The 72,089-nt window shown below is 42.6% G+C and overlaps 2 protein-coding genes and 1 pseudogene across 3 annotated transcripts; 2 read left to right on the top strand and 1 right to left on the bottom strand.

Moving 5' to 3' along the window:
- Positions 1 to 7,608: 7,608 nt before the first annotated feature.
- Positions 7,609 to 10,464, bottom strand: LOC147892138 (pentatricopeptide repeat-containing protein At1g74600, chloroplastic-like). The gene has a single exon (XM_087388578.1). It carries the CDS (start codon positions 10,462 to 10,464, stop codon positions 7,609 to 7,611), a length of 2,856 nt encoding a protein of 951 aa, XP_087244704.1.
- A 17,548-nt stretch (positions 10,465 to 28,012) lies between these two features.
- Positions 28,013 to 29,779, top strand: LOC147892139 (uncharacterized). 2 transcript variants are annotated; one of them, XM_087388302.1, is made up of 6 exons: positions 28,017 to 28,179; positions 28,455 to 28,481; positions 28,577 to 28,639; positions 28,983 to 29,061; positions 29,180 to 29,225; positions 29,366 to 29,779. In XM_087388302.1, exons 1-6 carry the CDS (start codon positions 28,138 to 28,140, stop codon positions 29,373 to 29,375), a joined length of 267 nt encoding a protein of 88 aa, XP_087244428.1. In that variant the 5' UTR covers positions 28,017 to 28,137; the 3' UTR covers positions 29,376 to 29,779. The 2 variants fall into 2 exon arrangements, with proteins under 2 accessions (XP_087244429.1, XP_087244428.1); XM_087388303.1 differs by lacking the exon at positions 29,366 to 29,779 and having other exon boundaries at positions 28,013 to 28,179; positions 29,180 to 29,229.
- A 5,711-nt stretch (positions 29,780 to 35,490) lies between these two features.
- On the top strand, positions 35,491 to 47,520 carry LOC147892140 (uncharacterized; annotated as a pseudogene).
- The last annotated feature ends 24,569 nt before the right edge of the window (positions 47,521 to 72,089 follow it).

The following is a 72,089-nucleotide window of genomic DNA, read 5'->3' on the forward strand; positions in this document are numbered from 1 at the left end:
GGCATCCTTGACTAGAAGGAGCAAGAAACCTTGGCATAGTGAGGTGCTGAATGCTCAAGTACACTATTCCTCAAGTATACCCCTCAGGTGATAGATAATGTGAAGCACATGATGCTTTACCCCAAATATATGTGCATACCAACTAAAGAATATATATGGTTATTGAATCTAACTGAGTAAAATTTTTCCAATTCCTTTCTCACAACCGTATTATCCTACTTTGTGAAAATAAAGCTTTTGTAGTTTGAATTTTCATATATCTTATGGCCAAGATTCCTTGTAGAATTGGGATTTTTGTGTGAGACCACATTTCCTTTGCATGAAGGCTATGGATGCAAACCCTAAATAGGCACAACCCTCGTAGTGGGCCACACTAGCCTGTTGCCTGTGGTGCCAGATCAAACAATGGAATCGGTTTAGAAGTATGGCAATTGCCCGCCCCTACCTTGGAGCAGGGGCTTATTCATAGGAAGGCATTTTAAACAATGTGCCCTCGTTGATTCCTCTAGCATGGGATTGGAAAGCAATTCTTGATATTTTGCACATCTATCGGCTCTGATGTGGATACACCAAGTGGAGATAGAGCGAAGCAAAAGGTTAAGGCTTCTCCCTACTCGCTGTAGTTGGACCCTCCCTACCCATGCTTTAGCTCCACTCCTCTCACCTCTCCTCCCCTCGCCCTTCGTCCTCGCTTCGCTCCTCTTTTTGCCTTTATTGCTTTCCCCCTCAGTCTCATGAGCGCTTGTACTCCCCATCTCGGCACATTTCCTCCAACTATAGACTAGCTCGAGGCGATGGTGGCTTCCCCACCCTGTGATAGATGGTTGAGAGGGCTGTAGCCCCACCTTGAGCTCTTTGGAGTGTTTGGAAATAGTCATTTGGTTGTGGCTACCTATGGGCAGCATGTTTGAAGCCCGAGCCACCCTCAGGTTAGCAAGCTCCATTGGAAAGCTAGTTTTTGAGCTCCACCAGATTTCCTCTAAGTGACAACCTCTTGTAAAAGGGTCATGGTCTCTTTTTTATGGGCTACCAAGACAACTGGTGCCTTTTTTTGCTAGCATTGGAGGTGGGAGTTTTTGCCATGAACCTCTACCTTGGAAAGGCCTATTGTAAAATATTTTTCCAACCCTTTTATGATCCTTCAAAGGCACTCATGGAGCTTCAAAGCACCTTCTTCTAGAGCTGTCCTCATTAGTGCTTCATACATCATCAAGAGCAGTGCATAGATAGCCTCCTCTCATGGCTAGATGTGGTCTTTGTTTTTTGGAGCTTTTGACAAAGGATTTAGGAGGCCCAAGCCTTCACCCTTGTTGGGAGCTCTCTTTTTGCTAGTTCCTTTCCAGCCAGCTTTGGAGGTTGTTTGAGAGGGCATTAATCCTTGTAGCCCCTCTCTCTTCCCCTTTTCTTTTACTTCTTGTAGCACAACGATTGTGTCTTTCTTTTGAGGAATGAATCTTGGTGGTGATCATCGTCGGTTTGGGCAAAGGGGCTCACATGGTATTACCCTCAACTCGCAAGACATCAAGGTTCTTTTCTCTCCAAAAGACTAGGTGAAGAAAGTATTTACAGTCTCTTTTGAACAGGGCAGTCATGGGTAGAATAGTTGGCCTCATGCCAGCAGGGAGCTAGGTGCATGATTGAATCCATGCGAGCTTAGAATTGGATGGTTACATATTCAAGAGGTTACTATCTATGGGAGAGAGGCCTTTCTTTTCCACTTGACACCACCTAGTCACTTGTGGAGTGGAGCCCCCTTTTACTTGGCCTGTATCTCTACCTCACTTCTTGTCTATCATGGGTTCATAGTTGACAATATGGATTCGATTCACCACGTGCCTCGCTTTTCGGTGGCACTTTAATTTTCAAGGCTCCCAAAGGAGTACAAACCCCATTCTTCACTCCATAGGAGGAGCCTTTGGCATGGTGAGTTGCCAGCTTAGATGGCAGTGATAGTGGTAGCAGATGACAGAGTCCCTCAACTTAGGCTGATAGTTGAGTACCTGACACACTCTTCCAGAGGAGATATTTTAAGAGACCTCGGACGATGGCAAGTTCAAATAATGCATTGGGACCTTGGGGTTTCCAAGCGAGTGCTCATGGTGCACATGGACTCGGACACTTAGCTCATGATTGTAAGAGGGGTCATAGCAGGGATCCCCCATAACCGTGCAATGAGAAGATGGGCTGCTTGCCCAAGGGTGCAACATGGACCAAGATAGTGGATGGAGTCCTAGATGCTCTGGGTAGATAATTTCCAAAAGCGCAGCAAGAATACCTTGAAGAACCATAGACGACGTGCCAAACTTTGAGAGACAGTGTAGGAGGCACCTCTCCAATCTCAAGGAAGTAGGTAGAGGATGCCTTAATGGACTGCCATTGTCGTGCAAATGATGAGACCTGCTCCAATGTTCACGCAGCCAACCCACTAGCAGGATCCTAGTAGTCCCTCGGCCTCAGTGGCCACATTCCAGCTGCCCCCTCTCTTGCCTCCCTGTTGGTCTTGCTTGTCTCCCCCTACCATCCCTACCCCTTGCGCTCCTCCCCTTCATCTTCTCCCCCTCTGCTCACTCCCCCCGTTGTTGTCACCCTCAATGCCCGACCTCCGCCCATTAGCTCTCTATGCCTTTCTCCCCTCGTCCCATTGTTGCAGCATTGGTTGTTGCCTCCTCCTCCTCTTGCGCCCCTACCCTAGATCCAACACCTCCAAGAAAGCACATGGCAAAGCCCCCCCTCCCTCTCAAGATGTCATAGCTGCAAACCTCTGCTCATCTTAGAACATTGCTTCCTCAAAGGGGCATCGTCAAGCTTCTCTCAGCTTCTAGGCTTGGAACCTTGACCTGAACAACCATTGCTAAGGAAATTCTAGAGGTTCAGACCATGGAACTACTTGAAGAACTAGATAAGTCTCCCTGACATGACAGTTATGATTTTGCAGCCACATAAAGGGGGCTTGATTGGAGTGGTAGATTCTTGCTCCTAGGAGCTGAGGGCAATCTAGATGGGCATTCATTCAGGTGACTCCTCTTGAATGTCTATGCTTTTGGTTGTAGGCAACAACGGCCTGCAATTTAGAGGCCGCTGAGTGTCTATGCTTTTGCTTGTAGGCAGTAGTGGCTTGCTTTTTAAAGGTGGTTGAGGGAGGGCTTCCCACATGTAGACTCCTAGATTGTTGGAGGTGACTTCAACAATCTAGAGTTTGGGAAGGACAAGCAGGGCAGAGCAAGATGTACAGGAGGCGGTGGTGGAGATCTAGAGTCTAGCGTTTGATGGCCTGGACAAAGGATGGGCCATGTGGACAATAGATACAATATAAGGAGTAGTGAGGAGCCACGGTCCTTAGCATTGCACTGCCACCACCTCCTCCAAGCGTGTGGGAGAGCTTTGAGATCAGATCTGGCCTCCATCAAGCATCTCAAAGAGCATGACCCACGATTGTAGTGGCTAGTGGCAGACAGATACGTGTGCGCATGGTTGGACCTTCAAGACATAGAGACTTGTCATGTAGAGTTCTCCTACCATTGTTCTATATCTCGTTGGTTGCCGTGTGTGATAGGATGACCAAGTAGTTTTTTCAAGGCACAAACAAATCATAGTCATTGTTGTCAACAAATGATAGCAAATTCTAGGTCAGCAGACCTGGATCATGCAACACATCATCCAATCACTCTTGTATGGCCTAAATCATTGTTAAACTTTGGATCATATGTCCCTTGCAATGAACACACGTTCTTTTGGATTTGGGTTTCTTTGAACTATCCTTTATGACTTGTTCTATGAGAAGTTGCACCCAAGTCAACCATTCAGGATAATCATCTTTGTAATCTGGATCAAGAATGCATTGAGCAGGCAAAAATATTGACTACTTGTGAGCGTTTTGATCATTGGCGTTAGCATAGTTGTGATGAATTCTTTGCTTCTTATGACATTCAAACTCCCACTTTAACTCAATTTCAACAATAAACTAAGCCTCCTAGTGATGATAGCATCATCTAAAATCACCCACGATATTGGGTAAGCTAACTTGGGAATAGGCTTTCTTAAGCCTCCCTAAACAAACTGGGAACAAACCTCACAAAATGAATCCTCTAAACCCCCTACCACATCGACTGTAGTTCCACTGCCTATTACTATAGGTCCTATACGAGCATGATTATAGATAATGAATGACTATTCAAGAACATGTTTTGGCAAATAATTTCCATAGCATTACCTGCAAGGTATTATAGCACATAACAAGGACACCCTTGCACATAGTTGGAATTGGACTTGTATGGTAAATCCAACCATAGGTTTGAAATCCCCGTTTCCATACATGTATAGAAAGGGGGAGAACATATGTGCCTTTTTGGGGTTAACAAATTGAGGTCCCAGACCTTTAAAAAAATCACGTTTTTGGCATTTTGTAGACATTGGAAGTCCCATCATAGCACAGACTTGGGCTATGCTGCAACAACGTGTTGGAATGTGGAGCTTAGGAGTCTCATGAGCGAGTTTACTAGGATAAACTTTGGTTAGCAGTTAGTTGACCCCTCCTCTCTCTTTGCTTTCTCTCTTAAAGACTAACTTTAGTCTTGGTTAGTCGACTCGTCACCCCTCCCGCTTCCAATTCTTTCTTGAAGACTGAGACGTACAATTAGTAGTCGCCCTTCTCTATCAAAGATTGGTCATTGACCCCTCCCCCCCTTCTCTCTCCCTCTCTCTGGAGTGTCAAAACTCTCTCTCTCTCTCTCTCTCTCTCTCTCTCTCTCTCTCTCTCTCTCATTTCAATAGCTGTAAATATTCATAGTGTCTATGATTGCATTAGCTTTTGAGCAATTCAATTGAATGTCTCTCTCCTCTCATGAAGCGACAACACATGTTTTGCGTAGAGTTGCACAGATGGAGGAGCAACATGGGAGTTTTGGAAACAATGGGTCTTTTGGAAAGGGACAATACAATTGTAAATGCAAGTACTGCCCTCATACTTGGGATGGGGGACCACTCCACATAAGGGCACACATGTTTGGGCTGACGGACTTGGGGTTTTGACAAGTGTCTCACTCCACCCCAAAGTCTTGCCAATGGTGACATGCAAAGGTGCAAGTCATTGATTTTAAAGCATAGATGGCTGATTTGGGGACTGCCAGTTATGTTGATGTATCAACAAGTGGTGCTGCAATTACATCTTCACATGAGCCTTTTCAAAAGGAACAAAAGTTGTCAAAAGGAGCATTGGCCAAGGCATAGGAGACACAGGCACAAAAGGATGCAAACATTGCTCCCCATCACTTTTTCTTTGCTGAGGACATTTCTCATTGGCAGGTGAGGAGTTCTTACTGTGTAGACGTGGTTCGTGTAATGGGCAAAGTTGGCTCTAGCTTTAAGCCTTATCGTACAACTCTGTGTACGAAGGAGCTAAATAATGAAGTGGCATGCATAGAGCAAGAGTTGCTAAACCTTCGTCACAAGTGGGAAAAATATGGTTGCATGATGGTTGGTTCGACACTCGGCGTCAGCCTATCATTAATGTCATGGTCTCATGCATATATGGCTTAGTCTTTTCGAATTCAGTGGACACAAGTGTACGATAGGTTAGGGAAATACATCTGTCAGATATTGAAAGGTGCAATTCTTAATGTTGGGATTGATAATGTGGTGCAAGTGTGTGGACAATGCATCTAATTGTATGCGAGCAGGACATTGGTGGAGCAAGAGTAGCCCCACATTTTCTACACTAGGTGTACCTGCCAATGCCTTGTTCTCCTGTTGGATAGCTTGCATGGGTGAAGCCGAGGTTGGCACATGCCAAAGTGGTTGTGATATTTATTTACTCAAAAGCACACCATGTTAGTATTGTATACAAAATTCAAGTACTGAGACTTGCACAAACTCTGTTCGCTTACATGTTTATCATGCTAGAAAATTTGTTGGAAGAAAGATTATACAATGGATTGCGCCGCATTGTTGTCAGTGATTAGTATTGCACAAAGAAGGTGTCACGCACTATGAAAGCACAACAGGTGTCTTCCATTGTATTGGGTTCTTCATCTTAGCAAGATGCAAAAGTCATTGTGAAGATTTGTGTACCTATTTTAAAGATCCTTCGCCTAGGCTGATAGGGAAGGGGCTACCATGGGGATTGTGTATGACCATATTGATCAAATGGTGGAGAAGATCGAATCTGTAGATGAGGTAGACTTCTTCAAAGTTGGAAGACATCAAACCTTGTGTGTTGATAGGTGGGATATGATGCGCTTTCCATTGCATGTAGCAAGTTTTATTCTCTCTCCTATTTCAGAGAGAAAAATCCAGATAGTGACAGGAGGTGCATGATAAGTGGCATCTAATGCACTCTCCATTGCACGCAACAAGTTTTGTTCTCCACCCTATTTGGAGAGAGAAAAATCTAGATAGTGACAAGGAGGTGCATGATGGGTGGATGGATGTTATAGAACGATGCACAAAGTACAATGTTAAAAACTACGACATCTTATGTTCTGAGTTGGATATTTGTTAGTCAATGTGAAGCACATTTTCTATGCACAAGGATGAAAAGAAAATGCACTACTGGGAGAAATGATGGGAGACATTTGGAGCGTCCACATGAAAATCGTAGCAATTGGCCCTTTGAGTGCTCTAGCAAGACACGTGTGCTTCTCCTTGTGAGAGGAATTGGAGCACATTCTCTCTTATCCATACTAAAAGAAGGAATAGGTTGCTTCCAAAGAATATAGAGCAATTAGTGTACATCCATACTAATTTTCTCTCATTACCAAAATCAAGGAAAGGGAATTTCAAAAGATAGAGGTTACCTTGGATATGATCGACGAAGAGAAGGACAATGAGTGGCTTCTTGCTTTGCAAAAGATTACAAAGGGAGGAGAGGAGATTTCAGTCCCTTTTGTTACAAAAAGGATGGGTGGTGCTGCAACTTCAAGTAGCTCTAGTCTTTTGGAGTCCCATGGCGAGGCAGATGAGGATGTTAGTGATTAGGATGAAGATGAGAACGATGATAAGGATGCAACTTGAGGCTTGAGCCTCATCATTTGTGATGCACTTGAGCTTGCTTCCCAGGCTGTGGGTCCCTTGCTTGTAAAGTTAGCCTTTTCTTTAATGTTTTGCTGTAGTACCTACTTCCAAGTTCCTACAACCTACTACCTTCTGTATACAAATTATGTTAGTGTGCCAATGTCTAGACTCTACAGGGAACATTGAATTTAGCCACTTTCATGATTTATGATTGGTCTGTGTATCAGAGTTGAGTCTCTGGAGTGTAGATTCATGACTTTAAAATTAATACTAGTTTGAAGTTGAAAGTTCTGTAACTCTGGCAATTAAATGTGTGTACAATGTATATTTTCTTGTTTCTTGTTCCTCCAATCATGCTTCTATACGCGTATGTCTTTGCCGTATAGTGACATATGGAAAAAACTAAGCCCTTGCACAATGTGCACTGAATTATATATCTGAGATCTGCATGGATTCTCGCATGGCAGCAGAGGGGCTCCTAAATATCAATGATGGAAACTTTTAAGCCATCATACTGTCTGCCCCGACCTGCGTGCAAAACCTGGTGAGGCAACTGTTTCTATATTAATCTATCCTACACAATTTTAGGCAGGATTGGATTCAAAACACAGAGGGCTGTTTCATTAGCCTTCTCTCCATCACCTTTCTCACATTTGCTGCATCATCCCACCTGCCAACTGTACTGTAAACGTTGGAAAGAACAACATAAGCTGCAGAGTGATGTGAATCCAGCTCTAAAACATGTTCTGCAGAAAATTTTCCTCGCTCCACATCACCATGCTCTCTGCAAGCACTAAGCAAGGTCATCCATTCCAGAATGTGGGGTTGAATAGGCATTTCATTAATAAGGTTCTCAGCATCCTCTAGCTGGCCAGCCCTACCAAAAAGATCGATTATGCAACCATAGTGACCAGGTGTTGGTGTGATACCATGATCTCTGGTCATGGAAATAAAATAATACCAGCCATCATCCACCAGGCCAGAATGGCTACATGCAGAAAGAATGCTAAGAAAACTGACCTCATCTGACTTAACCCCTTCCTTATGCATAAGGTGAAAAAGCTGGAGGGCTTTCTTGCCATGACCATGCTGGGCATATGCAACAATTAATGCAGTCCATGCTATTATATCCCGCTGCTCCAGTTTGTTAAACATACTCTGCGCATCCTGACAACTTCCACATTTGCCATACATGTTGACAAGAGCACTCATAACAACGTTATCTGATTCAAACCCAGTTTCTAAAGCATGGGCATGAATCAATTTTCCCTCTGCAAGGGTTGCAGGAGTGGCACAGGCAGCGAGTATACTGACAAAAGTAATGTTGTCAGGATTCACCCCTGCCTGCTGCATCTGTGAAAAAAGTTGTAGGGCATCCTCACCATGGCCATGCTGTGCATATGCATTGATTATGCTATTCCAAGGGATTAAGCTAGGTTGCAGCATTTTGCAGAACATTTGCCTAGCATCTTCCAGACTACTACAGTTGTTATACATGTTTAATAGGGCACTCCCCAACACATCATCCGACTCCAATCCATCCTCAACAATACTTAAATGGAGTATCTTACCCTCCACCAGGGCTGCCGGGTTGTTGCATGCTTTAAGAGCAGTAATAAAGGTGATTTTGTTTGGCCTTAAATCATGGCTTTGCATATTTTCCAACAGCTGAAGAGCTTCCTTCCTGCGCCCACACTGGGAATATGCAGCAATCATGGCGTTCCATGATTCCACATTCCATTGATGCAATTTATTGAACACTTTGAGTGCATCCTCTAGGCTCCCACATTTACCATACATGCTGATAATGGCGTTTCCCACGATATCCAACTCCAATCCATGCTCCACAATACAAGCATGGATCATCCTCCCTTCTCTTACAGCTGCAGAGCTGGTAATTGCACAGAGAGCGCTCACAAAGGTGAACTGGTTGGGTTTCAAACCTTTTGTTTGCATCTCTTCAAAAAGTCGGAGGGCATCATTCCTAAGCTCATGCTGGGCATACACAGCGATCATGGCACTCCACGACACAACATTCTGATGATCCATTTTTTCAAATATTTTCCTTGCCCCTTCCACATCCCCACACTTGCCATACATACTGAGGAGGGCATTTCCTACAAAAGCATCTTCTTCAGATATGCCCTCCATGACTTGAACGTGAATTCTTTTCCCATCTGCTAGAGCTTCCAGATCAACGCATGCAGACAAAATGCAAACAAAGCTTATTTGATCTGGCCTCACGCCTTCTAGCTGCATCTGCTTAAAAATTTCAAGGGCCTCATTGACATGTCCATGCTGAGCATATGCTGTGATGAGGCCATTCCATGAAACAAGGTTGTTTCGATCACATACTCTGTCAAACACTTTCTGGGCATCCCCAAGGCTTCCACACTTAGTGTATGCATTGAGCACAGCATTTCCCAAAACAACATCTGATTCCAACCCGCTTTCACATAAGTGGGCATGGATCAGCCTTCCCACTGCTAGGGTTTCAGAGCTAACACATGCATTGAGGACTGTGATAAACGTAATCTTGTTTGGCTTTGCCCCTTCTAACTGCATCTGTTGGAAGACTTGCAGAGCTTCCCTATAGAACCCATACTGAGTGTATACTCCAATCATAGTATTCCACGAAATCAAATTTTTGTCTTCCATTTTTCCAAACAAGTTTTTTGCATCACGCACACTCCCACATTTACCATACATGTGAACAAGCGCAGTCCCCACAACAACATTTGATTCGAATCCCCTGTCAACAACGCTGCCATGAATAATCCTGGCTTCAGCAAGGTCTGCAGGAGTCGCACAGACATTAAGAGTACTGACGAACGTGACCCTGTTTGGTTCACAACCTTCCAACTGCATCTGTTGGAAGAGTTTGAAAACCTCTTTGACGTTCCCATCCTGGGCATACACACTGATCATGGCATTCCAGGAGACCACATTCCGTTGATGCAGGGTGTCGAACATCCTTCGTGCGTCCTCTACACTTCCACACTTGCCATACACGCTGATGAGGTGGTTGGCTAGAAAAATGTCTAGCTCGACTCCACTCTTGATGATGTGTGCATGGACTCGCTTGCCATTCGGCAAAGCCTCGTACTTGCAGCATGCTTGTAAAAGATGGGCATAACCAAATGAATCTAGCCCAACAGACTGATGCTCTACACGATGCAGCAGCTCTTCGACCCGTGACCATTCCTGATTCGGCCATTCTTCGTGACAAAAAGTGCTAAGGGCAGCTCGTTTGGAGTATTTTGGAAGTCCTAGAAGCTGTCCCCGGTCCGCCCAACGCCCTTTGATGATTCGAGAGTTCACAAGGCCACAAATCAAATCGCGTTTGCAATAGGATTGATGGGAAAAGAAGGGGGGGTCAGAGAAGTTCGCCGATCTTCCCGTCTGTCGGATTTTGAAGTTCCACAGAAGACCCAACAGCGCTACAGCTCCCGGCATGCTCCATTCTTTCGGATGAGATTACATCTTGCAAGCTGCAATTTGCCCTCAAAGAGCTTCATGCATTTGTATCAGCATGTACATGGGATGGGTTCAGACCACTCACCCTCATGGAGGAATTGGAGGATGGTCACCAGGTGTGGTGGTTCACACTATTTATTGTCAGCAACGTTTGATTGGTGTAGCGGTGGGAGGAGATGATGCTTGATTGGTGTAGCGGTGGGAGGAGATGAAATGTGCCAATCATGTACCTTCGAGGCTAAGTTAGGGGCTCTTAGCAGACACACAGCCCCTTCCAAATTGCCTTCCGGGCTTCTTCTTCAATTTATGATCAGCTTTCTAATGGTCAAAGGCATGATCACTATATGTTGAAAGAGGGTTTCATTTTGATGCAGAAGTGGGTGGCGTTCGTGGGCCGGACACAAATCTTTTGTTTCAAATGTCCGAGCTCGTCCCTCCTACTGGGCCAACTAGGATGGTAGCCATTCACGCCACCTTTTGGAGGGTCGCCGTCGGGTGCAACCTCAATTCACATGTGACCTTGTATGCTCAGTGTGTTTACAGACTATGCCCTCCCATGGTGCATTAAATGCATCTTGGCAATGGGCTAGACGTGGGTCTGGCAGGCAATCTTGCTCGTCCAATGATCCTCGGGCATGCCCATGGTGGGCTAAGTACCTGCAATGTGTGCGCACTTCATGCCCTCTCTATAGATATACACACGTGCGTTCACAATTGTGAAACAAGTCCTATGCTTGGTTGCTGCTTTCTTCATGCCTCTACGAGTTTACAATATGTATACACACTTGTGTTCGTAAAATTCCCAGAGTCCAAGGGTGGTACTCCAAGAGGTAGTGATAGTCCAAGGGTGGCACGTGACATAGTCCAAGAGCCCGTGGTAGTCTAAGAGTCCAAGGGTGGTAATTTAAGAGCCCATGGTAGTCTAAGAGTCCAAGGGGTGATCATCCAAGAACTTGTGGTAGTTCATGATACCGTAAAAGTATTAAGAGTCCACAGAAGAGGTAGTGATAGTCCAAGAGTCCAAAGAAAAGGTAGTGATAGTCGAAGAGTCCAAAGAAGAGGTAGTGATAGTCCAAGAGTCCAAGGGTGGCACATGAGAGCATTTCCTAAGCTCTTCTCCTCCAAGCTACCATGTGTCAAAACTTGTCCTTGTGTTTTTTTTTTTTGCATCCATGGATAATTGGTAGAATAGATATGTGGGGAGATTGCTTATGTGTTGGCTAGGACTCCTCTTGTGTCTATGCTTTTCATGATTGGGGTTTTGTTTTGTGTTTCCTCTAAGTAGCTCGCTTTACTAGCTACATTTTGTAATTTTGGGGATGGTTGTTCCTGTATGCCCAAAATGAATTTGGCTAAAAGTGCAAAATTATAGTATGTCTATCTTTCTAGTCCTTTCAGTCTCCTAAATATCTTCTCGACCTTTCTTTGATATCAGTGACAACTATGGTAGTGGTTTTCTTTGCTTTGTGTTGTGATCATGTACTAACATTTTCTAAATGAGCTAGCCTATTTGCCAAAAGTAATGAATTGCTGGAATAATTCGAGGCAGAAGCTATGCTTTTGAAAAATATTATTTGGCTAATCAAAGTATGATGTTGCTTCATAAATAAGAACAAATTTGGAGATAAGAAGTTTGTGTTTGATTGGAACGCATAGGCGATATGCCTTTGATTCTTCACATAGCATGTGAAAATGATGAATTTCATAGTGCCATAAACTCTCAAATGATTGACCAAAGGTTTGATTCCTACGAACACTTTATCTTGAGTCATATTCTATAAGATTGCATGTGGATATTATGTAAACAACTGCTGCTATACATGATTTTTCCAATAATGTTGAAAACTTCTTTTAGGCCACAAGGATCAAACACTTGAGGGAGGGCATCAAAAGATTGAGGAGGCCTAATGGCATCATTGCAACTAGCCCACACGATCTGGGACATGTGGCCACGTTCTTTTGTAGATCACTGCTTGGCACTACTTTACGACCACAAGGATACTTGGCAGCTAAGGAAGAGGTTTGGAGGAGTATGAGGAGAGTGCTCACGGAGGAGATGAGTACTAGTCTTACGAGTACTCATGGAGGAGAGCGCTCACGGAGAAGATGAATCCTAGTCTTTTGAGGCCTCTCACTATTGATGAGCTTGAGAGAGTAACCATGACATTCCACCAAGATCTTCTTGGAGCCCTTAAAAGGGCTAATCATCTTGAAGGATGAGTCCAAATTCATTCAAGTTGTTGCAAATCAAAATGTTAAGTGCATTACCCACTCTAAATTGGGATAGGCCAACGAGGCAAAAGACTTGTATGTTTATGCCAATACACGGAAGAGGATGATAAGAATGTGTTATGTTTCTCAATACATGCAAGCTTCATATGCATGAAACAAGATGCTTTGATGATATATGAATGTCTAATGGGAAATCCTTCTTTTAGGATAGTAGTGGTCTTTTGCATTTATTGCAAAATCCCATCATGTTGAAATGTTCAACAAGTGAGAAAATGGGAATTCAGTAGCTCAAATATGAACAAATGTTAATCCTCAACCTAAAAAATCAACTGTGTAGCAAGAGTTGAGAGTAAAGAGCCAAGAGAGAAACTCATAGAGTAAGGTGGTCTGGTACTTTGAGAAAGTTCTTGGTCGTATCACTAACTTTTGTGTTTAGTGGGTAGTGACATGGTGATATGTAACGCATGGGTGAAATTGGTGGAAAAGGAAATCTCAAGGGTTTTCATTAGTGTACCTTCACGTTTGGCATTGTTTGCCCAGGGAATAAAACACTCAGTGAGCTCCCTCTCCTCTCTTCAATTGTACGTATGGCATTGTTTGCATGGGTATCTCTTTACATGTTGCAATCTATTAAAGCACATGTTGTCTCAAGTGTTGAGCATAGAGATCAAAGAAAGAATATGCATGGTGCTAATGGGGATCTTCTCAAACTTTGGAATAGTTGCACATTAAATGTACATCAAAACGTTGCAAGGAGGCTACTAAAAACTAACATCAAGCTAATGGGAATCTCTTTACATGTTGCAACAATTAGGTAAAGTACACGTCGCTGTAAGTGTTAATCATTGAGGTCAAAGAAAGAATTTGCATGGTGCTAATGAGGCTATAGTAAACCAATAGCAAACTAAGGTGCATTCTATGATTCATGATGTGTTTTCTGACCTACCTCTACTTTGCATGATTGAACATAAATATTTTAAGGTTTGTGAAAAATGGGACTTATTAGGGGGGTATAGGAGCAGGGCTTGGGCAACCATAACCACTGGTTGCCTTTGTAATACCCTCGAGACCATAATAAGGCCTTTGGAATCTAGCATGATTTGCATTGTTGCCTGGTTTGTGCATGGTGTGCCCTTTGATTCTCCTTAAGGTGGTCCTTTGGTAAGGCACAGGGTCGAGAGGGTGGTGATGGCTTGATTCTTCTTCCTCCAGAATTGTTTTATGTATGGTCATTCCGGTTGAATTGGGGCCTTTGCGTAGGAGGGACTTACTGTATTCATAGGCAATAGGGGAATCGATGATGAGGGAAGTGTCACAATCGGGGGGGCAACTTCTTACTCTTATCTTTGTGCCAAAGAGGCACCACGAATGTGTGGCCATCAATTTTTAAAGTTGCGATCCTCTCTCGCTAGGCGATTTGGCAGTTGATAAGATAGCACCATGTCCTACCTAATATGACTTCTTCACTACTTCCAATAGGCATGATAAAAAACTTAGTGTCAATTGCGTGATTATTTATAAATATTGTAATAGTGACATAAATATTGTAATAGCGACATAACCAATAACCTACATAGTTTGATTGCTTATAGATCTAGTTGTAGTAGATTGGGGGTGAGAGAGTTACCTTTAGTAGTCGTTCCCATACCTCTTGGGTGAGGAAGTTGTGACTAGCCCCCGAGTCCACCAACACGTAAGAGTTGTGGTGCTCAATGGATTACAGCCCTATAGCTGCACACACAACTTGGCTGGATCTATTGTTAGTTCATAAAAGTAGCCTTGCTTTTGGCATAGTAGTAGTAGTAAAAATTCATTTTGTAAGAACCATTTGGGAGGGAGGATTTTGTTTGTGTAAGCAACACCTTGATCTAGGTGGATAGGTTCCAAGCAGAGGTGGACTCCGCAAGGGACAATCATCATGTAGCATGTCGAGAGAATCTGTAGTGGGGTGGCTTGTGCACAATAAATTTTGGGCATTGAGAAGGATCCAATTGAGAAGCTATGTGAACTGCATGGGATGACGTGCAACACATTTATTGGGAGCTCATCGAATGCCACAGTTGCATCTTCCTCCTATGCAATGCCATTGTGTGGTCCACTTTTACCACTACTTCTACCTATGCGTAGTTATTTGGTTTTATAGAATTTTGTAGTAAGGATCTGACATGCAACTAGAATCCCCTCCTCGCATCTTGTATTGGGCCTCTGCACCCATGGAACACAATATAAAAGGTTGAACAACAGTAACAACAATAGTTGCTATTGGTGAATGCCTTCCCTCTCTCTTTTACTGCTTCTGCGAACCTGACAGTTGTCAATCACTCCCCTCTGTTTAACCCCATATTTGCTAAAATTTGCCTCTTTGTTGAGGTTATAGGAATGTTGATGCATGATTGCATATTGTGCCATAGCAACGCACGGGTCCCTAGAGACTAGTAAAGAGGCAGGTGCCTCTAAAATGTCATCAACCCTTCTAATAGGAAGGCAGGTGCCACCCAGTACTCCTCACAAAAAAAGATGATGTGTTCAGCTCTCCTTTCACCATTTTTTGGATGAGTAGTGCCTTAGTACTATCCCTCACCCAACCTAAGCATTGGCTCTCACAATTTTCTATGTTCCATAAGATTTTCAAAAAGTGTAAAAAAACAAGTTGAAGTAGCTTCAATGGGCCTGCCTTGGAAGGTTATGTTAAGGTTATCTTTTGAGGTTGTCCAAGTATGGTTATCTTTTTTTGTTTTGTTTTTTTGGGTCCTTTTTTTTTCTCCCTTATGTTTGTATTATTGTATAGAGCAATGAATGGTCCGAATAATAAATGTAATTTGTGCCATATTTTGCATTTTTTTATATTGAGTTGGCCCATATGTGATCAATAGTTGTTCCATGTATTGTTGTACTTGTTGAGATCAGTTGTTGCATTATGTGGGTTTGCAATAGTTGTTTGAGCCTCAACATTGGGGCTACATTGGAGTTGTAGTCAATGTTGAAGTCACCTACAATGTATGTTGTTGTTTCTTGTGGTATTGTGTTTAACATTGTCTTGATACTTTGTGTTAGTGCTTGTGTCTTTATTTTTGGATCTTTGTATGTGCTATTTTTTATTTGATGATGTTTGGAAAATTGAAAGTAGGCATTTGCAGCCTTGTTCGAATGAGCTCATTTGTTCTTGCAGCAGCAGCGGAGCTAACTCCTTTTGGAAATATGTGGCTAGGCCCAAAGCCCTATTGATGTTGTGATGTTGTCGAAGAATGGCAACTTCATTGTTGGCTTTGTTTGGTTGTGTGTTTCTTGCAACACAAGATGGTTGTGTAGAGGATACTGTTTGAGTTGTTTACATCATCCTTGTGAAATTGAGACGATAGTGTGTTTAGGCTTTGTCAATGTTTTTATTTTGCCTAAAGTCAATCTGTTTGAATGTCCAACTCGATTCTGCTCATAACCTGGAAAGTTCTTGTAAGACTAGTGGGTCTACTTTTGATAAATTATTCTACTAGCCGACCCGTTGGATCGGGAATTGTTTTCTTGTGACTATGTTCAAGTGATTTTTCCCAAGTTGGAATTCATGAGTGATCTATAGCATTGGTGTCCATGATGTTGGTTTGTTGTTATCATATAAGTGTTTGTCTTCATAGCGAGTTTGTGCACCTGTGTTTTGGTCTCACTGAATTCTATCCACACAAGAAATGTCTTCCTTCTAGTATCGGAGTCTCTGAAAATTCCATCTGCACTGTTAACAATGCCATCATTGATGTCAAGGTTTCCCGCACATATCTCAATGGTCATCCTACGTTTAAGGCATAGCAAGGGTAGCTCACTGTGCAGTCCATATGTTTTTCTAGGGTTATCACTAATCAAGGATGGTTATATTTTGTTGCATGTCCTTTGTTTGATATAGGTTTTGCTTGGAGAATGTGTGGATAATCGGGCAAGCTTTCAAACACGACGTCATTGTGTTTGTTTTTTGCAAAGTTTTGTGTAGAATAAGCATGGGACACTATTTTTTTCTATTGGGATCTTTAAGTGCGTTATGTTTAGTTTGTTGATATCATCATCGCTTTGTGTTCTTGTCCAGAACCTATTGAGTACCTCAAAGAATGTTGTATTTTATTGGCACATTGGTTGTTCTAGTTTGTAGTACTTAACATGTGATCTCCAAAAGGAACCCAGCAAAGATGTTGATTGCTCAGTGAAGATCGAGGAGTCTTTAACAGAACTTGCTTGGTAGAGATCACCGTAGAGCAGCACATCTACACTGGCAAATGGTTCATCGTGATTATGTTTTATCTCTCTCATTCACACGTCTGCCACGCAAGGAACGTGTTAATTCTGACCAATGATATTTCATTTATCAGAACCGCTTTGACGTCTTTGTATTGTGTAAGAAAGATCCAATATATAATCACCACTAAGCCTAGTGCACACAAGATCAACGAAAGAACTAAGGAGGCTCAAAGCACACTACATAAGACATGAGAGGGAGATAGAAAATGTTTATCTTTTGCAATGTGTATTCAACAATACATGATAGGCTTCTTATATAGAGAGAGCCTTTAGAATAGTCAACACGTGGGATCCTCTCATCCACATCTCTCCTTGTGGATGTCTTCGATCCACATCCTCACTTCATGTAGTCCACATCCTAGGGTGGCTACTTTAATACATTCCTATACCATACCTTAGCCTCTAATATGTGCTCATGGCACCATATCTCAACACCTCCCCTTGGTGCCATGATCCATTGGCTACTTCAAGGTGGTCAAGTGTGGGTTTACATTCCATCACCTCCCCTTAGTGCATGCTTGCTACTTAAGGTGGTCAAGTGTGGGTTTACATTCCATCACCTCCCCTTAGTGCATACTTGCTACTTAAGGTGGTCAAATTGGTTTTTACAAGATCAAATCCTCCCCTGGGTGCTTACATATCCACTCTCAAGTGGTCAGGTTTAATTTACAAACATGTGGGCTAAAGGTGGCAAGGTTGTTGCTTCTCAATGCTTGATGTCGATGGCGTTCTCTTCTTTGCTTGATGTAGCTTGATGCATGATGCTTTGTTCTTCCATGTGCCTTAATGCTTTCTGTGTGGATGCCATGCTTTGTGATATGGTCATCTCACGCACTTGTGCTATTGGCATGCTTTGTGCATTCATGCGTTGCTTTTCCATTTGTTGCAAAGGTCTTACCATGAGCTTCGTTTTGCTTCAATGGTAGTTTCTAATTGCTAACTATGATTCTGAATTGATAGGCACATAAAGCTAATAAACGTGATCACTTTTTCTTTTTGGAGTGCATGCAAAATCTTCCTGGATTGGAAGTTACGACTTGTTGAACTTTTTGTGAAGAAGAGGGGCAATTGATGATGTGGCATAGGGGTCCACATGCCGTGTGAAGAGGTGTGCCTATGAGGAGGTCACAGTGCCTACCAGGGGCTATGTGCCATGTGGTAGATGATGTGGCAATTGAGCTGGAAGCTGATGTGGCATATGGATTGGCTTTGTTGATGTGGCCAATTGTGCCATGTGTCTTTTTGCATACCACAATGACTAACCCAAGGTCATCTTTGGTAACTCAGGTTTGAGCTTGGCTTAGAGAACTCTGTGGATGGAAGTTGACGAGCAAAGGTGCTCATGGCCTAGCCGATCTCCTTGGTCGGCCACATTGAGCTCGTTGGAGGCTAACACTAGTAGAGCCGGGGCTTATCTTATCTATCTTTGTTTCCTACCTCCCAATGCAGAGCTACCACCTTTGCCTCACCATTTTGACATGCTTTGGATTCTTGAAGCTGTAGTTCTAGACACCCTTTCTACTTGAGAGCTTAATTAGAACCTTTGGACCTCGAAGAAAAACATCAAGAAAGTGGTCTTTGAAGCTCGCAATGAGCTCTTGCAGCTGTTTTGACACATCTATAGAGATCACATGAGTGGTGAAGCTAGCTAATTTGGATGGGTCATTCTTAAAGCTTATCCTAAAAGGCCACTTTTGGCACTAGAGGTCTATCATCCTTGTGAGGCTTGTGGATTTTTTTGGGGGGCAAAAGCGCATACTGGAGATAATGGAAGTAGGGATTGAAGGTGAAGTAGTGTCGGCCAGTTGCTTTCATGGGAGTCACGGTCTCTCCTTGTGGATGTCCTCAATCCACATCTTCACATCATGTAGTCCACATCCTAGGGTGGCTACTTTAATACATTCCTATACCATACCTTAGCCTCTAATATGTGCTCATGGCACCATATCTCAACATTGTGCAGCTAGTATTTGCAATTTCTCTGCTGAAAGGCCTATGTATGAACTCGATCCACATCCTTACATCATGTAGTCCACATCCTAGGGTGGCTACTTTAATACATTCCTATACCATACCTTAGCCTCTAATATGTGCTCATGGCACCATATCTCAACATTGTGTAGCTAGTATTTGCAATTTCTCTGCTGAAAGGCCTATGTATGAACTTGTCAATAAAGGGAAATGAAGTCCTGCATATGTATTGTGCTTCCACCAATTGTTTTTGCCATCTTTTTGATATATGCTAGTAGCAAGACTTTTGGAAGATCGGTGTCTTATGTGATTTTATGTGAGTACTAGTGGCATAATGCTTATGTTGTTGCTGTTGCACAAAGGTTTTACATGCTTCTGCGTTGCCTAATATAAATAGACATTGGTTCTATTCTTTTTTAAAGCATAATGTCATCAAATATGAGGCATTGCTCTAGATTCGTTTTCCTCAAGATTTTGAAGTATGACTCATTTGTTAGAGCTATTCGCTTAGATTGTTGAAGTGTGAGGATGCTTTTTATCTTTTTGTAACAGTCCATGTTGTGACCAAGGTCATGTTTTTCTACCAACATTGCAAGTCTCTTGTTGCTTGTGATTCTAAGTAAGCTGCTTTTAGTGGTAGTTGATGTCGCTGAAGATGAAATGGTTTTATTTAATATAGCTTGTTGGAACTCATTAATTTCTTGGTGGTGTTTGTACACATCTTTCCCTTTGGAATTTCTCATCGAATGTGTGCTCGTTAGACCGAAATGGCAAGTATAGCAGGCATAGTTCTCTGTAATGGTTTTATGGTTCTTTCACTTTGTTGTAATTGCTAAAGCGTATTATTCTGTCTTTTTTTCTTTTTTTGGTGTTGCCTCTTTTAATCGTGTAATGAAGCCAAGCAGATACCTTGTAGGTCTTCTTGTCTATTTGCATATTTCGTGATTATGTCATTGAAGAAGATGTCAGTGCTTTCTGGATGGAGTAGCTCAAGTTGTGCACGGCGTTTCAGTAATATTGTGCTGTCTTCAGGTGAACTTGTATTTGTGTACATGAATTCTCTTGTTGCACTAGTAAGTGGAAGTGAAAGGCACAAGTATACAACTTGTTGTGCGCTGATTTATTGTGTATTCAAAATTGAATTGCCAACTTTCCGGACGTGTTCGTTCATGGTTGCATTTTATGTGAAACTTTGGACAATTGCATGCTTGATAGCGTCATTGGTTTCTTTGTTATATATGATGTACAATAAGATGCTGCACCATGAGGGCTTAGAATGAACTGCAAATCAGTGTTCGCTCCCCAAAGTCTTGTCAAAGTTGGATTGAATTATTTGTGTAGATATCCTTTGGTTCTCTTTTCATGAAGATTTTTGGCTGTGAAATGCTGCTTCTCAAGGCGAGCTTGTATTCTTCATGTCAAAATTATTTGAAGAAAGTCATCGAAAGTGAGTGCAATAACCGTTTTTTGTTGCAATGCCTTTGCGACTTTCATAAAGTTTTTCCTATGAATGCTCGTATTCATTTCATCGGGTAAGGTCCTCAGAACTTTTGTTTGCTGCATAGGTGGTTTTGGAAATCCAAATTGATAGTATCTCTAGTTTTTTTTGCATGTTTGTCTGTGTTTATGGGTCTACAAATCATTTTGGTTGCTCTCAAGGTTTGTGTTGTCTGTTGTGATGTATTTGTCAATGAATTCTTCTATGTTGTTGTCATTACAAGTGTTGTAAATGGGGGTTGCATTTATCCAGAGCAAGCCGTGGTCATGTTGCCTGCCTCTATTTTGAAATTTTAATACAAAAAAGAAATTCATTACTGACCCCAAAATGTTGTCGTCTTGGTGTAATAATGTCTTCAAAGCTTTGAATTTGTGTATGTAGTATTGTGCTGTTGTTATGGGGTCTGATCTGATGAGGTCTTGGTTGTTTCTATCTTCTTGGTTTGCATTTTGCGGATGATCCTGGTTCTTAAGATCTCAGAGGCATGCCAATAAGGGTTCCCATCATTTTTCAGTGCAGACAAGGTGATGAAGAACGTGGGCGAGCCAAGTTGTCTCACCATCGCCAAACTATTGTGCTTTAGGTGCTGCTTATAATCAGCCGATGCCCTCAAGCATACAAAGTTACAGAAGCCAATTTTGGATTGCAATAGTTTTTCTATGTTTGTATCTATTATTGTAGTCCTTGCCTTGAGCTTTCTTCCTTGAAGTTGAGCTTTTTGCATACGCACCCAAGTTGATAACACGTGTCGCACCAGTACTTTCATTATCTTGAAGAATAAGTTTTCAATTGACCACACAAATCGTCTATCTTTGTTTTGTAATTCCCACTTTACTATGTCTAAGTAACTTGTTCGAGTTGATATGTCTTATGTACACGCATGTCCATAAAACAAACTTGGGAAGACCATTTCTTCACATTGTTCCTCTTTGAAAAGGTTAAGAGGAGAGAACCCTTCTAAGGGGCTACAATTATTGGTTTGTTATCAAAGTCAATAACGTGTTAGCTTGTGTAAATGCCGTGGACCAAGGTGTCTATTCCGTGTTCAGGGTGTGGGTTTCCTTCATCTGTGACTCTAGGCATTGTTTGGGGATCATCTTCATCATAATGAAGCTCATGGATGTGTTCAAGCCATTTTTGATTCACTTTGAAGTCGTTCTTTAAATGAAGTGGGGTTCCAAGCATTTCTTGCAATGCATACACTGTCAAAGTTGGGCGCACCAAGCCATTGATGTAGTTATGGTCATAATAGTCGACGCTTAATTGTAACAGTGATTGTTGCACTATCAGTCAAAAAATGTGGAAGAACTTGTTGCGCCCTGTCAACATCAGTGAAAACATTGATGAAACTACCATGGAGACCAAGTTGTCCTTCGTATGTCAATTGCCTGATATGTGCAAACGGTGTTTGTATCAAAACTAAGCATTTTTTGACCCTATTGAGGGCAACATTATTTTTCTGGGGAGCAAACATCTTCATTCTCTTTTTTGAAAGCTTGCATGTTTTGTTGCACTGAAGCTGGGCATAGCATAATGTGAAAATAGTTTGGTTTTCTTCTGTTGTTGGGGTCAGCATGTTTTGTCCTTGCATTGGCAATGGAACCTGTATGTTGAATGCTCTCATTTTCGACTTGAAAGTTAAGCATCCACATGAGCCGCCAGCAAAACTTGGTGTGTCATTGACTTTTTTGAGGTATGTCTTATGTGTTTTTCACTGGCCTGTTCTCACTTCAAGTAGTTGCATGTCTTGGACCTATTATCACGGGGTGACTTCACCAGGTTGTTGCTCCCATCAAGTTCTACAGTTTCCTTGCATGCAGAGTTGCTATGAGTCCTAACTGCATTCTCTACATGAAAAATTCCAGCTCTTAGTTTGTAAATTTTATTGCATGTTGCCTCGAAAGTGTGGGTGTTCACATGGTGGCTTTCTTCATAGGTTTTGGCTATAGTTTTGGCTGGCAAGTCCATATTTTGTTGCAGAATATGTATCAAATGTGACTCATCATCTCTTCTCCAAACGTTGTAGGGCCTTTTCTCGAGGTTTGTTATGAGTGGCATAATTGTGGCAGAAGTACTTGATTGGTTTATTAACAATACTTTTCTTGGTTTCTGCTTTGGGTCATTCAATTCCATTGCTTGTATAAGCGATTGGCCATCATATAGTAGGACAAAGAAGGAACAATGGAAAACACGATGCAGTGTCATAAGACAATCAAAGACTAAGGGGGCTAGCAAGCACGATTTTGAAGTGCACGGAATGCATCATTACATGATCCAATTTTTCTTGTGGAAGACATCATATTCTGTTCAGAATCATAATTAACGCCATCAACTTGGAGCATATCAAACATCATGTCATAGGTGTATCCAGGATAGAGGGCTATGAAACAAGAGAGCAAGTTGGTGTTGTTCGGGCTTTCTTCAATGAATTGTTCATTCCATTTCACATTATAGGAGTCCAAGTCGATTGTGGAATCCATTGAGAAGATTAGAGATCTTATGTGTTGTGTTGTGAACAATGGAGAGGTTATATACTTACAATGCTTTTTTGCATTTGTTGATAGGGAATTGCATTTAAATGTTTTAAGTACTGATGCAAAGAACATTCAATCTTTATAAACAACTTCGAAGAGTGAAATTCATATCATGGAGCTTGCCTACATAAACTTAAATATGTGAAGACGCTCTTACTGAGGCTAGTCGAAGGTGACTACTTGGACTATAGACTACATTGCTGATGGTGCATGCACACATTTACTCGTAATACACCATTTGTACTGATCATCTTCGTTAATGCAAAGATTGGGAAAAGGCTCTAACATCCTAAAACGAGGTGCAAAATGTATCACACAACATTTGTACATAGTTTTTCATGGATGAAAATATTTACAGTGGAAGCAAGCTCATGGGCTTGGTCTTGACTATACATCGTCATATCAAAGACAAATGTATGTACAGAAGTAAGAAATTGAACAACGAAAAATGATCACGGCAACAAGCAAAGGAAAGCGAAGAAGCAAGACAATTGGCTAGTATTTACAATGACTAATAGCATGGAGAAATCATCTTCGCTATGTAGCCTCCATAAAAGAGGTCATGAGACATGAATTGTTTATAGTAAATTCACCTGTCGGCCTCTTCTCAAGCAACATCGATTACATCACAACAACAATTCGATTGTGGAATTCCAAGAATGGACAATGACGTCCAAGGACCTCATCCACATGGGGGCCACGAACTTGCACTGTAACCTGGCTGGTGTCACGCAAGATAACACATCCTTTTAAAGAAGGTACTTGGAATATACTTTTGATACCATCGCAAAAATAATAGTATGAGCGTGCTGGGTCCCAGCTCACTCGAGTACCACCACATGTTTGACAATGATACTCAACAAGGGGATTATTGAGACTGATGAGATGTAGAACAATTACCTGCAAGGAGAGGGGAAGTGATTGTTAGTTTTATGGTTGGTTACAATGGAGAATGTCATTAGCACATGAGGTTGCTGTACCTTTTTGCCATAGCCTAATTGAGAGACTTGGTGCGTGAATGCATCGCACAATGTGGCTCAAAGATTGCCTTTAGGTACTACTCCCAGGATGGTAAAATCAAATACTCCTAGTGCATGTCTTAGACACATGTATGAAATGTTTTTTGCAACATACATGACGATGCCTTCATCGATAAACTCCTCCACGAGATGAGCGAGTGTGTGTCTTCTATCCGCAACAAAAGATAGCTGGTACAAAGGGAGAAAGAAAGTTGAGGGGAGGGGGCATAGTAAAACCTATCAAACAAATGTAATGAGCCTAAAACTATTTGATTCTCACCGTTGCACGGTCCTCATGGTTAGGACCATCTGTGATAATGACCTGATCAGTTGGTGGGCCATCGAGGTCCACCTTGACAATGACAAAAGACACTATGTCAATAACTGATGTGAAGGGCGCTCTCATGTTCTCCATTTGATTGGTTGACCAAGGTACATAACGTCTTATGACATTGTCTAGAACAAAGAAGATGACCCCATCGAATGGTTCACCTTTCAGGACTGTTGTTGTTGCATCAACACGCAAAGAACACAAAGATGTCCCTCCCTCACCAGAACCTTGCTTGCTAGTGGTGGGACCCTCTACTCTGAAAAGATCTTGGAAAACATCTTTGAGATCTAGAACATATGTGTGCAGAACATGTAATGTGATTGTCTCTGAGCATGCATGATTAGTTAGGTCAATGTGCATGTAGATAGGATATGGGACATCCTTTGCTTTGAAAGTTCCATACTCTACTAACACCTTCCCCTCAAAAGTGAAATGATGAGAAACAAATTCTGATCATGCACTTATTGATAGTACTGGTAGAGCTTTTGGATTTGGGGGATTTATGTTTGCGGGTACATTTACTCTACTAGGGCCACTCCCATCATTCATGCCATCCACGGCTTTTGCTTAGTGCACAAACTCCAAATTGCTACTGTAAAAACTTTTCCCAGCTTGTGGTCCAACATTCGAACTAGCTGAAAAATGTCATTATTGCCTTTTGTGAGTGATATTTGAGTAGGTTTGATAAGTTCTTGAAAATATTGCATCCCGAAGCAAAATCCTATGTTTAATATTCTCTAATTACAGACACTCTCTTCCATTTTTAATAAATTGTACAAGGAGTGTGAACATAGGATAGTAACTACTAGAAATTCATTTGCCACGTGCACTGAAAAAGCATGCCTTTATTGCTGTCTCCCCCTTCTTAAACAAAATGCAAAGACATAACATAAATTGCATGATTGTTATTTTTTATGGCAAATTAAAAAACCATAACATTTTAAAATAAGAACAATTAGGCAAAGACATTGATATCCTTCGAAGAAGAAATCATTCACTGTTTCAAAGAAAGAAAGAAAGTCTATCACTATGCCAACTGATTCAAATCAAATTTGCATGCACGCAAAGGGGGATATAAGAAGATTATTTGATATTGAATCTAGGAGAAGGACATTGGTATGATGTGAGTGAGGAACATTACGCTTTCAAAAACTTATTGTAAATGACAGACATGCACATATAAACATCTACTGTTCAGTGATAACTGATTGGAATGAAACTGTATGTACAAAAAAAAGCATAGGTATTAGTAAGTTCATGCTAGGCATCTATGACTTCTGAAGCACCCTGGTCCTCTGGAATCGGTGGCCTTATGTTTATAGTAATTTGGCACTTCAATTTTATGTTGGACCCTTTGTCACGGATTTCTTGCCGAACTGAACAAGCAAGATCAATTGTAAACATCTCTAAGGTATATAAAATGGTTGTGAAAGTAAAAAGAAATTCAATAAACCTTTACCTTCAATAGAAGCTTGCTTTGCAGCCGCGCAGAATGCACTTTTCAATGTTTTCTTCGTACTCTTTCAGGTACTGCCTTCTTTGGTTGGGGCTAATACCAAAGGGAAACTTGCTATTGACACTAGGGGAGGCACATAGGTCTTTATCCAAGCAACCGCATGAAGCCAAAACAACATCGTTTTGGGCAAGCGCTACTGCTTCTCTTATTGGTGGGCCAAAACCTTTCACGATGCGAATATAATAAATAAACCTTATATACAAGGGCAAATGATCCCATAAAAAATAAAAAAATATTAAATTTATTCTTGTACCTTCCATCGGATTAAAAGTTTCATTTCTTGGCCCTGCATTCGCAAGGGATGTTTTTGACACTCCAGTGTGTATGAGAATATCTAAAGTGATGTCCATCCATCCCATAACAATCAACAACATATATTATGAGAGGACTAAGAAAGATGGCTTCATTCAAATAGAGCAACAAAGTTTGCGTAGTTCTTATTAACCAGACGCTACGAGAACAATTAACCAACAATAGGGCAAAACCATATACCTTCACTTGCATGAACAGCTTTGGGAACCTCCTCCACTGCACAAGGATTCCTTTGAGCCTTGAAACGTATATCTTGAGGTTCAGATCCATCTTTGTAATTACCATCTGGCACACAAAAATCTTTATCGTGTTTTTCACTTGTAAGATTATTCACGTGAGAAGCAGATTGCAAGTTATTTTCTCCTCTAGTGTCTCCTCTAGCACTCATTCCCTTCTCGGAGCTTCCACTAACATGCAGGCTTCCTACGTTAGGCAAAGATCGAATAAAACAACTTAGATTTCGACAATAGAGCTTCCCACAAATATGCCTTCAAATCAAGTAAGGTAATACATTTTGACTATGTGACTATCAACATTCGATCAACCAACAACCAAGCAACGATGCGGATGCATTATGCGGCGCAGCACTGTCGCCAAAATGTGATATAGACAAACGGTGACCGGAGAGCTTGCCAATAGCAAGAGATGGAGTCTGGAGGCAAAACGAAAGGGCAAGCAAAACGTGATATAGACATATGGTGACCAAAAAGCTTGCCAAGAGCAAAAGTTAGAGTGTGGAGGCAAAACGAAACAGTATAATAGTGGACATGGAAAGAGAGAGGCGATGGAACTTCTTTCGATCATCACTACGATGACAACACCGCCAAGCAAGAAGTAACGGAAGAAGTAATAGAATAGAAGCATTAACAATATGTATATCGATAGACCCGATTAAGAATTCATGCGAAATTCCAAAAAATATGATCCTTACCTCGGATAATTGAATGTGCATCGTCCGTGCAGGCCTTCTTCAAATCCGCCATGCTCATACGTTTTAACAGTAACAATGGATGTAAGAACACACAGAAGGCAATGAATTCTTTGATCAAAGCTTTGAAAGGAATTATGAAATACCATAGACCTCTCTCGAACTCCCTGTTATTGGTATCCATAGACTTGCCAGATCCTTCAGATCCATCTTCAAAAAGAACCTTCTTTGCTCGTGATAGCAGCTCCTCACCAAAGAAACGACGTGCGAAAAGATACAGAAAATAGCAGATGCAAAATCACACAGACTGAATCGTTGTTTTATAGAAGAGCCAATCTGCTCCCGTTTTGGACCTGCGCATCACTTCCGCCTTTCATCTGGGATCGTGAACCATACCTTTCCTTCTGAAGCTCAAATGACTTTGTTGTCCAGGCGCATCCCATCCCCATGACCTCGTCCTCCACAAAGTAAGGCAACCTCATCGTCTACGACACCAAAGGTGCTTTCATGCATCTCGTTATCATTGCCTAAAGATCACGTGGTTGTCCACAATATGGAAATCATCCTGAATTCGCAAGAGAACACGATCCACCAAGGATAAACAGAAGAGCCTACTGCCTTCTGGAGCTCCTCATTTGATCAGCCAAAGGAGTTCAAACACGTACGTGGTAGGGCCCATGTTGAGCACGTGCAGTAATCCATGCAACACACGTGGCATTGTGATGCAAAAATCCGAAGCTCCCTTTAAAACGAATTTCGCTTCTCTAGGGAGGGTCCCCCTTCACTGAGGCCTCCCCTCACTTCTCGGATGACGGTGATACCTTAGAATTTGAATTCCGAATCCACGTATTAGGTTAAGGGGACCTTAGCTAATTTTTAAGCACTAATATGAGCTTCTTTATATATATGTTTGGGAGGGGGGGTGTGTACGTGTAGGGTTTTGACAAAACGAAGAAGGAAGAAAGATCTCCCTTCTTGGACTCTCAGAGTCTGAGCTTTCAGGCGAGTGCCGTTGTCTCCTCCGTCACCAGCCATGGCGACTACCAAAGTGCAGCGTATCATGACCCAGCCTATCGTATGTGCTCTTCCCTGGAGCCTCGTTTTATGATTCTGTTTCCATGCTCAGCGGTTTCGGTCTGGATTGCGTGCGAGAGAGAGAGAGAGAGAGAGAGAGAGAGAGGGAGAGCTTGTTTCTTTTGGCTTTTTCTTGGAGAGAGAGAGAGGGAGAGCTTGTTTCTTTTGGCTTTTTCTTGGGAGAGAGAAAGAGCGCGAGCGCTTGTTTCTTTTGGCCCTAATGCGGTTTTTTTTTTTTTTTGGGCACTTATGCGGCTGTCCTGTCTGGAATTGCAGAATCTCATCTTCCGATTTCTTCAAAGTGTAAGCTCCCTCTCTAAGATTGGCGTTCTGTTGGATCTCTCTGGGTGACTAGGTGACAAAATAACGTGATCGGCTTGTGTCTTTCTGGCTGACAGAAATCGCGAATTCAAATTTGGCTCTTCGAGCAGAAGGATTTGAGAATAGAAGGTCGCATTATTGTAAGTTTTCATACCCTCTTGACTAGCGCCCCCCCCATCCTCTCTCTCCCTCTCTCTCTCTGTCCCCTGATCTTCTCTTCTTTAGCTCTATGTGTATGCATTTTGCTTTCTTTCTTATCTTCATTATTAATTTTAATGTTGGTTTCACGAACGGACAACTTCCGTCGTAGTGGCGGCATTAGTCTAGCACGGCCAGTTGTACTTTAGAGGAAGGTGCAGTCTTATTCCGGATACTTATTCTTTTGATTGCACGGTAGGTAGCTATTGTCTGCTCTTCCTTCATCTCTGTTATGTTTGGCTTCTCTACTTGTGACTCAGCATTTTGATTTATTTTATTTTGAAGGGTTTCGATGAATACATGAACTTGGTGCTAGATGAAGCTGAGGAAGTTTCAGTGAAGAAAAAGACTCGGAAGCCTTTAGGTACGCCTTCATTTTTTCCAAATTTCTCCAGGCCCAAGGGTTTCCACAGACCGAATGTGTGTTCGTCTCTGATTTTATAGCATGAGCTCTAAATTGGGTTTTCTTTTGGGTTTTGCAGGAAGAATTCTTTTGAAAGGGGACAACATAACCTTGATGATGAACACGTGAGGCTTCTTTCCTCCTGTTTTGTACTAAGAAATAGCCTGACTGTCGTGGTTTTCTGATGTACAATGATGGGCTTTGCCAAGTTGATCTAATGTTTCAGACTAAGTGCTGAATTTTAGCTTGAACAAATTTTTTTCAGAGGGAAATGATGGTAAGCACTGCATAGATCTACCTGCGAACCAGATATTCCTGCTCTTTTCTGCCAAGCATGTGTTCCTGCAGCCGTTGGTGAGTGTTGTCAGCTGTACAGTTGCGCTATTTGAGGATATGCAGTGGCATCTTCTGATTCGATCCTGGAAAGATGCAATTTTGCTTTTCCTAGATAGATGCCACCTTATCAAACTGAGGGTTGGCATAGATTGATTGTCTTTAAGGTGGAGTGGCATATGTTAAACATCATTAGTTGATTTTGAATGAAGGGTCAAACGAGGTGCCTGCTAAGATTTGCCTGCTAAGATTGTATTTTAATACTTCTCTCTCCAATATGGTTTAAGTGGGGACCTTGTGCAGCAACTTCTGATGTTACACCAATGTGCTTTTATTTTTGGTTGTGTATCTTGCCCGTGTGTTACATATGTAGCTTGTGTACCATTTTATGTTACATAGACAACTTCTTGGTCTTATGATTGGGGAAAAAGACTCAATATTCATCGGTCTTTTTCTTGTTAGTTCAAATGCATCGGGACATCTCTCTCTCTCTCTCTCTCTCTCTCTCTCTCTCTCAGATCATCACCGTCTCCCCTCCCTCTTTCTCCTTGTAGGATTGTAGTTAAAATGCGTGTAGAACAAGGCTCTCTCTCTCTCTCTCTATATATATATATATATATAATGTATATATATCCTCCACATACGAGCCTTTTGTAGACAAAAGAAGGGGAATTGTGAAACCGGCCTCTAATCACTTAGAGGGCAGTGGAACTAAACCTTTAATCACTTCAGCACTTATTTACAGCTCACAAAGCATATATCACAACCATTAACCATTGCATGATCACCATTTGGCATTTACCCATTTGTTCACAAACAAAATCAGTGAAAAAGCGATGGAGACTAGAATGCCTTTGCTCAAGAAACATAGACAAGTGCACCCGATTGGCCCCAAACACTGTGGCGTCCCTTTTGGTATTTCTTTATATTTCACAGTGAAATGATTACAAGTTGCATTTGGAAGACCTTCCCTGCAACTCTGAGCTCGCAGTCCCAATTCACTAAGCCTTCGCAAGGCTTTCAAGCATAGAACACCATCACATAAGTGCACTTAATCCATAGACTCAACCCAAAGGCATTCTCTTTTCCAAGTGCAATTCCATTGGCTGTCCAGATGCAATCACATTGCACCCCAGCTGCACTCTCTTTGAGTGGTTTCCAGATGGCATTCACAAAGCTTTTCAAAGCTCCAAAATAAAATCAGCAAAGTACCCAACCAAAGAATGACTCATGTAGCACTGCTTGGGCACCTGTGAGCAAAGAAAGAGGCGGCACATGAGGCCAACCAATAGCTTATGGCAACAAGAAATTGCAGTAGCAAAATCATAACTTACCAAGCCCTAAAAACTCGAACCAAGTCCTCAATCGCCAAGAGGACATAGTAGCCAATGCCCAATTGCATTCTCAGTCAAAGAGGAGTGCAAAGGCATGAAGAAAGAGCATTTACAAGAGTCGACCAGCAAGAATTTCACTGAAAAATGCGAAAAGCAGCACTTTTGTCGTGAAGAAATGGGAGTTCTTGGGCTCGAAAGAAGCGTGCTTCAGAGAGGAATGCATTGAGAAGATTTTGGAGAAGTTTCATCATCGGAAAGTCCTCCAAAATTGAGAAAAACCAGTCAACCAGCATGTGGGATCACTCGAAATTGAACAGGAAGCTATAGCTTTGCAAGAGGAGAGGCCCAAGAGGCGGTAGAAGCAAAAAGGTCCAGAAAAAGCCACTTTTGCAAATTCGACTAGCAAAAGAAGTGTTGAGCTTTGCTCGTTCTACCAAATGCACGGAGGGAAAAGCATATTACTACGAAGGGGAGACAGAGGGGAAGCCATCGGGTCAAACGGAAGTCGAGGAATCCAAACGGGTGAGGAGTTATGAAAAAAAACGGAATTCAGCTGAAGGAGGCTGAAAAACCAGTCCAAAATCTCAACAAATGGATAAGATGAGAGAGACAACCACACATGTGAAGTTTAGAAGACCTAGGAAGGTCCAGGAATGGCAAAGGAGCATGTAGAAGGCACTAGAGCCACCTGGAACTCTAGGGGGGCCACTAAAGGTACATGGCTCTCTAGGGGGGTCCATTAAAAATGCCACATCATCATTTTTCAACAACCACTCTTTTAATTCCTTGGAATGCCTTTGGGCTTAGGGATTAATTACGCTTATGTGCTGAGCACCATGCCACGTTTAATTACACATTATTAAGCCCATGCTTGCTGTCCCAAAACACAGGAGTGAGCATGAAATATAGCATAAAAGAGTATACAAGAAAGCCGCAGCTATAGTATACAGAGACAGTGAAAATATGGCTAGGAGAGGCATGCATCCATCCATATACACTGCTCAAGATCTATGTGATCCTCGGCGATCAATGGTCAAGATGCATCAATATCATGAAGTCTCAGAGTCTCACAGCAGAAATACTGTCAACTCAGTATCTCGGATGAAACATACAGTGTCATCAAGCGACCTCATGAAATCACAATGAGCTCGTCTGTACTGAGGGAGTGGAGGTGCTACCTCCCTCTCGAGCACTAGGTAATGCTCTAGACGCTCGCTCTGTTGAACTACCTGTAGGAGCCCGGACCGCAGTCGGCTCTAATTGAAAAGCATCAAGGTAAAGCTGCAATATCCCAGGTGAATCTGCTAGCTCACCTTCCTCCATCCATTTCGCATCAAGTGATGGGTAATTTTGAAAATTTACCAAGTAGCGACGGATAACTTTACCCTTCAGCTTTCTATCTTTGTGTGCTAGAATCAGCTCTGGGATCAGAAGTTCATCTTGTTCTTCCACTTCAGGCTGCACCTCATTAGGTAAATCCTCGAGAATATCTCCATGATATTGCTTTAATAAGCTCACATGAAAGGCATTATGTATCTTTCAATGCGGAGGCAACCTCAGTCTGTAAGCTACCTCGTTTATCTTTTCAAAAACTTGGTAAGGACCATAGTTACACATGTTCAGCTTTGTGTACCACCTTTCCTTGCCTTTCTTATTTTTGAGCCTTGCCTTTTGAAAATGCAGCAAAACCCAATCACCTTCTGTGAATACCAATTCCCTGCGGTGCTTATCTGCTGCTCTTTTTTGCTTGTCTTGACTTCTTTGTAAGGCATATTTGATATTCTTGTAAGCCTCTTCAAGGCTTTCCACAAAATGATCAGCTTCGAAGATTTTCTCTTTTGTATGCAAAATGGGAGGTATCTTCTTGGCATCTTCCACTATTTTAAAAGGTGCTTTACCTGTGGATGTGTGTACCGTATTATTGTAAGCATATTCCAGCAAAAGCAAATAATGCTCCCATTTGCTTTTGTGCCAACCAGTTCAGGAAGGCTCTACTCTTTTTGCTTTAGATAGAGAAAGGGCTGCTTCTATTTCAGATTTTCAGGATTGTTTCTCAGATGCACTTCCTTAAGAATTACTTCCCAAGAGGCCCGAGGATCATCAAATTGATATAATTCAAGGAAGCTCACCGCTTAATATACCTCCCTATCGTGTCAGTAAGGCACAACAGGAAGAGATAATGTCACAAGTGAAGGAACTCTTGGAAAAGGAATTAATAAAGCCAATTAATTCTCCTTACTGTTCCCTTGTGTTGCTTGTGCAAAAGAAGGATGGCAGTTAGAGAATGAGTATTGATTGTAGGGCTTTGAATAAAGTCACAATTAAGAACCGTTTTTCAATTTCACGCATTGATGATATATTGGATCGGTTGGAAGGTTCCTCAATGTTCAGTCGTATTGACCTTAACATGGATACCATCAAATAAGTCTACAAGATTGCCTTCCGCACTTCATTTGGCTTATATGAGTTCCTTGTGATGCCTTTGGTTTGACTAATGCACTTACCACTTTCAATAGAATGATGGACATAATTTTTAGAGCACACAGAAAGTTTGTGGGCACTTTCTTCGATGACATCATTGTGTTCTCTAAAAATGAGCAAGAGCATAAGAAACACCTCACTATTGTGTTTCAAGAGTTGAAAAGACACAAGCAATTAATGAACACCAAGAAAAGTGAGTTCTTTATGCATGAGATTCATTTTATTGGGCATATAGTGTCAAAGGATGGAGTCAAGATGAATCTTACAAAAGTTGAGGCCATAACGAGTTGGCCAATTTTGAAAAATCTGCATGAAGTTAGAAGCTTTCTTGGGTTGTGTTCATACTATCAGAGGTTTATAAAGTACTTTGTAGAAATTGCTTCTCCCTTGCATGCTTTACAAAAGAAAGCTGTACCGTTTCAGTGGGGACCAAAGGAAAATGCAGCTTTTGAAGAGCTGAAGCAAAAGTTGTGTTTTGAACCCGTTATTATCTTGCCAGATCTTGCAAAACCCTTTGCTGTAACTTGTGATGGATGTGGGAACAGCATAGGAGGCACTTTGATGCAGGATGGCAGAGTGGTTGCATATGAGAGTAGAGTTCTGAAAAATGCTGAATTGTACTTGTAGACATACAAGAAGGAAATGTTAGCAGTGATACATGCTTTGACCACATGGAAACATTATCTTCTTGGAGCTGATTTTTATATGCAGACAGATCATCAGTCACTTAGATATTTTCTCACGCCGAGAAAATTTTCTGAAAAGCACATGAGATGGGCTAACTTCCTATCAATGTTTCATTTTCAAATTGTACATGTGTCGGTTGTCATGTGCACGGATTGGTATCTGGGTACACAAGACTAGCTCAGGTAGCCTGGGGAGACTTAGAGCTAGGCAGGCTTGATTCTCGGGTTGAGTGGCAAGGGTACGAACCAGTTATAGGTCTTCGCTATTTTTGGCGCTTGGGGCCCGAGTCTATAAAAGGGGCCCAGGGGTTCAGTTCTCGGAGATCCGATGGGAGCAAGTTTCGTTCCCAAGTGCTAGGTCTGATCCTGGATTGAGTCGCGGATGCGCGCCTGCATCTTAGCGTAGCCCAAGGCCCAATAGCAGATCCTAGGCTTCACAACGCCACTTGGTGGTATGGGACACCAGGCGGGTTTGGATCTGGTTGGGAGTTCGTGCCAGTAGCTCAGCTCGAGGCTCGGAGGGGACATCTCCTGATTCGGGATCACATCCTGTAGATGTCATGGTTGGGTGGTGAGCAGCCTGCTCAGTTTCTCACATTGTGTGTGTGTTCTTGTGTTTGCTTGCAGATTAGAGGTTTCAGGAGTGCTGGGATGTGTTAGTTGGTACCAGAGCCAACTCCTGAGGGAGGAACTTCTGATGCGAAAATTTTGGACGATTTCTTCCTCCAGGTATGTCCTAATTTCGAAATTTGTTGCTGCAAGATCTTGTTGGTTCATGGGTTATCGGAAGTGGTCAGGATGAAGGGAGAGTCATGATTTCGAAATTACTGAAGGGAAAAGTGAGAGAGGGTTGAGGCGTAGCTAGGAGAGAGTGGAGATGAAAGGAGGAGAGGCGTGAGAAGAGCTGAGTGGTAGGCGAGGGGATTCCGTTTGCTGGTTAGGGCTGCGTAGAGGTAGGTGACGCAGGTAGGAGAGGCTGAGAGGTGCGCCATAGGCTGGAGAGGAATTCGGCCAAGCAGGGAGGTGCGCCATGGGCTGGAGCAGGGTGCGGCCAGATTGTTGGAGGAGCTGCTTTTTTCGAAAAAAGCACCACCCTCCAAGATTGGGAGGGTGAGCTTTTCTAGAAAGCATGGCTTCCTAGATTAGCTGCACCATCTCCTTTATAGCCGGGCAGGATCCCAAGCTTAGCCACAGCTAGAGTGCGCAAGAAGACCTCCTTACACATCTACTAGATTTCGCCATCTAGGAACGGCCATAGCCTGCGACAGGTTTCGTACAGCTTGCGTCAGGTTCCGTACAGCCTGCGGCAGATCTCCGTACAGTACGGCTTGCAGCAGACTTCTGTACACTGCAGCCTGCACTAAAACCAGCAAGGGGAGACCACGCGATCACCTACGCCAGCTGATCGTCAGCTTCAGCATCTTCTTTCCGGCCAGTTTCTCTTCTTTCGTCACCTCCTCTTGGGACGGTTTTTTCTCTGCTCCACTCTCCTTCCAGCTTCGATTTCCCCAGTCATTTCTCTCAGTTTGCTACTCTTTTCAGATCAGATTTCAGACATGGCTGATTCTGTAAATCCTGAGTTTGCCATGGGAGATCAGGATTTGGACTACCTTGCTGAGGAAGACCAGGGTCTTTACGACGATCTGATTACGAAGAAAGCCTTCAGTGAATTGACCACTGCTCTAGATCGAAAATTTGAGCAGGTTAATGCGAATCAAACGGGGTTGACACAGCAACTCCAAGGGATTCAAGGTACTCTCACACTTCTGACTAGCACTGTGCAGGCACTCACGCATGTGGATGCCATGGCTTCAGTGTTAGGTCCGAACATAACTCCAGACCCTTTTCTCGGAGATCAGAAGTCTCGAACCAAGGAGGTTGTTGACACTTGGTTGCACAAGTGGCAGGTACACTTCCAGTTTCACCCGTACCTGGATGAAAAGAAAATACAGCTTGCAGCCGGCTTCATGTCAGGAAAGGCTTTGTTATGGTGGAAGGAACTCCAACCTAAGCCGGTAATATGGATAGATTTCGAAGGGGTCTTCAGGAAGGAGTTCCTGAAGAAGGAGGACGACTATGATATTGTAGGCAAGCTTAAAGCCCTCGATATGTCTAAGTTCAACTTGACGTTTGAAGTTTATCTTCAAAGGTTTCGAGATCTGTAGACCAGGGCCACAAAGATGGATCCGGTGACCTTGTTAGGTTTCTTTGTGGATGGTTTGCTAGATTTGTATAAGTTGCAGATCAAGAATAACAAATGTACCACGTTGTAAGAGGCCATGAATTACGCGCGTATTTATGATGATACCATGGCCAGTGCAAAGGCAACTACAGTTTCCGACACGAGTGGGAAGAACAAACAGAAGTTCTTTCAATCTACGACTGGTACCGGGGAGACGAAGTCTATAGACAACGCCTTCAAGAAACACTTGACTCAGGCGAAGAATGGTCGAGCCCGTTTCCTTCGTATCTTGAAGCTTAAGAAGGAAGGACGTTGCTTCTACTGCGAGGAGCAGGGCCACATCAAGAATGAGTATCCAAAGCGCAAGAATCAAAAGCAAGCGCTGAAACCGAAGCTCCAGGCGGGTCCAGATACCAAAGCCAAGGGAGTGAACCAAGTTTCGATGACATGTATTTCTGTAAATGTCATTACCTACCCACTTTCTTGTAATTGCACTTTCAATACTTCGTTATTTGGTTTCCATGATCTTTTCCGAGTATATGGAGAAGTTAGGGACCAAAGAGTTCACATTCTCTTTGACTCGGGCAGCACTCACAACTTTGTTAATTACAAATTTGTGCAGAAGATGGAGTTGTTCACGATACCTAGCGATGACACCTATGAGGTGCAGCTTCTAGCTGGGAAGCAATTTTGGGATCGCAAGATTGAAGCGCTTCCTATCCGGATTCAAGCATACACAGGGGCTCTTACGTGCTATGTTATGCACTTGGAGCATGTGGACTTGTTAATCGGAATAGAGTGGTTTAAAACCCACAATATTTGGATTGGATGGACGGAGCATACCCTTTCTTCTTTGGATAAGGACACCCAATTTCGTATTCAGTGTGATAATATTCCCTCTTCTCAGGGACCTATTATATCTGCGATTGTATCTGCGATGCAGCTTCGGAATATATTAAAGACTTCTCATTATGATGTCTATCAGTGTGTTTTGATCCCGCTTTCTTCATTTGTTGTCTCTGTAAATAACAAGAATGATTTAAGTGTGTTTGAACATCGTGAATTGAGAATGTTGTTAGATAGTTTCAAGGATGTATTCCTTGCTTAACTGTCGGAAGGTTTGCCTCTAGAACGGGCAGTAGATCATCGCATAGATTTAGTACCTGGCGCTCAACCTATTAGTGTACCACGATATAGGATGAGCTAGCTACCCAGCTACAGGATTACCTGAATATGGGCTATATTCGCCCAAGTAAATCACCTTGGGGTGCACCTGTCCTCTTAAGGAAGAAGAAAGATTCTACCTAGAGAATGTGTATAGATTATAAATGATTGAATAAATTGACAATTAAGAATCGATACTCTCTACCTCGTTTTGATGATCCGATAGACCGTTTGGTCAGAGCAAAGTATTTCACTAAGATTGATTTGCGTACGGGTTATCACCAAATCCGTATCTATGCTAAACCCATAGATAGAACCGCATTTTGAACTAGGTATGGTCACTACGAGTTTCTGGTATTACCTTTTGGTTTGACCAATGCTCCAGCCACCTTCCAGTAAATGATGAACGATTTGTTCCGAGATTTTCTGAGCAAATTCGTTGTAGAGTTCTTAGATGACATCTTGATATATAGCCAAACGCTTGAGGATCACATAGGACACTTCCGGATTGTTTTCGTTATTCTAAGACAGTATAAGCTCTATGCCAAGATGAGTAAATGTGACTTCTTTATGAAGGAGATCATTTACTTAGGAGACAAGATTTCTTCTGAAGTATTAGCATTGATCTGGATTGTATCTAGAAGGTTTTAGAATGGCCTATCCCTTAGACTGTGAAACAACTTCGTTCTTTCCTAGGATTTACGGTATTTCTACGGAAGTCTGTGCGTGATTATTCACATATCACGGCACCCCTGACAAACATATTGAAGGGTCGTGGACGACGGGCTACCCAGCCGATCTCTTGGAATGATGCAACGAACAAGGCTTTTGAAACCTTGAAGTTTTCTATCAAGGAAGCACCCGTTCTTGCATTACCCGATCCTACCCAGCCTTATGTTTTAGAGGCCGATGCGAGTGATTTTGTGATTGGGGCAGCTTTATTCCAAGAGGGTAGACCTGTAGCTTTCGAGAGTAAGAAGCTAGACGAAACCCAATATCGTTGGCCCACACTAGAAAAGGAACTTTATGCTGTAGTGTATGCCCTTAAGGTTTGGAGACACTACTTGTATGGTTCGAAGTTTCTTGTATTGACTGATCATCAGTCAATTAAGTATGTGTGTGATGGATCTGAATTGAGGGGACGGAAAGCTAGATGGGCATAATTAATGCAAGATTTTGATTTTGAAATACGTTATCGAAAGGGTTCGTTGAATAGTGTGGCGGATGTCAAATTTGTAAATGCTATGTCATTTACGAAAATATCTCAGACCTATTTTAATCCTTGAGAGGGCTATACGCAACTGATAGTCATTTCAGTTCTTATTGGCAGAGAGTCCAAGATGGGAGCTCCATGGTTGATCAGGACTCAGGGATTGTGCCACCTACGGTACAGGCGGCGGGAGCTCAGTGGATGATTAGGAACGGCTTGCTGTTCCGGAATGGAAAGATTTGTGTGCCAGATGTTCTGGAACTTAGATCCAAGATTCTCTGGGAGTGTCATGATGCTCCTAGTGTTGCACATCCGGATATACATCGGACTCTATCTCTTGTGAAGCATACCTTTTATTGGTCTAAGATGCGTGCATTTATTGAGAACTATGTAGTAGGTTGCCGGGTTTGTCAGGTTACTAAGGCAAAACGGCTTAGAAGCGCGGGTCTATTACAGCCATTACAGATTCCAGGTAATAAATAGGAAAGTATTTCCATGGATTTTATTACTGGTTTGCCTCGATCGCGCAAGGGTCATGACTCCATTTGGGTCATAGTTGACCGTTTGACAAAAATGGCTAGGTTCTTACCTACTAGAACAACTATTTCAGCTGTTCAGTTGGCTCACGAGTTTGTGGACCACTTGTTTAAGCTGTATGGTTTACTCTCTGACATAGTCAGTGACAGGGACTCAAAGTTTACAAGTAACTTTTGGACACTTATTTTTGAGAAGTTAGAAACTACTCTAAGTATGAGTTTCTCAGATCATGCACAATCCGATGGCAGTACAGAGAAGGTCAACCAATTGGTTGAAGACATGCTTCGGGCATATGTATCTAAGAGACAATCTTCATGGGAAGATTATCTACCTATGATAGAATTTGCTTACAACAGTGCAAAATATTTGAGTACTGGTTAGAGTCCTTTTATGCTTATGTATGCGTTTCAACCTAAGTCACCAGTTATGGTTGGATTAAAAGGGATTCAAAATGACGCTGCAAAGAACTTCTTGCAAGACATGCATGAAATGTTGCAATTTGCTAAGGAGTCTATTAGAAGTGCCCAAGATCAGGACAGATTTTATGCTAATAGACATCATTCACCTAGAGAGTTCTCTCAAGGAACGATGGTATATTTGCGAATTCCCAAGGAATCCAAGAGCCTAAGTATTGGTTTGGTTTCGAAATTATCTCCCAGATACTGTGGTCCGTTCAAGGTCATTAAAAGAATTGGACCAGTTGCATATCGACTAGAATTGCCTCCTGATGTTAAAGTCCATCCAGTCTTTCATGTCAATAGACTGAAAGAAGTATTGGGTGCGGATAATCAACTTGTTTCTCCTCAAGAGATAATAGAAGTTACAGATTTGACTTTTATTCCACACGAAGCTGAGTGTATTCTTGAATTTCGTGAAAGACAGATTAGAAATAGAACCATCACGGAATACAAGATCAAGTGGAAGAATTGTGTTGAGGAGGATGCAACATGGGAGAAATTACAAATTCTCCAAAGGACATTTCCGGGTTTCTTAGCGAACTCAGGAGTGAGTTCTTAGAGGAGGGGAAGTATGTCATGTGCACGGATTGGTATCTGACGTGTACTGGGTACACAAGACTAGCTCAAGTAGCCTGGGGAGACTTAGAGCTAGGCAGGCTTGATTCTCGGGTTGAGTGGCAAGGGTACGAACCAGTTATAGGTCTTCGCTATTTTTGGCGCTTGTGGCTCGAGTCTATAAAAGGGGCCCAGGGGTTCAGTTCTCGGAGATCCGATGGGAGCAAGTTTCGTTCCCATGTGGTAGGTCTGATCCTGGATTGAGTCGCGGACGCGCGTCTGCATCTTAGCATAGCCCAAGGCCCAGTAGTAGATCCTAGGCTTCACAGCGCCACCTGGTGGTATGGGACACCAGGCGGGTTTGGCTCTGGTTGGGAGTTCGTGCCAGTAGCTCAGCTCGAGGCTCGGAGGGGACATCTCCTGATTCGGGATCACATCCTGTAGATGTCATGGTTGGGTGGTGAGCAGCCTGCTCAGTTTCTCACGTTGTGTGTGTGTTCTTGTGTTTGCTTGCAGATCAGAGGTTTCAGGAGTGCTGGGACGTGTCACCGGGTAACAAAAATGTCGGGGTTGATGCAGTTTCCAGGAAACCATAGCTTGAAGCAGTCTCCAAGAAAGCCAATGTTTCAGCAGTGAGCATTGCTAACAACAATGTGTTAGATGTGATGAAAGATCAATATGTTAATGATGCTGATTTTTCAACTATTTATGATCAGCTTTCTGATTGTCAAAGGCATGATCACTATATGTTGAAAGAGGGTTTCGTTTTGATGCATGGACGACTCTGTGTCATTGATCAGATGCGACAAAAAGTTATGATGGAAAGTCATGCTCCTCCATATGCAGGACATAGGGGAATTACAACAACAATTACAGTAGTGGAGCAATACTTTTATTGGCCATCTTTGAGGAAAGATCTGGAAGAATATGTGAGAACATGCATGGTTTGTCTAAAAGTAAAGTTTGACAGGCAGAAGGCACCCGTGTTGTTACACCCTTTGCCAATTCCGGATAGACCATGGCAAAGCATAGGTATGGATTTTGTGTTTGATCTTCCACGTACTCCTATTGGACATGATGGATTGTGGACAATAATTTGCAAGTTTAGCAAACAAGCCCACTTTGTGCCAGTAAGAAAGAAAATTACAGCAGATCAAATGGCCAAATTGTTTTTGCAGCATGTCTTCAAGTATCATGGGATGTTTGAATCCATAATCAGTGAGAGAGATCCGAGGATGAACAGCTTCTTTTGGAGAGGGCTGTTTGAAAATATGGGTACTATGCTGAATTTTTCGTCATCTTTTCACCCTCAGTTTGATGGACAATCGGAGCAGGAAAACTCTACCATCTTGGATATGTTTAAATGCTATGTCTTAGACCTGTCCTCTTTGACAAAAATCAAGTACGTTGAAATATGACGCTTTATTACATTGGAAATACAAGAAGCTGAAACTACAGGGATGGACTCCCCTTTTAACTTTACATCAAGTACAAGATTTTTGCCTCTATGAGTTAAAGAAATCTTCTTGTTTCTCATCTGCACATCAGCCCTCACCCTATACATCCAAGGCATCCCAAGCAAAGCATCACACTCTGGCAAAGGCATAATGTAGAAGTCCTCTGCATCCTGATATCCCTGGATATGCATCCTCAACTTGCCAATGATAGGAGTGACGGGTGTGTTGAGTTCAGGGTTAGCCATATCACACATGGCGGATGGTCCCATTTCCTCAGGCGTGATGCCAAGTCTTCTTGCCATATCAAGAGTTATGAAATTCGCCTTTGTCCCAGAATCAAAGAAAAACAAACAATTCTGATTTCTGAATTTTCCCCATGCTTTGCACATCTCAGTCTTTTTCGTTTCTTCTTCATCATGTGCATGTGGCAAACTCCCAATCACGTCTGGAAGAAGTCTTGCGGAAGGTTTAGGCCTTTTGCCCTTCCGATCAGCCTGTTTATCACCATTCTTATCATCATCTGACCTGTCTCTTTTCTTGAATGGGCAATTATAAGAGCGGTGTCCCTCTCCTTTGCATATAAAACATTTGTTTTGCTCCATGAGTGACTTTTTCTCTTCATCAGATAACTTGATACGGGGCTGTTTATTAGGCTGTCCACGCCTTTGACCAGCTTTGAATTGGGATTTTCCTCCCTTTTGAAACGGTCGTTTGCCATAATTTTTATTTTCAGATTTGATGTCCTTATCCTGGTGTTTGGTAGCCAGTTTGTGGTCTTCTTCTTGCTGTCCATAAAGCACAAATTCTTCTCTTGCATCCATGCATATGCTGTCCTTGCGTTCTCAATTAATTGAGTCATAGATTCCACCTTGGTTTTGATGTAATAATCACGTAGCTCACTAGGCAATCCACAACAGTACCTCTCTATTTGCTCTTTCAAAGAAACATGCCTGTAAGAGCTCAACGGCAGCAAAACATCCCAAAACCTCTTGGTGTAATCATCAAGATTCTTGCAAAGTTTGTATGACAAGTCATGCCAGTGTGAAAGTACTTCAACTTCAAAAGTTGGAGTAAGCCAAGTAGAAGAGAACACTTGCTTAGATTCCAACCAAGTAGCAGGTGCATCTCCATGAAGCATAAGGTTGGTATACCACTTAAGTGCATTGCCTTTAAAAAATGTGGCGACCTTCCTCATCTTGGATGCTTTTGTAAACAAACCCCCAAGAAATGCAGCATCAAATTGTTGAAGGAATGTGAGGGCTTTGTACCTGTCTTGTACTCCATTATACGTATCGAACTTGACATTAGAACCACCATCCTTAAATTCTTTATATACACTTGATATTGGCTGTCCCAAAGATGGCTGTATATTTGCAGCATTCCCTTCACTAGGGAGAGCCATGCTTGGCTGAACATTAGGCGTGGGAGCATATGCTGTGGCTTGCATGCCTGGTTGCATTCCCACATTGTCATACATGGCTTGCTTTCTATGCCCAATTGGCGGTGGAATCAACATAGCATCAAAGATAGAATCTGTACCAAAATATTCAGGTTGCTCCCTCAAATATGGCTGAGGTGGTTGAGCCACATTTATGGACTGCACATTATTATTTTGAGGAGTAGAAGTACCCAAACCAAGGCCTTGTGCTGGCTGCTCATACTGTTGCACTGCCTGTACTTTTTGTACCTCTTTCTCAAGTGCTCTTTTGGGTGATCCCTCTCTCTTGGAAGTCACTTTTTGAGTCATTTTTGATGGCTGTCCCTCATGGGAAATTGATGCATGAGTGTGCGGTCCGCCATGAGAAGCTGATGCATGTGTGTACTTACTCTTTCTGTGCTTGTGCTTTGTTGATTTCTTCTTCTTCTTGGCATTTGTTTGCACAATGTGAGCCAAATTTTGAGCCAGCTGAGTCAAAGCAGTCACTGCACTTGCAAGCTGTGCATTCAACATAGTAGCATCATCTGACTCACTGCTAGAACTAGTATCATCGTTGAGCTCAGTTGTAGCTTCATGTGTGGCTTGCTCAAAAGGCATTTGTTGTGCTTCCTGTAGTTGTACACTTGCCGGATCATTAAGGCTATCTTGCCTTCTCCTTTGAGGAGTTGTGGAGCTCTCTTGCTCATGGGTACTCACCATGTTTATGGTTGTAATATTCGGCTGTCAAAAAGTGCAGCAAAGATATCCTTCCACCAAACTACCGAGGCCCACCTCTTGAGAAAGAGTGTGTGGTATCCTGGCAATGGAACCAATGAAACCGGCCTCTAATCACTCAGAGGGCAGTGGAACTAAACCTTAAATCACTTCAGCACTTATTTACAGCTCACAAAGCATATATCACAACCATTAACCATTGCATGATCACCATTTGGCATTTACCGATTTGTTCACAAACAAAATCAGTGAAAAAGGGATGGAGGCTAGAATGCCTTTGCTCAACAAACATAGAATGCCTCTGCTCAACAAACATAGACAAGTGCACCCGATTGGCCCCAAACACTGTGGCGTCCCTTTTGGTATTTCTTTATATTTCACAGTGAAATGATTGCATCTGGGAGACCTTCCCTGCAACTCTGAGCACGCAGTCCCAATTCACTAAGCCTTCGCAAGGCTTTCAAGCATAGAACACCATCACATAAGTGCACTTAACCCATAGACTCAACCCAAAGGCATTCTCTTTTTCGAGTGTAATTCCATTGGCTGTCCAGATGCAATCACATTGCACCCCAGCTGATTTCCAAATGGCATTCACAAAGCTTTTCAAAGCTCCAAAATAAAATCAGCAAAGTACCCAACCAAAGAATGACTCATGTAGCACTGCTTGGACACCTGTGAGCCAAGAAAGAGGCGGCACACGAGGCCAACCAATAGCTTATGGCAAAAGGAAATTGCAGCATCAAAATCATAACTTACCAAGCCCTGAAAACTCGAATTAAGTCCTCAATCGCCAAGAGGACATAGTAGCCAATGCCCAATTGCATTCTCAGTCAAAGAGGAGTGCAAAGGCATGAAGAAAGCATTTATGAGAGCCGACCAGCAAGAATTCCACTGAAAAATGCGAAAAGAAGCACTTTTGTCGCGAAGAAATGGGAGTTCTTGGGCTCCAAAGAAGTGTTCTTCAGAGAGGAATGCATTGAGAAGGTTTTGGAGAAGTTGCAGTAGCAAAATCATAACTTACCAAGCCCTAAAAACTCGAACCAAGTCCTCAATCGCCAAGAGGACATAGTAGCCAATGCCCAATTGCATTCTCAGTCAAAGAGGAGTGCAAAGGCGTGAAGAAAGAGCATTTACAAGAGCCGACCAGCAAGAATTCCACTGAAAAATGCGAAAAGCAGCACTTTTGTCGTGAAGAAATGGGAGTTCTTGGGCTCGAAAGAAGCGTGCTTCAGAGAGAAATGCATTGAGAAGATTTTGGAGAAGTTTCATTGTCGGAAAGTTCTCCAAAACTGAGAAAAACCAGTCAACCAGCGCGTGGGACCACTCGAAATTCAATAGAAAGCTGTAGCTTTGCAAGAGGAGAGACCCAGCAGGTGGTAGAAGCAAAAAGGTTCAAAAAAAGCCACTTTTGCAAATTCGACCAGCAAAAGAAGTGCTCAGCTTTGCCCGTTCTATCAAACGCACGGAGGGAAAAGCATATCACTACGAAGGGGAGGTAGAGGGAAAGCCATCGGGACAAACGGAAGTCGAGGAATCCAAACTGGTAAGGAGTTATGAAGAAAAACGGAATTCAGTTGAAGAAGGCTGAAAAACCAGTCCAAAATCTCAACAAATGGAGAAGATGAGAGAGAAAACCACACATGTGAAGTTTAGAAGGCCCAAGAAGGTCCAGGAATGGCAAAGGAGGATGTAGAAGGCACTAGAGCCATCTGGAACTCTAGGGAGCCACTGAAGGTACATGGCCCTCTAGGGGGGCCCATTAAAAATGCCACATCATCATTTTCGAACAACCACTCTTTTAATTCCTTGGAATGCCTTTGGGTCTAGGGATTAATTACTTTTATGTGTTGGGCACCATGTCGCGTTGAATTACACATTATTAAGCCCATGCTTGGACTTTTAAAACCAAGGTTGTCACGGTCTTGTAGTACATTAAAGTACTTGGAGTTTCACGCCCCCGTGACAAATTGTAAATCTTTTTTTTGGAGAATTGTAACCTTTTTTCTTCCATCTTTACAGTAGATCCAAGTTTTTTAAGATTTGACATAGACATTATGAATATCTTTACTGGTTTCTTTCTTTTTCTTTTTTAGGTTGATTTGGATGAGGGATAGTCTTGTTTTTGTGTAGTCTTGTGTTTGTGGTATAGTGAGAGCTATGAAAGCTACCTTTGGCGTCATGATAGTCAGTATAACCACATGAAAGTTATACCAACTACAGCCACGTCACCCTAGGTGTTGGTGGTTAGATGTGCTCTTTATGTAAGCTCAAGAAACGCAAATTCTTACATTGCTTTGCATGCTTCACATCTCTTTGATGGGATGCAAGTTTGCCTTTTATGTGAGGAAACATGAGGGTCATATAAACTAAATTGTGAATTCAGTGACACATACTCTAAAAATCACAATCTGAGTAAGGGAAAGGTTGTACTAGATGAATAATCATGATCGTATGATCTTGATGAATAATCATGATCGTATGATCTTGATGACTTGAGGTGCTCTTGTATTAAGTTCAAGAAGGGCTAAGGTCTCTTAGTAACATGATTGTGTGGATGAGCATTTGTTTTTACTTTGGTAGTGGCTGGTCCTTGCTACGCATGATAAAATTTATGGTTTTCGATCTTGAGAGCGACGTCACTATCACGAGATTTAAAATGCACTATTTGTGGTGTTTTTAGAGGATGCGTTAGGGCATTCATCTAGATATATAAGGTTCACTTTTTCAGCTTCCATTCCTCATGGGAAGCCTCACTTTTTAAAGGATTGTGAAATTTCAGATTGGACTTAATCAAGTCATCACAACTGATCCTAGGTGGTGTTGACTTGATGTGCTCCTATATCAAGTCAAGGAGGGCTAATACTTACATCTTTATGCGATGCAAGTTTCGCACCTTTCTAACAGCCATTACATGTTAATGGGATGCAATTGTTTGATGTTCCCATGAGAAGTATCTACCACATCCAGATTGATTTGGTTTATTGATGTTTGTTATGGAGGTTTTGTATGATCCTGTAGAGTGGACATTCAATAGCCACTCAAATCATTATCTATTTCATAGTTACGTGAATGCAAGTGCTCTCCCACTTATGTGGTTTCTTTATGTAATAGTTTTCACAATTTTATAATACGAAAGTTTTAATTGTGCCTATACTTCATGATGACCTCGATAGTTTTAGTAAGATAGGAAGGCAAACCCTTGGGATCATTCCAAGCCAAGTCTTACCACTATGTCGCTAGCTGTCACGAGGGCATGATTTTTGGCGCATGCATGTTGGCCTGCACGTGGGCAGGACCCTGGGAAAACATGGAGCGAGGGCATGGGCTAGCCATTGTTTGGGGGTGAATTTGTGCAAGAACCTTAGGATCCAAAAGTTGGCCATTAGTTCGGCTTTAAAAAGGTTCGACTAGAGGGGGCATGGGGCAAATAAAGGGCGGGAGTGCCACGTGGCATTCCCCATGCCTTGATGCATTTGGCAAGGTTGCCTTGGGAATCATCTGGAAAAAATTCATGTAAGGTAAGAGGTGCCGACGGGAGACAAGAGGACTCACACATGAGATAATTCAGGTGAGCCATCCGTGGTACGGCCATTGTACGGTCTCGTTATGACTATGGGCTGGAATGTACGGCTGCTGCAATATGGACTGTACGGAGAGTCCGTACGTAGCACTGTACGGGCTGGAGCTGTACGGAAGGATTTGACTGCTGCAGTATGGACTGCATGGGCTCCAAAGCTGTGTGCACTGTGCAGCATGTACAGATTGCAGGCTACTACATTATGGGCTGAGTGCGTGCACAGGCTGTGTGCTGACTGCTCTTGTACAAACAGATACACCTGTGTACAGTCAGCTGCGAATGGAGAGTTAGGCCTGTCTTCTAGTTGCTTTGTACGGGCTTGTGGAGGTTGCCTTGGGATGTGTGCAGACATGAGAGCCAAGGTTGTACAAGCAGCATGGATAGAAAGCTCTCTGGTTGTATACTTGTGCCTAAGCTTGTGTATGAGCTGAATCTATTGCTTTAGAATTGGCTGGTCAAGATTGCAATTATCCATTGTCTTTAATGCATCAGTGTCTCGGGGGGAGTAACTGTGTGATCCAGAAAGACTTGCTAGTAACAGTTCTGAGGCGTATGTAAGTACTCAGGACAGTCTTTGGATGTCTTCTTCCATGATGATGCAGAGCAGAGGATTGTAAAGGTTGTGCTTTGGGTTGGGAGGCCTTCTGGGTTGTGAAGTACCTGTAGAGCAAGTCATTTCAGCTTGTGTGTAATTTGGAATTGAGTTGCTCGAGTTGACTTAATTGAAGATGTGAATGGCTAAGAGGGCACTCAAGGCAGCTAAGGGGGACTGTGTGACCCAATATTGGTTGCTAGCAACTGTCCTAAGCTGAATGCTAATATTTTGGAACTGAAACGGATGCATATGTGCCATGTTTGGTTGGGGCCATTCTCAGCAAAGAACACGCATTGTTTATGGATGCCTAACAGTCTGTGTAATGCCTTTTGTCGCCAGAGGGATTGCACTTGTATGATTGTTTTATTGTTGGTTGTGTTGTGAAGCCATTTCTCTTATGGGAATCAAGTGATGTCTTAGAATGTATGTTGTCAATAGGGTGAGAGAGTATTGGTAATGACAGTCCTCGACAGTGAGGAAGCTTATGTATGCTTTCTTTTTCTGCTTTGAGCAGGCAGATAGTTTTTTTTGGGCATGAGTGATAGCTTTGGGGAACTGTGTGCCCAAGTGTGGTTACTAGTATCAGTTCCAGGGTGTGTGCAAGCTTCTTGAAATGTGGATGTAAGTTATGTGGATGTCCAATGGGTTGTGGAATGCCCTAGATGTAAGAAAGATTGTAAAGCTTGGGATTCTAGGCCTCTCACTTCAAGAAATATCGAAAGGGGCGTGAAGGTTTGGGGCCAATCTGTGTCTTTGCCTTGGTGCAAGGGCACTCTAGCTCCCAGTCTGTTGGTAATACTTTTGCTGAATTGTTAATGTAACTGTGACTGGTTACTTGCTAGTTTTATTGCCCATTAATTTATTGAAGGCCCGGTTTCACCAGCCATTCAGTCAGTACTCATGTACTCTAGTACTCCCATTGGCTCATTAAACTCTGCACACTAAGGTACATTTGAACATTTCTTCTCAACATAGGTTAACCATTAGAATCAATACATAAGTGTAGTTGGTTATAAACTATGCTAATGGCCAACCAAAATCGCATTTGTCCCAAAATACCTAGATTCCAATGCATCCCAATGCATCTTTTTTAGTTTAGAAAGTTTAGTTCACATGCTTGAAGTAGTGTTGCATGGTTGATGATGTGTATTTTTCTTAACACTAGTTTTGTAGCTCAATGGGTGTCTTTTAGAGAGTTCCAAGTATCTTTTTGGTGGTTTGATCCTCTAACCAATTTAAGTACCCTTCAAGACACATGTTGACTTGTTCAAGAACACTTCTATAGCCTCCATTTTCTTTGTAACATTTGCAAGATTGTTGTTTGGACTTGGATGATCTTTTGGTTGAACAAATTTCAGCATATAGTTCTCTATTGAAAAGCCTACTTCTAGTGGTATTAGTTCTTTTGAGCACAGATTTAGTGTAGAAAATAAAATTGGGTGGAACTTTTAACACTAAGGTATTTAAAATTAAATAGGCTAGAGACTACTCAAAGCTATATACATACATACCAAAGTTCAAACTTCAAACTTTTATTAGCATTGCCTTGCAAGGCAGAACTCTCTTGACACTTTTTTTAATATGCTATACATTGTTTTTTAATAAAATTTGGATCATAAAAAGGCGAAAGTTTGGTCAAACATGAACTTTTATGGTTATTACCAAACTAGAGTTAATTAATTAAGCTACTAGTAATTAAGCTATTGGTAGGATATGTAATTGTAGTCTACATTTATGCGTATTTTTCTTTTAATGTGTGTTGTGAGGATTAAAGAAATTGATAAATTTTAAGACCTCGCTTCAAAATTAGGTAGACTTGTGGAGTATAATTTGCTTCACAGGTTCCACACTTTGCATCGCACTTTGTTTTGTTTAATCTTAAAATTCTTTTTGAAATCTCAAGAAATTTAACTTTGATAAGTGCAAGTCAAAACGCCCCAAAGATGAAAAAAAATAGAAATTCCTATTAATTAGTTGTGGGGAAAATAAAAGGGGTGAAAAGGAAGAGCCATTATTAAATTGAGGGATGAATTGGAGAGGAGTTTCAATTAAAGAATAACGGAAGTGGTTGCATTAAAGTATGTCCCCAAGATGTTAAAAATTAGAAATTCTTATTAATTACTTGTGGGGAAAAGTAATGTGGGGAAAAGTATTGGGGTGAAAAGGAAGATGGCTAAGGCCATGATTAAACTAAGGGATAAAGGGGGGGAGATAAGGTGAAACTAAGGGATTAAGGGGGGAGGTAAGGTGTTCCAATGAAAAAATAATGAAAGTGAGGGCATTAAATGACCCACAAGAGGTGAGATTGGTGAAGGGGGAAGGGACCACTTATGAAACCTTGAAGAGTAAAGGACATGGATTATAATAATATATTTATCTGTAGGGATGTTATTCTATTGTATAACTTAGTGGTAGAGCACTTAACTTAGTGGTAGAGCTTAAGTGCGTGATATGAAAGACTATGGGTTCTAATTCCCTCTTGAATCTCAAATATAACGTGCTCCCCTCTTAGACATGAGCTTGAAAAATTAACTTGGGTAAAAAAATATGTTAAACCATGGACAAACACATTAACGTGCTCCCCTCTTAGACTCCTTGGGCCAAAACAAATAGGAATAAAGTTGAGCGTGGATGTTACCATAACATTTGGTTTTCATATCTAAAATGACTAGAGGTGTATTAATTGTAAATAATTATCTCTGGAATGACTAGAGATGGTATATTAATTGTCAATAATTATCACATTAGAAGTCTTTTCATGTTTCTTAAATGAAGCTCCACAAGGTTGTCTTGAATATTTGATTACATACTTTGAAGTCTAAATAGTAGAGGCTAGTATGTGAGAGTAATGGGAATACCTTAGGAGTAATCCCTTTTTTATTTTTTCTTAAACTTATAAACAAGGGGGTAAATGTGTCTTGGGGGAAAAGGGGTTTGGTATCCTCATGGCTAAGCATCTCCATAACCATTCCCCCTCACACTTGCAAATCTTATTGATTGGGAAAGCTCCTTTTTACCCTCCATTGTTCACATATCCACACTCATAGTCTTCATTGAACCTTTTGAGGGAGGCTAGCAGTCCTAAGTGTCCTTATCATTCTTCGAGTAATTTGATAATAGTCCTTCATTACATGTCGTCTTGGTTATAAGATGATGCTTATATAAGAACATGGCTATTTCTTCTTCAATTATAGTGTCTACTTGTATTTCTCTATTGTCACTTTAGTGACTGCAGCACTCCCAAAAGAGAACACATCCACTCGTAGATCGTCTATCAGAAATACTACTAGCCCAATCAAAATGATGTAGCTCCATGGCAAAACTCCATCGACAAGAGTCGTGGAGTAGGCAAGCCTTGCTTGTTGATGTCGGGCCACACGAGAGATGGAGAGGATGGCACTTGAAAGTGCCATGGTAAGTCCATTGATCATGAGGCACCAAATAGAGGTGAGACAAAGAATGGGGAGGGAAGAGAAGGAAGTTGTGAGAGATGAAGGGATGAGGTAGAGAGGAAGGGGAGATGCAGTGAGGCAACAACAGTGAGAGGGAGGCATGTGAGAGAAGGGGAAGGCAGACGAGAGGGGAGGGTGAGGAAGGTAGGCAAGGAGGTTTAAGGCGGAGAGGGAGCAATCCTCCATTGGAGGGCTCTAGAGATAGTGAATCACTCTACATGTGGAGGCCATACAAACCCACCATATCAGCGATAGTAGCTGCTCACAACCAATGTCGCATGGGTGCTTCCATGCATGGCATTTTTAGCATCCTCAAATTCTAGGGAATAGATGTGCTCTTTGAATGAAAGCATGTGCTTTATGCGCACAAGCTACAATCCAGGTGGTATGTGTGCACTCGCCCTTTCAACATTTGTAGGGGGGTGCAAGCACCATGGCAAGAGACACTCCGGACATGGAACTCTATGCATCATCCCAAGTTTTTGGCTTGTTGTAGGTGCAAGCCTTAGTGGAATGTTTGCAAGACAAACATAAAATTGAATTTACTTTTTTTTTGGGTGAATTTTTTTGGTGGCTTATTCGCCAATGCCTCTGTGCCATGTGGCAACATGTCTATCCCGTGGACCTTGCCATGGACAAAATGTGGAAGTAGAACATGTGGCTGTTTTGCACCTGTGCCTACATGTGGCGGCGTAGAAAAGGCTCGCATGTATCTGCATAGACGCCTACCCCACTCCATGCATGGATACCTTCTCCTATGGGGGGCTTTCTAAAGCATCAACAAGTATTCGTTGTCTCTCTTTGGCTTCTTATTTTTGGCATCATCGCCATATCTAACAACTACCCAATGCGGCAATTTATGTGCATACAAGCTTTGGCTATTCATAGGTATGCCTTGGTTAGTCGTTTTGTAGACCCATTGGATTGTCGCTTTTGTCATTCCCATAAAACCTCCAAGTTTTAATGCCCTCCAAGTCATGAAGAAAACCTATGCCAAAATGCCCAACCTACAATTTATGGACAACTTGTACTAGTCAAACACATTGTTTGATGTTGCACGAGGGATAAAATGGTATTTTTCATGCATTTCTCTAGATTCTTTCCTACCATTTCACCATTTCAAAAAGATATTCTTGCACATAACTTAGAGATAGTCCATTGTCATTTATATCAAAGATTCCACAAAGCCATGCCTTCTCTTTCAAAGTACCAACCAAATTTTTTATTTGTGGGCTCTGATTGAAACGGGATTCATTCTTCTTTCTACAATATGGAACAAACCATCTCTATGACAATTTGGATTTTGAGTGTGTTTCGAAAAATGACATTATCATGCTTGCTTCGGGAATCGGGTAGTGGGACGCACAGATTAATGGATCGATAAAGACTATGTTTGACACAAACTCTCCTTCTGTGCTCCCTCGAATGCAATTTATTGTACTACACCTACTTTCTCATAGTTCGATTCACCAAAAGCTCCAGTCATATGTTCTTGTTTCCCCACTCACGTGAATAAATTTCCAGCCAATGCATGCTATGTCTCTATTTGTGCTTGGCTTTCTTCTCATCATAGTTCAAAACAGAGGCCTGAGTGTATTTACCCAATACAAGCCGTCATGCGTCATAGTTCAAAACAAAAGTATGAACGTATTTTGCACTTGTATTGTTAGTTCAAAACACAAGCACAATATTATTTTTTGCTTGTATTATAAAAGTCTCTATCTATGCTGTATAGTTGCCCATTCATAATTTTAGATCTGCCCTTTTAGATGGTGGGGGTTTCTTTATTGAACATCTCTGTTCTTTTTGGATTGGCACTACTATTTCATGCTTGATATAGACCTTGAGATGTGTCTTGTGCAATTATGAATAGGTTGCAAGGTGACCATCCAACATTGATTGCTCTGCCTTATAATATTAATGCAATTCATTTAAATGGATATCCCTATAATAGAGGTTGACTTGTGCTATAGTAGATTGATATGAATTTGTTCTTTGATTTATAATGCACCTCATATGTGATATGCAAGAATAGAAGCATGTTGGATAGCAGGTGCAAAATTTTACAAAATTGTGAAGTACTAATGTACTAGTGTCATTGAAGGAATCTATTGATGCTCTCAAGCTCATAGGTAGTTGTATGTTCTTGTGCTTATGTGTTAGCATTACCCCTAAAAGGGGTAGGCTATAGCAATGTTTTAGTTGCCCTTTGAAATCAAGGATCTTGGACATTTGGCATCCATGTGACTTGTTTTGTTGGACACGTGGTAGCCATGTGACTTGTTACCACTCGATTTGGTGCCACGGGAGTGTTTGGGGTAGCCATGCACCTCGCCTTTGTCGGGCTTTTGGTCGCAGGTCGTGGTGGAGTTTCCCCCTCTACTGGCTATCTACTAAAGAGCATGATATGGTTAAAGAAATGCTGTAGAAACGGCAAGCGATATGTCTGAGACAATATGATGTGAGAGAGATGATGGGACACGAGCTCTTGCTTCTTTAAGAATTCCTTGAATGCTCATGCAAGAGCCGACAATGACATCACCAGGGTACAACTAAGCAGTGGGGGTGGTAGAGTGGGCAGTAATGGGGATGGAGAATCTACACTGGAGAGCTATAAGAAAAAAGAAGGAAGATTGTGGAAGAATATGTGGATTGAAAGAAAGAGAGACTGAGAGAACGAGCCAGAGAACCGATAACACTGATGTAGAGGATAACAAAAGAGAGAGATCACCTGATTGATGAAAAAAGCTAGCTTGATTGGCGAGGGAGGAAGGTTTGTGGAAGATGCGAGAGAGAGAGAAAGAGAGAGAGAGAGAGAGAGAGAGAGAGAGAGAGAGAGAGAGAGAGAGAAGATCAGGATGCTGAATAGATTGCCGGCCATGGCGATCAGATCTTTCAATCACCATCGTTGCCTCCACAACCATCATATAAAGCTCATATCGTTCAATTACCTCCCTCGGCTTCCCTCCATTTTCTACTTCGACAGCTCCTGATCGACCTGCTCGGTATACCCTCTAATGCTTCCTTAGTGTGTAGTATGAACAACGCCTTGGAAGTTAAGGGCTGTTTTGTCATTTTGCATGTTGCTCCCTACATGGGATCTAGTGATGAGGACCTTAGGTTCGCTTTGATTAATGCTAGATCTATAGATTTGATATGTATTAAGTAATAGATACACGATTGCCTTTTGCACTGGTACGTATTATATATCATTTTATCTTCATAGTGTGATAGGAATCAAAACTTGGAGCTCAGTTTTTGGTGCAAATTTAGAACGCATAGTTGGTCCAACATAGAAACTTGGGCATAGTACTTTGATTGTGTGTGTAGTCTCGATGGTGACTCACGTGTTGTGGGGATCTTGAAGGAATGCCGATGGAGCCTCCACTCCAAGCTACTCCTTGTGAGAGCAATGCAAAGCACGAGCATGTGTCACTCAAGCGGCTCCCCGATTGTTGCGATGTGTTTCCACAAGAGAAAGAGGGAAAGGGGAGAAGGGAGGAAGAAGGAGAAGGAGAAGGGAAGACGAGACTGAAGGGGGATGGAGTGGCAAACACAAAGGCACTACAAGGGAAAGAAGAGAACACCCAAAGACACTCTTGGAAGAGAAGAGGGAGCTTGTATTCCAAACTTGTGGATACAACAATGAAGACCAAAGTCAACACTTTGGCCTATTATACAAGTCACCTTTTGAAGGGAGGGCCACTTGTGTTATCTATATAAGAGCACCAAATAGCGCTTGTGTTAGCCTCATGCCTCCAAGTCCTAAGCCATTTGAGGCTCAAAACCTGTATACGAGGCTCAAAACCTAGAGTGGCGAGGCCGCGATCTTGAACTATTTGCTGCTCAAACCCCATGAGGCTTGTAACAACCTGGGTTATTTGCAGCTCAAACCTGTGAGGCCTGCACTATACTCCTTCCATGGCTGAAACCGTTGAAGTAAATCATGAAGCCTAATCACCTCTAATCACTCATTACCCTGCATTCTGTGGCTGTACCCTGTGGATGTTAACATGCCTCCCATCCTGTTGGCTGAGCCGCCCTTAGATCAGTCGTGTTGGGGGAGGTGGGTGGAGAGGACCGTCTGGAGCACTGCGTAGCAGTCCAATTGGCAGAGAGTGAGCTGAGTTAGGTACGAGCGAAACTTACAAAAATGGGTGGCATGCATATCCTCGGTTTAGAGGCAGAGGTCTTGAAACTGAGTGGGGTTCACCTCATAAATTTTTAGTGTACCAAGTGCATTTAAAAAAAGGGATATTTTAATTTAACTTTTTGGAAAATTTTAACAGATTTACAATAACAATAGGGGTTTTTGAATCCAACTTTAGAAAAAGATCACTTAGTTCATAAGTAAAGAGGGCTGCTTTTATTGGGGGTAAATTTTAGTTGAGGGGTTTTTTAAATACCCCTTGAATGCACGTGACACATAGGGTTTCTAAGTAGTGCACCCCTGAGAATTAAATACGGTTATGACTTCTTGGCGCTCCTTCTCGGTAACCCTCGGGGTATGCTACGTGGATTGTATGAAAATTGCTAACCAAGGACTCAAGGGAGTCTTGGAGAGCTTGTAACACTCAGTTATAGAGTATTATTATGCCAAGGGGATGGTAGGTGATGGAGCGGTAAGCCACGAGGTGCCCTTGGTTTTGTATTGTAGAGGCTTGACTGTAGGTCTGCATACGATTGATGTCAGCTTGAAGACTATCGAGAGTGTAGACCCACGGGTTGAGTTCCTTGGGCTTGGGTAATTGCATCACATCATCATCTTGAGGATAATTTGTGGACTCCATGATGACCCGACACCATGCCTAGATGTTAAGCAAAATTGGATGGGCAGCAAGAGTTTGGAGGTCATAGGGGCGGAGAGAGAGACTAGATGGCTGAAGGTCTAATAAGAAATAAAACATGGCAAGAATGGGGCGACAATGATCGGGATTACGACAAAGGATGGTTTGAAGGGCATTAGGAGGGAGTGGAGCAATGAGGTCGAGGTGGAAAATGAGATTCTGTGCACGGAGGGTGTCGAAGTGCATTTGGAGGGTTTGGGGGATAGTGTGTGGGGCGAGTGTGTATGTGGCTAATTGTGCGGAGGCCTCCCGGCACATTTGAAATTCCTCCTGCTTTTGCTGTCTTCCCAACTCGGAGTCCTCTGGGTGGCCGAGGGTATGCAGCCGCTCGTTCTCGTCCTACATTGACATAGTTAACGCTTGTTCCTATGCCAAGACATTTTGGAGGGTCTGAATTCAACGGTCATAGCCCTCCTGAGTCCTTGCTTGTTCTGCTTCTGCTTGCTCTCCTTGTTCTTTTGGAGTTCGAAGGCGGGACTTTGCTTTGTCGACCTAGTCCATGAGTGTTTGGACCAGGGATTTGCTTGCGGCAATGAGCTCATCCTTGAGCTTGGTAACTGAGAGCTCAAGCTTCTCTGCCTTGTTGAGGTACTCCCCTGCTCAATCGAGGGCCATTTGCCCTGTGGCTTGGGCGACGACCATTAAGGTGTGACTATCACGTGTGGAGAGCTGTGCCTGGAGGAGAGTCGAGGAGAGCTGAGAGGCTTGTTCCTACGATCTTTGTAGAATCATTCATGCCAATTGTGGGAGCTAGGCCATCGCCTCGAATAATTGCTGCTCCATTTGGTCGACACGGGAGAGCTACTCGGCCGTCATGTGGTTGTACCCACTCGATGCCCGATAATGGGGCACATTGCAGTACTGGAGGGCTTCTGTGAGGCTTGCCCATGGAGAGGAGGAGGAGCCCGTGATGAAGGAGGTGGTCTCCTATGGGCGGGCCGCAGCTGAGGCTAAGACCTGGGGCGTAGCGGGGGTTGCTGAAACAACTTGAGCCCCCATCTTGTCTCTCGGGAGATTGTCTATCGGGATGGGCTCTTGCTGTACACCCTTGCTCTTGGCTTGGGATCCAAGTGCTTGAGGCAGTATTGTTGGCATAAGAATGCTTACACCTGGTGATCCTCATATTGGGCGAGCAACTGACTTTGGTCAACAAGTTGAGTGGGGCGGCTGACTGGAGTGGCATCGGTCTTTGTTTGTGCTCACTTTGAGGCGACCTCAGCCTCCTCTTGATCTATTGGTACCAGTCTCGTGGCGGTCTTGTTGGCCAACCCATAGCCGATGGGTGGTTGCGCTGCTGCAGCATATGATAGAGAATGGGCATGTACAACATTGGGTTGCCGATGACCTCACCATGTGTCTTGAGGTCTTCCCGCATTTGATTACAAAAGTAATCCACCCAATTAGTGACTTGGGGGTCTACCAGTCTCAACAAGATGTTGGGCACGATCGACTGGTGGTGATTCATGTGCTTGACTTGGGTTAGCCAACCACTGTAGGGCCCGTGCTGGCTTCTCTATTTCTGGCTTGATGATTTATGAGAAATGGATGTGACCTTTTCTTTTCTTGCGATCGTACCGAAAGATTGTGCTGAGGGCCTCGGTCATCTTCTTCTTTATAGAATATTTGTCACTGATTATCGATAGGATGAAGGTGGCTCGTACCACATCCATGTTGAGGTGGTAGAAGTGGGGAGTGCCCATTGTATCGCGAAGGACGTTGACATTCGTATTAGAGTTATAAGCCTGGAGAAATTCTCCTAGGAGCCTCATATCTAGGTGACAGGGAAGGTGGTCCGCCAATGGATTCTAGACCTGTCACTACGAGTGCATCTTGTATGGTCGGCTCCTTAAGTGCTTGGTATGCCACTGTGTTGTGATAATGAAAGGTGTAGTCATGACCCTCGTATGCATAGCGAGAGTGGATGGCACATTCGTCGAGTTGTTAAAGCCATGCCTCTCTAAGCGACGAGTGCATTTGTGATCGCACAATTTTGTATTCCCCTTGTGTGGGGGCCGGGGTGTGCTTCCTTGACATCCTTGAGGGGGGCGTGCCTATTTTTGTAGGCTCCTCTTAGGTAGCCTGTTGCGTAGAGATATCTTCCTCTACTTGCAAATTTTCAGTTGAGAAGTCAGAGGACATTCAGATTGTGGCCGAGGCCGTGCTCTCTGACTGGGAGGGAGCGGTGTCTTGTGGAATAGGGAGGTGGAGGCCAAGCTCCGTCTCGAACTCAAAAAACTCGTTTTCAGTTGCTGAATTGCTGTCTGGAAGAGGGCAGGGGCTTGGGAGATTTCTGATAGAATTTTGACAGAGTTTGACTACTGTAATTGCTATGGCAAGATGACCCAGGGGGATAGGATGCATTTTTATAGATTTTACTATCCCTACGGTTGGGGGGATAGCATAAAGCAATGGTCGACGAGATATCAAGATGGCAATGATTGGCGGGATAGCAGAATGGCAATGGCCGACGTGATAACCACTAGGGCGACGAGCCGTGGGGAAGGGTTGAGGGCCACTACTGGCGGGATAACAGAATAGTGATGGTCAACGGGATAGTAGAATAAAAGCAGTTGGCGGGATAGTGAAATGGCAGCGACTGGCGGGATAGTAAAATGGCAATAGTCGATGGGATAGTAAAATGGCAATGGCTACTGGGATAGTAAAATGGCAACAACGAGCAGGATAGCTGACTGATAAAAGTAAAGAAAGGGAAAAAGGGGGAGAATGGAAAGGGTAGCACAGAGAGAGCGAGAGAGAGAGAGAGAGAGAGAGAGAGAGAGAGAGAGAGGGAGGAGGGGGGAGGGTTATGAAGGGGTGGCTATGAATTTGAGGTGTACGGGTGAGGTGTGTGGCGCACTTTGACGTTAGCGTGCAAGAATACAAAAAATGCAAAATGGACGTACCAACCATAATCACCTAGTGCTGACCATGCAAGCATGTGGGTGTATGTGCAAAGAGGTGACCCGTAAGCTGCAGGTGCATCGTGGTGATATGCCTATCATACAGACTCACCTAGACCTGGACTCGATGATCATGTGGAATGCGGTAATTATGAATGTCGCGCCACTGCATAGCATGTTCACAGCCATGTAGAGCACATGTCTAACTTGTGTCTCATTCGGGTTGCCAAAGGTGCATTGGTGCGTTCACGATCTTTTGCAGGAAGATCCTTTATCGCGGAATAAGCGGGTTCTTGTGTGATTGCCCTTGGTGCATAATTTTTTTCTCCTAAGTCTAGTAGTGGTGTTGGTGATGGTATGTGCGGAACATCCTTTGGTGGCTCACCCTCGGACTTGGAGGAAGGTTCTTGTGTAACTCCCCCCATTATAGGGGTCGATTTTTGTGTTGCTTCCCTGCTATCTTGGGCAATTCTTGTCTCAAGTTGTATAGTTCATGGTACTAGGGCACATTCGAGACTCTGGGGTTTAGTTGTTACGACTAGTTTGACAGTAGGTTCTTGTGGTACTGCATCCATGGCGACACAAGCTCTTGTGTTACTGCCCTCAAAACCCCTATGGTTTGGGATTTGAACTTCGGTTCCCAGATGACCTGCTTGCCTTTGTAACTATCTTGGTTTTCCAAGAGCTTGGTGGCGACAGGGATGTAGCGGTTGGAGGGGTGGATTAGGGCCTGGGAGTCGAGGCGATGGATGGCATCGTGTCCTCCTCCTGTGGGTGGGGTTTCCCATGTCGGAATCATTCCAAGAGTGATCAGGGAGCCTTACTCTGCTTGGATTCTCTCAGGTTGCCGGTTGTTATTAAAGTAGTGTTGAGTGTAGAGAATAGCCTCTTGTACCTATTGTTCATGACATTCTTGAGTGGGCAACAATAGTGGTGGAGTAATTTGCAATCGTACCTGGCTGCCACCATGGTTGGTTCTCTGTTCCTTCTGATTCCCTATTTCTATGCGGGTTGAATTAAGTGATGAACAATCATGTGAAACAATCACACTCCATGTTTTGCATGCATAGGTCTTAAAGTTAAGAGACGTTTTGCAAGTTGATGACTTCTTTAGGATAGAAGGACCAACCATTGAAAAGAGTTACAAGAGGAGAGGGTGGCACTTCTTTTGTATCAACTAGGATCGTTAAGTGTTGTATCAAACGATCCTGAGTAATGGTATAAAGAATATTCCCTATATATCTTGAGTAAAGTGTCTCAACTAGGCTACGGGAAAAAGGTACAGAAGGGTAGTTAAAAGGAGCCCTGCTAACAACGTATTTTATTGTTCAATAGGTCATTGGAGTGCTAATCTTTATCAGCTTAAAAAGCTCGCTAGTCGAGTTCCAATGCAGTGGTTGTGGAGAACCCCGAGTCATTAGAGACCCAAGCCATCCATTTTGTTATAGTTGCGACAGTGCACAAACCATCTTGTGCATGCCATCTTTGAAAGGCTGTGTTGTGAACCTTGATGGCTTGCAAGGAGCTATACAGGTCCATTGGTAACCATGTAGATGATGTACTTAAACTCGAGTCTCCTTTCATAGAGTTCCATAGCTATAGTGTTGTCGCACCCGAAACATGTTGTTTGAGAAAAGGCCATAAGGGGAATTTGTTAAATTACACGGTGCAGTAGAATAGAAACTAAACAAAGAATAGAGACTACACAGCAAACTGGAGATGAACAAACTTTTCCTTCAATACTGATGTAGTATAGATGATGGCTCCATCCACCCGTGCACTCCCACAGTGGAGCTTAGATGGCGATCTAAACATATACTAGGTGAAGAGCTAGTAGCTGGAAGATCTGATCTAATCTGAACTGATCTGATACAATGGATTGTGGAGGTTGCCTCTTTATAGCTATGAGGGTGGTAATCGGATCAACGTAGTCGGTGGAGTTGACTAGTCAACCTAGTTGGTGGAGCTGACCAGTCAACCTAGTCGGTGGAACTGACTAGTTGTCCATGGAATATATAGGGAATATTCTTTATACCATTGCCTCGGGGGCTGTCGCCCCTGAACCCCCACCAAGGGGGCCGCTAGCCCCCCTAGGACCCCCCAACGGCCAACTGGCCCCTAGACCCTAGTGAGAGCAAGGGGCTCCTACACAATCACCTTTCTACCATCAATTTTCTCATTGATAGATCTCATCTGACATGCAAGTCACAATCCATCCATGTGTCCTGGGCTCACACATGGCTTCTCCTCATATGGGGGCCTTACAACTTGAGCACCTTGGAACACTGGTGGTCACCAGGAGGGTGGGGCATTGAGCATATCTAACACCCCCCCTCAATGTCCACCCATAGGTGAACTACCTTCTCGGCCCAATGCCGAGTCTCTGAAGCTAACCCTAAAGTTGACCCTTCCCGAGCGCCTTGGTGAAGATATCTGCTCCATTTTGCTCTATTGGATAGTAGACCAATTCCACTATCCCATCCTCGATCAAATCATGCACATAGTGATACTGAATCTCTATATGTTTTGTGCGCGCATGAAACACTGGATTTTTAGCAATGGCCATGCAACTTTGATTGTCGCACCTCAGCATAGGTGCCTCATCTCTTGCACTCCCATGTGCCATAAGATTTTCCTTAGCCACACTACTTCACATGCAACAAAACATGCTGCCTTGTACTCAGCCTCGGTAGAAGACAATGCCACTGCTGGTTGTTTCTTATTAATCCAAGAGAAGATATGTAAACCTAAAGAGAAACAATATCCAAAAACTGTTTTCTTGGAATCAACATCTCTAGCCCACTCTGAATCATAATGACCAGCCAAGGAAGTGCTCGTACCATAGGTGATGCCATAGTCAAGAGCGCCCTTCACATACTTGAGCACCCGCATCCTTGCATTCCAATGATTCTCTCGGGGCTTATTGGAGAACCTGCTCAAAATGCCAACGTCAAAACTGATGTTTGGTGCGGTGTTGCACAGATAGATGAGACTACTGGGCAACTTCCTATCTCTCCCGATGTTTGCTGGTGGTGATGCATCCTATATAGACAGCCTCACATTTACCTCCATAGTGTAGCTATCTCCTTGCACTCGGACATACCAAATGCCTTCAAGATATCCCTTGCATATTTCTATTGAGAGATGAAGATCTTGCCTGGCTCTTGCCAGACTTCAATCCCCAAATAGTAGTGCATCAAGCCTAAGTCTTCCAAGCCTAAGTCTGTCATCTCAAACTCCATGCTCAATGCCTTTCTAGATTGTTGGATCATGTCTTCAGTCACCTGTAATAAGGAGATCATCCACATATAGTACAATAATAGCAGATTTTTCACCTTTCCTGTACACATACAAGTTAGCATCTGAAACACATCTTTTGAAGTTTAATTTATGAAAGAATTTGTCTATGTGTTGGTACCATGCTCTTGGGGCTTGTTTCAGCCCGTACAAAGCCTTCTTGAGCTTGCATACCTTGTTCTCAGAATGGGGGCCCAAACCCTGGTGGTTGAGCCACGTACACCTCCTCCTTAAGGTCACCATTCAAGAATGCTGATTTAACATCCATTTAATAAACTGGCCACTTTTTATGAGCAACCATCGATAGTACTGTGCGAATAGTGGTCATTCTAGCAGTTGGAGTGAAAGATTCTTGAAAATCAAACCCTTCAACCTGCAAAAATCCTTGTGCAACCAATCTGGCTTTGTACTTTTCCAAAGTCCCATCGGCCTTGTACTTTACCTTCCAAACCCACTTGGTGCCAATAACCCTTCTGTTAGGTGGTTGATCTACCAGCTCTCAAGTTTCATTCTTCATGATGCTGTCATATTCTACTTGCATAGCATTTTTCCAATTTTGATCTGCAAGTGCTTCCTTCAAACTCGCAGGCTCCTTTACTTCTGCAATAATCTCAGCCATCAAGGCCATATTGACTATGTGAGTAGAAGCCCTCCTTTGCTCCTTGATTCTATGAGACCGCCTTGGTCCATCTACATGCTGCTTAATAGACATAGGCATCTAGTTATCATGGTCGTAGAGCTGCCTTACCCATCACAGCAATGGCTTTTCTGGTGGTGTGACAACAGGTTGGTGAGTTATACCTTCATCATCTGATATTTCCTCCTCCTCTGTAGCTCCTGGGATAGGTCCATAGTGAATTACCTCATCGCTTGATGATAAAGTGGAAGAGCTCTTCTCTACCTCCACTGCATGTGGCTGCTCCCTGAACACAACATCACGGCTCGTTGTGATCTTCTTTGCCTTTCGGTCATACAACTTATAGGCTTTCTTCTCATCACAATAGCCTAAGAAGATACATTTGGTGCTTTTTGGTTGTAGCTTGTTTCTCTCTTTGTCTGGTACATGTGCATAGCATTCACATGCAAATGTTCAGAAGTGGGAGACAGATGGCTTCTTACCGCTGTAAGCCTCATGTGGTATTTTACCTTTGAGTGCCTTTGTATAGCTACGATTAGGGATGTAAACTGCAGTATTGACAGCCTTAGCCCAAAAGTGGTTTGGCAGTCTAGCACCTTTCATTATACACCTCCATATCTCCATGGTGGTCTGCATTTGGCATTCAACAATAGAATTTTGCTGAGGCGTATGTGATGTCGTCGTTTGTCACTTGATCCCTTTGCTCTTGCAAAAGTCTCCAAACTCTGTAGAAACAAACTCACCACCACCATCTGATCTGATTTTCTTCACTTTTCTCCCTGTTTCTTCACTATGTGGGTGTAGCAGGCACTCTAGAGCACATAGTATCCAGTGTTAACGGTGTTGGTTGGTTGAGTATTCTTTTGGGCATATGTGGTTGTAGTCTCTTTGTAATGTCATATGCACATTGATGTATGAATGAGGGTGAAGTATGTGATGCCATGTGTGGCATGCAATGCATTAAATGCCTAGTTTAAGTGTATCTGCAAAGGGTGTGCCTAAGGTTGGAATATGTGCTTTAAGTGCCTTGGTCTAAGCTTTGTGGGAATGTTTGGGAGTGGTAAAAAGGTAGCATGAGGTGGCTAATCAAGGATGGCGTGGCTAGGATTAAGAAAAGCATGCATGCATGCTATGTAAAGGAGGAAAGGATGCTTCTCATTGACAAGCTGGCAAGTAAACGAGAGGACAGTTTGTAGGAGAATTCAGGAAGGAGATCGTGGCCCATGAGGGAGCTCGAGGAGGATAGTAGAAGCTCATGAAGGAACTCGTGGCTATGATAGTAACGAGACGGAGGGAGGCCTATCGACATGATAGGGGGAGGTGTGGCGATGCGATGGACGCTGCATGCTTCTAGAGGGAAGCCGAGAATGTGCGAAAGAGGAGTCGCTGGGGTGAAAGAGAGGGGGAGTCATTGCCTTAGTTGGGAGTGGCTGGATTTGATGAGGAGGATGACTGTCCATACTAGAGCTTGGGGGACCTGGCTCAAGGGCCGTCGCTCTTATTGAGAGGATCTCAGAAGAGGATAGAGGGGAGTTTGGTTAAAAAGGCAAAACGTGAGCTCGGGGAGGGGGCAATTGCTTGGAGGTTGAAAAGGCATGGGAGCGACATGGAGTAGATGAAGAAGGTATCTTTTACTATGCAGGGGGGACAATGGCTCTCTACAGGGAGCTTTGGAATCCAGCTAGGCATGGCTATTGTGTGGCCAGAGGACTTGGAAGATGGGGCTAAGAGAGATTGTGGGAGTGCCTCGCTAGTATCCAGCTGCAAGAGAACGTTAGTTCATTGTTGGGAGCTACTGGAGTCTGAAAGGGTGAGCTGTTGCAAGCCTTTGGATCTAGGTGTTTGCATCTCTACGGAGGGGTCTTGATTGTGGAATTTGAGAGGACCATTAACATTGCAAATTCAAGGATGGAGAGCTTTTGGGAGGGTGACACAACGAATTAGGTTGAAGAACTATGGGCGATGTGAGTCCGTGATTCCGTGAGTAGGAGAGATGAGTAGCTACAGGATGCTACTTGATATTCTGGTTTTTACATTGGTGGAGAGCTTCTGGATGGAAGATGGTGGATAACCAAGAGGCCACAACATTGTTGGAGGTGTGGATTGGAAGTGACTTGGGAATGACTGCGTATAGGAAGGGGATCATGAATGGACAAAGAGGAGAGAACAGTCATGTGGGGAGAACTCCTTGGCTAGCTGGGGGTGGTGCGACCCAGAAGCTAAGTACTCCATGAATTGGAGAGAAGCGGGAATGCATGGATGTTGGTGGGTACTTCCTGATCCAAGAGAGAAGCTGTGAGGCTACGATGCACACTAGGGTGTAATGGGCAACAAGGGTGGCGAGCTATGATACAGGAGCTTAGTACACCTCAGACTTGTGTGAGTCCATAAGGAGCTTGTGAGTGGTAAATAGTATTGCCAATGGGTTGTTGGCAATTCAATGGATAAATGTGAAGGCAAAAAAGAAGATGAGGTACTCAATGTGAGGAACTCAAAGGATAGCAAGCTATTGCAGGAGAGCTTGGTTCACTTTAGACTCAAAGAATTTTGATGAGAGCTCATGGATAGCAAACAACTTGTATATGAGATGTGTGAAGGCTTTAAGTGGTGTTGCATAGTGAATAGTTGCAGTTGTGGAGTACACTCATGTAGATGAATTTATGTTTCAGGGGTCATCTATGTGTTTTTTGAGCTTGATCTGAGTCAGTAGGAGAGCGTATCTTGAGCAGTGGAGTCCTATGGGTTCTTTTTGAGTTTTTTAAGCTTTCAGTGAAAATGTGGTCAGTGTATGAATTGAATGTAAAGGGGTGTAGAGACAAGGATGTTGAATGAATGCCTTTTACCTTTTGATGTTGTTGTTCACTTGCTTTAAATGTGGATGAGGGTGGCTGTGAAGGCATATTAGGCTCTACTGCTATTGTCCATCCACGTTTTGGTGCCTCCACGGCAGACTGTGCACTTTTGTTTACAAAGTGTGAAGCTGTGCAGTCAGTTGTAGTGTTGAAGAGTTGAGAGAGATGGCACATGACTTTCTAGGGTTCTGGGGGATGCCATATGAGAATGCAGTGAGGTTCTTGAAAAAGATGGAATTTACAGCACTTATGAAAGATAGGGCAACCCTTGAGATTTTGTTTCAGATCCTAAATTATTGCTTGTAGTAGGGAGATGCAAAAGCATGGCTGTAGACTCAAGTTGCTACTTTCAAGACTGCTCATCCTCAGTAGAGCAAAATCCAGAGTATACAGTGGTGGTGAGAGCAGCTTTCCTTGCATGATTTGCACAAGCCAGGAGCCCTAATGAAGTTTAGAAAGAGCATGCCACCCTATAGGCAAAAACTACATTGGTGGACACAAACATTGAACAACTGCTACAATCCAAAATATGGTACAGAGACTTCTCTTGCTTATGTACATCACTAATTACAAGCAAAGGCTCAAACAAAATGTCTTTGCAATGATCAAACAACTAGGCCCTCCCACATTCTTCATGACATTATGTCATCCCTATAAGTGCTTCAAAACAAAGCTTGGAACATTGATGACAACAACGGTCCCATTGATGTCTAGCACATCATTAGTCCAGACCCTATTACAATAGCTCAATAACTATGCCCATAAGTTCCAAGCATTTAAAAATTTGCTACGCTAGGACAACACTATTTTAGGACCAACAAAGGATTTCTTTTTTGTCACAGCGTTCTAGAATAGAGGTAGCTAGCATATCATGGCTTACTATGGGCCGACAATGCACCAATCTATGGATAATGCAACAATGATGAGCTCGAGGCTTACGTAGAAAAACACATTACAATGAATATTTCAAAATTGTCACTGCTTCTTAAGGACATACAAACACATATGCATAGCAAAAAATGAACCAAAGTGCACAAAAAATGTTGTTTCAGCTTTTCGCGGCCACCTATCAAGACAAACTCATGTGCTGCTTCCTCTAGACAATGCTCTTGACAAAAAAAAACACAAGAACAACTTCAAGACAATATCAATTGCAGTATTACAAAAAGAAACAACAACCATTTATTCTACCACATTTCTTGAGAAAGTGAAAATGGTGGAAGAAGAATACATCCTTGCCCTGCAAAGCAACATTTCTCAACTGATGTTATTTTTAAGAAGGCAACTAATAGATATAAACACAAACAACTTCAATGCCATGATCTCAAAACTATGGGAGGCAATCCAATTTGTTATGAACTCTCCTGGAGCAGCCTCATATTGTACATCTTATATAACCAAGACTGAAAAAAACAAATGATGTAGTGAAAGTAATAATTACATACACTATCCATAATAATGTCCCCATGAACGAGTGCATTTGGAAAATTGGAAATGCCATACTTAACACTCAGCACATCAGTGCACAACAAGCTGTGTACCTTGTCTTTCACTATCCCTCACCAGTGCAATAAGGGATTTTTCTCATATAAACACAAGCACTATAGAAGAACAAACACTACCACTAAAAAGGCGTTCAAAACTCCAAAAGCAATACTTAGTGAGCACGAACATCTTCTTTGAGGACATTATCAAGAAATATATTAAGCATGGGAAAAACTTGAAGAGACCTGTTTAGCATCCTTCGCTACCAAATTCACTGTAAAGAATGGCATGGCATGAGAACAAAAATGTTTCAAAATAATTCGCTTCAACAGCTACAACCAGAAGAACATTATAGAGAACTGTGCTTGCTCTACTTGCCATTTGAACTACTCGAGCATTCACTAAACGATGAATTTCCAACTTGGCACGACATGTACACCACAAAATTAGTAACAATGCTAATGAGATGCTCTTCAACAAAATGTCTTCATACCCAAACTTATCCTTAAACAGCAAAACCAGTACAGGCTAAGTATCAATAACTACCACAATAGTAAATACAAGTGTTGAAAAGTTTTACCTTGGTGATGAAATGCAGTTCAAGAACAACACAAATCAAATATAAGCACAAACAACAATGTGCCAATTACATGTTGTATTACAAAATGTTCCAACAAGCAAACTCTAACCAACATGTCATGATTGATGATATCCTCTTGAAGAAGAGAATAAGGCCACAAGAAAACACTTATTCATTTGTGGTAATGCAGGTTCTAGAAAGACATTCACAATCATGATCATCGTCCACGGTTATGCTCACACAAAAAAACTATAGATGTTGAGTTGCCATGAGCTCTCCTATTAGCATTATGATACACTAGAAAAGTAGCAAGGGGAATTGGAGGAAGCACGATACATGCAGCCCTCCACTTACCCTTGCTAACAAGTACATACACAACTCTTTCTGTAGACAAGCTACAAAATCTTTACACCCCATAGAAACATCAAGTTGTTATGGAGAAAATTTCATTGGTTGGAATAAACACATTGCTACTATTGATATGCGCATGCATGAAATAAAGCACAACCACAACACACCATTCGATGGAGTCGACGTCCTCCTATTTGGTGACTTCTATCAAATGAGTCCCGTAAATGATTCTTGAGTATCCTCTTAACAATCAAGAGGAACATCAATACTAGGTTCATGTTGGAGAACACATATACATTACTACAAACTAAAAAACCCAATGCACCAATAGAATGGGCCATTCTTGGACCTGTTGTACAAAATTCGCATTGGGTTGCAAACACATGAAGATATTTGCATGCTAAACAATTTTTGTATGAGAACAATACCAAAAAACCAGGAAGTCCCACACCTTTTCTACAAAAACGTCACTAAAGAAAAGCACAATGTGTTCCAAGAACTAGAAATGGAAGCACACATTCTAAAAGCAATCGACCACAAACACAAAGCATGCAACAAAAAAATAAATTTCCTAGCAGCAGACAAAAAAAGTATTGTTGGCCTACACAATGAGCTACGATTGAAAATCGGCATGGTCGTTGAAATTTGCTCACGCAATTTAGACATCAATGACGGCATTGTAAACGCTAGGATGTTCAGATCAACAACAAAATTTCCACAATTTGGATTGAGTCTAACGATAAGACAATGGTTGGTAATAACTTAATAAGACAGGTGCTCAAAACAAGTACTTATGTAACATTGAAACATTACCCACTTGGAACAAACACCAATAATGCAAATCACATGATAGTTCCAAATTGTGAATAACCACTTGAACATTGGTTGCTGAATACGATTCCCAATACAACCTGTGTCAGTAAGAACCATCCACTGTTCTTAGGGCCTGACCATGGACTCACTTACCTTCGACCCTTCAAACATAAGAACACATGGCCTTGTTTGCACAGCTTTATCATGCGTACACAACCTAGGTAATCTCTACCTTCTTTATAGAATAGAACCACAAAACATAAAAGTCAACCCAATAGCTCTACAAGAAATACAAAACCTCCAAACAAAATCTTCATGGCTTTTTGAACAAAAAGTCTTCACAGACAATAGCAAAATTGAAAACACAATATAGAGCCTAAACACAAGGTCATTCCCTTGCCATAAAAAATATATTCTACATTCTGAAAGCATCATGAATGCTATAATTATGTGCTTACAAGAAACCCATGTGGACCCATCAAATGACATAACACTACCAGGATTTAACAACATCATAGTAAAGAAAGGGTTAGGCCTTAGTACATACTACCCACAAAACATCAAACTCATACACACAACAAACATGTGCATGCAAGGTTGCGAATGCCTTCTCTCAACATTAAATATAAGAAAGAGTAAGAAAATAGTAGTAATAAACGTGTACAAAGCCCCACGACCAAAAATGGACACCCTTCGCATTAGTTGGGGGAGGTAGCTCCAAGATAAGTTTGAACTCATTATAATCTGTGTAGATCCCATTCTTGGACACTACATGTCCAAGTATAACCCCATGGGGGGGGGGGGAGAGAGAGAGAGAGAGAGAGAGAGAGAGAGAGAGAGAGAGAGAGAGAGAGAGAGAGAGAGGAGGTGAGGGGAGAGGGAAGGGGATGAGAGAGGGGAGGGGGTCTCTCACACTATTGGTGGTAGCAAGAGTTTTAACACAAAAAACGGGGAAGGGGGATGGGAGAGGGAAGGGGGAGGAGAGAGAGGATTTTTTGAACAAAAAAAATAAAAAAGGTAGGATGAGCGGGAGCGGGTCGTGCTACTGCGGCAGCCCATAATAAATAAATAAATAAATAAATATAATAATAATATTTTTGGCAGTGCAACCACTTTTGCTATGTGTGGCAGTGCAATGAGGGTGGGAAAGGGTAGGGAAGGAAGAGAGGGAGAGAGGAGAGGGGAAGGGGAAGAGAGAGAGAGAGAGAGAGAGAGAGAGAGAGAGAGAGAGAGAGGAGGAGAAGGGGAAGGGAGAATGGGAAGGGAGAGGGAGGAGAAAGGAGAGGGAGTGGGAGAGAGGAAGGGAGCACAATGCGATGGAGAGTGAGAGGGTGAGAGGAAGGGAGGAGAACGTGAAGGGAGTAGCAGTATGAGTTATGGGAGAGGTGAGAGTCAATATATAGCCCTAAAGGAATTCAAACCCTAGAATTCAAACTTCTCACTCTAGAATTCAAGCTTCCCACTCCCCCTTACTCCACCTTCACCCCTCTCTCTCCCTCTCCCTCTCTCTCTCTCTCTCTCTCTCTCTCTCTCTCTCTCTCTCTCTCTCTCTCTCTCTCTCTCTCTCTCTCTTTCTCTCTCTTTCTTTGTCTCTCTCTCTCCACCCCCCTCCCCTTTCCCCTATACCATATACCATAAACCCTATACCCTTATGATACTTCACACATGCCTAAAGCTTACCCACTTTAAGCCTCATGCAAAGTATCATTCCCACCATGAGATCTCATTTGCATAGTCAGGAATGCATTTTTCCTCGTTTTTCACCATGTGTCATGCATGAGGGTCAAGAAACATGCATCGTTGCATCTCATTCACATGTGTGTCTCTTATGTGTATGCTAGTTTTCACAGGACTTAATCTCACCCATTACAAATCCTATGCAAAGTATCCCATCGAATCTCATTTGCATAGTTGGGGACACATTTTTCCTTGTTTTTTTCCACTCATCATTCATGAGGATAAAAGAACACGTATCGGGATGCCTCATTCACACATGTGAGCCTTTGATGGGGACACTACTTTGCATGGGTCTTAACATCACCTATTTTAGAAAATATCATGTCCATCAAATAACATTTGCCTCATTGGGGATGCATTTTTCCTTGTTATTTCACCACTCATCATTCATGAGGGTAGAAAAACACACATCAGGTTATGCCATTTGCATGTGCAAGCCTTCGATGGGGACATTACTTTGCATGTGTCTTAATCTCACCAATATCAAATCTCATGTAAAGCATCTATTAAATTACATGGCGTAGCAAAACAAAAACTGAACAAAGAATTGAGAGTACACAACAAACTAGAGAGGAACAAACTTTTCCTTCAATATTGATGTAGTATAGATGATGGCTTCATCCACCCGTGTGCTCCCATAGTGGAGCTTAGATGGCGATCTAGACAGATACTAGGTGAAGAGCTACTAGCTAGAAGATCTGATCTGATCTAAACTGATCTGATGCAATGGACTGGGGAGGTTGCCTCTTTATAGCTATGAGGGCGGTAGTTGGATCAATGTAGTCAGTGGAGTCGATCAGTCGACCTAGTCGGTGGAGCCGACCAGTCAACCTAGTCAGTGGAGCCGACTAGTCATCCATGGAATATTTAAGGAATATTCCCTATACCATCAATCACCTTTCTACCACACAAGAATAAGGGGCTCCCACACAATCACCTTTCTACCATCAACGGTCTCATTGATAGACCTCATTTAACATGCAAGTCAACATCCATCCAGTATCCTGAGCTCATACATGCCTTCTCCTCATATGGCGGCCTTACAACTTGAGCACCTTGGACCACTGGTGGTGACCAAGAGGGTGGGGCATTGAGCATATCTAACACCCCCCCTCAATGTCCACCTGTAGGTGAACTACCTTCTCAGCCCAATACCGAGTCTCTGAAGATGACCCTAAAGCTGATCCTTCCTGAGTGCCTTGGTGAAGATATCTACTCCATTTTGCTCTGTTGGATAGTAGACCAATTCCACTATCCCATCCTTGATCAAATCACACACATAGTGATACTGATTCTCTATATGTTTTGTGCGCA

The sequence above is a fragment of the Dipteris shenzhenensis genome, chromosome 17 (assembly GCF_047967505.1).
Source record: "Dipteris shenzhenensis isolate YYH24624 ecotype China chromosome 17, Dip_SZ_1.0, whole genome shotgun sequence".
Classification (NCBI taxonomy): domain Eukaryota; kingdom Viridiplantae; phylum Streptophyta; class Polypodiopsida; order Gleicheniales; family Dipteridaceae; genus Dipteris; species Dipteris shenzhenensis.

Bases quoted from the DNA above. Each gene is read 5' to 3' on its own strand.
- LOC147892138 (XM_087388578.1), bottom strand. From the start codon at position 10,464: ATGCCGGGAGCTGTAGCGCTGTTGGGTCTTCTGTGGAACTTCAAAATC.
- LOC147892139 (XM_087388302.1), top strand. From the start codon at position 28,138: ATGGCGACTACCAAAGTGCAGCGTATCATGACCCAGCCTATC. The intron at 28,180-28,454 runs GTATGTGCTCTT...CTGGAATTGCAG, and splicing joins GTATCATGACCCAGCCTATC to AATCTCATCTTCCGATTTCT. The intron at 29,062-29,179 runs GTACGCCTTCAT...TGGGTTTTGCAG, and splicing joins AAAGACTCGGAAGCCTTTAG to GAAGAATTCTTTTGAAAGGG.